Genomic DNA, 72,089 nt, shown 5'->3' with positions numbered 1-72,089 from the left:
TGAATCGAAAGGTAGCAAATTCTTCTATTATGAATTTTGCACAACCCTGGTGAGTAGAATTACTGACATACTCTTTATGTAAATTATTTCAGCCACCCATTTTTATACAAAAAAAAAAATATATATATATATATGGCACTGTCACCAATATTGAAGATCTATTCTGTAAAACATGTAAAACATTACAGACTAATGTAATGACTGATCAGATGTAATTCTAGATAATGATCTTAATCTTGAAATTCACAGAAACAATCAAATATGCCATTTTTTTATTTATATATTGTTTTTAATTGTTAAAAAAATTCAATATGTTTTGCGTTGTTAGCAATATAATTCAAATCCACATACGTCTGGCTCTTTCTCTCTCACTTCTCTCAGGTCAGGCACTTTTCTTTGACTGAACTCCACTTTGGACACAATACTCCTCACCACCTCTCTTACAACTGTGTAGTCTGTAGTGAAGGAAAGATTAAGGGGCAGCTGTGCCGGATGAGACTCTACAGCAAGGTGATACGGTGAAGCCGTCAAATAGAGCCCTTTCTGTTCCCTCGTCAAGATGTAGGATGCCATGATGAGAACGGTGACCATAAGTCCGAAAAGGAAGCATAAGATTTTGATTTTCCGTACAGACCCGAGTGTCCACAGGCTCCATGATTGATGTTGTGCTCTGTTGTTCTCTTTGACAGTCAGTACACTCGTCCACCTGTTGCTAGGGTGTAAAAATGCTGGCTTGTTTTTGGAGTACTCCAATTTTTCATCCAGGCCGTTGAGTATCCCATGCCTGTGGCCCATTTTTGTGTGTTGCGTTAGTTGTGTTTTCTTCACATATGAAGTGAATCCCATCGATGTGAGTTATAGCATGTGGTCTTCATCATACTGCTCACATGAAATGGACAATAACCCAAAAGCGCTGTGTTTTGCCAATAAAAATCAACATCTTTCATGCAGCAGATGCCGTGTGGCTTCAGGTCATTGTTTATGATGGGATGTTTGTGGGCAGTTAGACAGACTGAGTGGGCTGGGCGCCCGGGGCTTCCCGCACACGTGGCGAGGGGCAAGACGTGTGGGGAGACGATTACAGCATTCCTTCAATTTAGCAGCCACAAATGACACAGCGGCAGCGGGGTTGACAGCGCACCAGCACAAACAGTGCAGATTTGGTTGTCAAGGTCACAAACACCCAAACAGCAGCTTAGACAACAAGGTCTATTCCTGCAAGACAAAAAAATAGTAATAAACCGTAAATACTCAAAGACGGTACATTTATTCGAGTCTAGGAGGCAGAGGATGGTTCTGTCTCTCACACATGCCAATAACTCTGTGATGGGGTTTGGATAAGCATCAGAGAAAGGATGGCAGGAAGATCACACAGACCACAGACAGTGTGGCATATGGTGTGTGAGGGTATTTACAGTATGTATTTGTGTGTTGTGTGTGTTTTGGAGAATTTAGGGCGTAATCCATTCAGACATGATAGCCTCAGGACATGCCTAATTATGAACACAGTAGACCAGATGCAAGCTAATAGATACATTTTTTATTTGACAACCTCCACTCCTTCTTTCTCCCTCTCTGTCCTAATCTCTCTTTGTGTTTCTCACTTACTGTTTTTTGTTGTTCTTTGAAATTATACATTTGTAAATGGAAATCTGTCTAGTGGAACTATGTTCTACAGGACTATGATTGAATCTGTCCTGTGTTCTCCATTTACTGTTTGGTACAGCTCTGCTACTCTGCTTCAGAGAGTAGTGAGAATAGAAGAACGCATTATTGGGACTGATCTACCTTCCCTTCAAGATCTGCATTTGTCACGGGTTAAAGGGGGGGTGAAAAGCTATTTCATGCATACTGAGTTTTTTACACTGTTAAAGAGTTGGATTCCCATGCTAAACATGGACAAAGTTTAAAAAATTAAGTTGTACGTTTGAAGGAGTATTTTGGGAACAAAAATACTCCTTCAAACGTACAACTTAATTTTTTTTCTTCCGGTTTGTCACAAGTTTCAGAAAGTTTTTTTCGAGTATGGCTCTGTGTGACGTTAGATGGAGCGGAATTTCCTTATATGGGTCCTAAGGCACTTCTGCCGGAAGAGCGCGCGCTCCCGTATAGCGAGGCTGAGCAGCACAGACATTTCACTGATCAGAGCGATTCACTGATCAGAGCGAGAGCGTCGCGAAAAGTCACAAAAGAAGTGTGTTTTTGGTTGCCAGGGCAAGACAACCCTGCACAGATTACCAAAAAAAAAACAGCATTAAGGGACCAGTGGATGGAGTTTATTTTTAAAGAGCATCAACGGAGTTGTGCAAGTGTTTTTGTTTGTTCCCTGCATTTCGAAGATGCTTGTTCACAAGGCCCAGTTTGACGACGGATTTGCATATCGTTTATTTCTTAAGGATGATGCAATACCAAGGAAAAAGGGTCACGATCGTGTGTTGGAACCGCAGGCGGTGAGTAAAACTGCTTCAAATATCTCTGCCTCCTTGTTAGTGCGTCCCCTCCCATGCCGAGACCCAGGTTCGAGCCCCGCTCGGAGCGAGTCGTTGCTGCTGCTGCTTTCGTTCAGTTTCAGCCTCTGGATCTGATTCTGGATCATAAATAAACAGGTTAAATCTGACTGTAAGCCATGGTTTGTTTTGGATGATGGGTTTTCCCTCACAGTAATGTCACAGCTTCCACATCCTCTCAACGCAAAAGCCTATTCGCGCTCGTCATTCTTTAGCTCCGCCCACACGTCACGCCTCCAGCCAGTCGTGATTTTCCGGGAAAAATCGGTACAGACTATCTTTACTTATGAATATAATAAAACTAAAGACTTTTTGGATTTATGAAGGATGCAGTACTACTCTATAGGTACTCAAGATTGACAGGATATTGAGTGAAAACGAGCATTTCACCCCCCCTTTAAGAAATGGGCTCTGAGGATTGTCCGTGATCCTTTACATACTTACATACCTTTACAATCTTTTCAGACTTTTGTCTTCTGGAAGGTGTAGTAGTAGTAGTTTTCTCTATCCAGTGGAGATTCTGGTTTGTTCGTGTTTGGTAAAACTAATGGCTTCATTTTTATAAATAATGGACCAGTACGTTCTAATTATTATTTTCCTTTTAATGGTGTGTTTATATTAAACTCAAGGATGCTCCCTACCTATCTCTTCCTACAATTGTCAAGTTGGGAAACAAAACACAAACATTTACAACAAAACATTGCTCCTCAATGCAGACCTAACGACTTGTTATTGCTGAATGTGCAGGGTTTGGAAATTCTAGAGCAAGACTTCTGAAAACCTAAAAAATCTATTTGTTTAGCCCACACATACTGTACCACAGTAATCCATGCTGAACTAATAAATAAATGTGAGGGTTAATAAATTATTGATAACTTCCTATTTTTTAGGAAAAATAAATGGTTTGTATAATGCTCAAATAGAGAGAGTGAGAGACAGAGAAATAGGGAGAGATTGATGAAAGAAAAAGAGAGGGAAGGTAGTCAAAGGAGGACATGTGTGTTCCCATGGAGATGAAGGCAGGTGTCATTGATCAGTGTTGCTATGGAAAATAGACTCTGGAAGTGTTTGTATTTGTAAGCTGACCTTAAATGACATTCCAGTGACAGATTGTGAGTCTGAGTCACATTGATCGGCAATAAGTGAGGTCTTGCTACCTTTGTCGAAAATATGAGTTTGAGGTAAACCATAGCAAAGAAGACCTCCATCGCTGTTAGCGTGGGTGTCTATTTTAATCATGAGCGTTAAATTTCTGATGACTTTAGCACGGAGATGGGCTTATGTGTGCTGCCACTTTAATTATATTTCAGACTAACAAAATCCAGCTTTAAGTGTGGAGAGGTGAGGCATCTGTGAGCGTGTTTTCATTACAGATCTGACTGAAGTAGAGGAGGAGTCCGGGGCAGAGAGAGGACGCGTTAGTTGTTGAAATGAGCACACACTGTGGGAATGCCACAGCAGTCCACAGCTTAATGATTCGTTACTAAGAAGCTCCATCATTATACCTGTCAATCAAAATGACACCTGAGGAGCTCTACAAAGTATGTGCCTATTGATGCTTCTGATGTTGTTTATTCAAAGCTGATCAAGTCTTTGTCACTATATCATTGTTAATTTTAGTTCAGCTGTAGTGTTCTAGTTTCAGTTTATTTTTATTTATTTGTTTACCTTATTTTACAGCCATAAGTATGTAATTTTAACCACTGACTGAGACAATGTTGCAGTGTAAGGTTGGTCGATGGAAAACGCAAAGATACTATCACTTAAAGGACTTTTTGATGTCAGGATGCTATGATGTTCCTTTATGAGAGTGCTGCAGAACATCTTTCCCATACATCTCTCTATACCACCTCCCTCAACCATTTCCATAGTCATATAAAGAGGGTTGCATGGCTGTCAGGAACCGAGCACAGTGGCTGCTCTGTCTTTGCCAGTCAATGCCATGACTAACTGATCAGGGTATGCAGTAATGGATCTAGGTGGATGGAAGGGAATGCCAAGGATTTTGGGGATAAAGTAGTAGCTCAAGTTGGAGCCCAAAACATACCACAGAGAGAAAATCTGATAATCACAGGAGGAACAGCAAAGTAGCAGTAGGGGCACGTTACAATATTATTGTGGATGCCTTTGCATATACAGTACAGTGGCCGTAAAAGTATCTGGACAATTAAGCAACACTTTAAAAAGTATGGATGTCACTACAGTACAGTAAATATAAAGTATCCAGAAATGTGACATTTTCTTAGCACAATCACATTTTTCAAGAAAGAATAGAGTTTTTAGTATAATTACAATAAATATAAGTCTATCCATCCAGATGCAAAATGGTTTAATAATTGTATACAAGGCTATGGAATTTAACATTTCTGATTTAAAGTCTGATTTAAGTATCTATCCATCCATCCATGGACAGAGGTCAGAGGATTTTATTTAAAAAAATTATTTATGAATCTGTTTGTGAAATTACAATCCAGCTCTCCAGCTCAAAAAAAGCACAGAAAGCAAAACGCTCGCTATCATCTCTTTCCGAGTTAATCTAAATTCTCCTCTAATACACACAAGCTCAAACACACACACACATATAGACTAACAAGTACACATACCATTTGTGTAGTCTCAATAGATGCAAAACACGCAGGGATAAAATCTATTCCACAGTCAGTACAAGTGAGAGGAAATGAACGAATGCAGCAGGCAATAGAGATGGATAATGAAGCTTGGTGGAGCCGAGTCTGAAATGGCATCAGTCAGTTATATTAGTAAATACTTATTAGATAAAACTGAATAATCTTTGCTTAATGCACTTGGTTATATATTCATTGAAGTCACCTATTCAAAGTGTTGTGACATCTCTCAGAGGTCAAAATGCTTTTATTTAAAAATAAAATATTTAATAAATTTAATAAGCATAACAAACTGAGCAAAAAGTTGATATGAAAAGTATTTAGTCTTAGTATTTAGTTTGCCTGTTTTTCATTTATTTATTTTGCTTGTAGAAATATGTTGTCTGAACAGTTGTAAATAAGTTACATTTTTGGGTGAACTACAGTATCCCTTTAACCCCTTTAGAGAATAGCAAAAACTTCTAAATAATCATTTCAAATCTGTGACATGTGTCATTTGTTGCATGTCTTCAATGTTAATGCATACATTTTTTCTGTTTTCTTGTTTCCTGACTGTGCTGATTAAATGTCCTGCAAACGAACTGAAAAGAAAACGACTGACATTATGATTGAAGGCTCTGGGTAGAAGGATGTGATGTGACGTCTGACAAACACAACCCAGAAAAAGCCTAGAGAATGACAGTTCAATTAATCTCATATGAAAAACTTCAGATGCTCTAGTTCCCTCCCCAACACTAGAGAGCATATGAAAATGTCTCTCCATGAAGAGAATGGTAAAATAGACAAAGATACAGAAATTACATTCATCCTTAATGACAGAGACAGTTTACCCTAAAGTGATCTTGTTCCAAACCTAGCACAAAAGAAGCTACTGTGAAAAACGCTGTTTTGTTTGCACATATAGTAAAACTGACTGTATGGGTAAAAACAGCTGAAACAGTGTTGTTCAAAATATCCTCATATGTATTTTGTTTTGGGGTGAACTATCCCTTTAATATCAATGCACTAGAAGGTTTGCAAAAACTGGTTCTGTGCGCAGCATACCACACCATCTATCACTGTAGTGCTGGAAAACATTTGACAAGTTTGAGTAAACAAGGCTGACTGGTCAGTAGGAAGTACTGTATGGAATCTGGAAAAACAAATTAAGTTATAGGGTCCTGAATATAATGCATTCCATTCAGCAATAATTTTTTATTATTATTTTCCTGATGAATGTAATTATTAATAAAACAATTGCATACCAGAATCTCAAAAGAAATTAATTTGCAATCAAGCAGTATACATCTATGTGCTCTCTCAGCTGCCAGTGCACAGCCCGAATGAGATTAACCCCTAAGCTTTGCTGTAAAATGTGCCCAAAATTCCTAAAATAGGCATACCCAAAGTAAACTGCATGCTGTTCTTGAATCATTTGGAGTATGCATGCTTTTGGTCTCTTTTGAAAGACGACACTCCTCAAACCTCAGAATCACTGCAAGTACATTACAGTAATCTATTACTGGTATTGATTAATAGAACTTTGAACACACTGAAATAGATAAAAAAAAACATTCAGCCTACTTTTTTTGTAAACAGATACCCTCAGATGACTATTGCTGGGACCTATTAGCTGGAAAGCACAATGGCACTCTGACAAAGACACTGATTGTACCTGCTGTGTTGATTGTATCTTAAAAGGGTTTGCAACATTTGAATCACATGAATCTGAGCTGTCCAAAGACAGGACATGTTTAGCTTCTTTTTATTTATTTTTTTAGTTGTATGAGTGAGTGAGTGAGTGAAGTGACATTCAGCCAAGTATGGTGACCCATACTCAGAATTTGTGCTCTGCATTTAACCCATCCGAAATGCACACACACAGAGCAGTGAACACACACACACACACACACACACACACTGTGAGCACACACCCGGAGCGGTGGGCAGCCATTTATGCTGCGGCGCCCGGGGAGCAGTTGGGGGTTCGATGCCTTGCTCAAGGGCACCTAAGTCGAAGGTGGAGAGAGAACTGTACATGCACTCCCCCCACCCACAATTCCGTCCGGCCCGAGACAAGAACCCACAACCCTTCGATTGGGAGTCCAACCCTCTAACCATTAGGCCACGACTTCCCCATGTCACGAAGTTAACAAAGAGTTAAAACATGCAATGTACTGAACACTAACAGGTTAATTCCTGCCATTCAGTCAGTCATTTTTCATTCATTCATAATTTATTTTCAGTTTCCAAAATTACTTTCAGGCTTGACAAATCACTTTGTGGGTGAAATGCAATCTATCTGCATTGACATTCCCCTTTATTGTGCACTTTTATGGTTTTTAAACATCTTCAAATTCCACAATAACTGACAAGATATCCTATTAGACAATTTTAAGTTAACATGCAAAACTTTACTAAATCAATGGATTAATTATTATTATTTGTCACTACAAGGCCATGTGACACTATAAATTATAACACTTGGTATTTATTATTGCAGCAGGTCATTAAAGCCTGAACTTTTCTAATTAAAATGTTACTTGCGGTTTCCTAAGCAGATAAATACAAGGGCATAAATAATACTGCTGTTATTATTAGTGACATATTGTGTCATTTGGAACCCATCTGGCAGACAGGTGCGCTTATGAGTGATGTTATGTGAACTTTTGCTGAAGTAGGCCTTTTTAAATGCCCCTTTATTCCTCACTTTGATACTCCAGCATGCATATGTATGATGACAGGCTCATGTTCTGTCTGGTAGATTTGTTTTGCAGTTTGAAGAAGATGTTTGTGTCTCAACGTTTGAAACATGAGGCATGTGGTTTGCTGTTGATTTCAGACTGTCAGCGTGTTGATGGAAGGCTTTATTTTGTTATGCTGTGCAGCGTGTGTGGCACCAGGGAAGCTGGGGAGAACTGTTCATGTAATCCACACTGAAAAGATCAGTAGTGCAGAAGAAAAGAAGTGTAATTAAACAACAGAGATGAGAGAAGAAACGTTCCCTCAGGTGCTTCATTCAGCAGCCTATATGTGACTAAACACTTCTCTGTTATGAAGGAAAAAAAGAGATTGAACCATCTTTATTAAGATGATTGCAACCTAGTACAATGATATATTTCACATTCTTATTCAAATACAATTAATTCAATATTTTTTATTTATGTATATATAATGTGTTATGTGTATATATGTGTGGGTGTGTATATATATATTAAATAACTATTAGCCTATACTTTATTTATTGTTTTATACATTTTTTATAATTAGCTTTTTGCTTTATATTTATTTTTAGATTTTTATAAGATTTTAACTTTGCTATAAATAACAGCTCTGTGGTCATGTGTTCAACCGATGTGTTTCCTGACAGTGCAATGTTGAAAACACTATTGTGTGCTTGATGGGAATCTCAGGACACCTCTTCCTAGACCTTTTATGTCCCAGATATGCACACAGTACAACAATAGATCCAAGTACCTCTTTCCAGTTAATCAATAGCCTGTTCTTTGTTACCATCCAATATGTAGCAAATGTCAGCAGTGCATAAAAATGTGAAGTCACGCAGATTCTATAATGTCAGATAACAGCCACTTGAATTTATCTCATAAATAAACAATGTGTTGGACTGGGTCCTTAATTAAATCTGCTACCTAGGACTTAAGATATATAGAGTTGAGATACAAATTGAAAACAAAGGGATGGGAGATTCATTATAGAGCATCTGTTATGTGAATGAACAGGCGTGACCTACAAATAACTCTAAGAATCTTTTCTCATTTGCTTTATTTTTTCTCTCTCTCATTCTATAATTTTGTGTTTCTCCACCCAGAATGCAGGTTATGGAAGGCAGCTTTAATTTTCTGTAAAAAAAAAAAAAAGGTTTTACCTATCACAAAATATTTCACAATATATTTTAACGTTGTTTTTTCTTCTCTTTGTTATGTTTTTACTAATCTCTTTGCATTTTTGTAGTTTAGTCAGAACGTCACTCATTAAACCAGGGTTCTTCAAAACTTTTGTTTTCCAAAGAACATCTTGGTTAGGTACTCTATAGTACCCCTCATTCCCTGATATAGTGAACGGAGATGTTGAGTTGAAGTTCCGATATTAAGGGTCACACTTGGGAGCCTAGGCACCTCTGGCATTATTGAGAAAAGGCCAATGAAATTGCTGAGCAAAATTGTCCTAGCTGGCCACGCACCAGACATTCTGGTATCCAGACATCCTCTATTTATAGATCAGCATGGCATTTGTTGAATCATTTTGTTCTTAGGTTTCGAGAAGCATCTCAACCCTCAGAAGCAGTTCAGAGTTGTGTCATAAGGGACACCTCCTCATAACCTCACAACGTCCAAGACTTATGATCTCACTCTCCAAGATCCATAATAAAGCAGAGGTCACCTCCAGCTGAAGCCTTTTCAAATTCTGATTGATACAACAATAAATAGCGGTTGAAAATCTTTGTTGCAATGTTGGGGAAGTTTCATTTTGCCAAGTGGGAAAAACACTACAGAGACCACAGACTACCCAAATGGGAGGTAACATGTCGAGATACATCTTATGGACTTACTAAAAGTGAGTACTACATATCAAAGTTTTCTATACCAAACACATAAACAAGATCAACTGTCTACCTAGGGTTAAAAACTGAATCCTATTCGGAATAGAGAAGTGGATTAATACACATATGGGGCTGCCAAAGGAGCCACAACATGCAGTTTGGAGCACGAATCCATTATGAGAGATCAGTTTTTGTGCTTGAATGATGAAAGGGTAGTCCAGGGTTCATAAGAAGGACTGACTCAATAAACACACATTATCACCTGAGAGAGGAGAAGGCACTAAATGCAAGCTCTACGCCCTACCAACCACCTGAGTTAAAGAGCTAGTGCCCAAAACTCTGGATGAAACTGGTTCCATTTGCAGCATGGAGAATCTGGCAAATGCATTAGGTGCAGCCCAACCTGCAGCTCTAAAAATGTCTCCTAATGAGGTACCATTTACTAAAGCTGACAAAGTAGAAACACCCCTGGTTGAGTGTGCCCTCACTCTCAGTGGGCATGGTAAGCCTCTGGCCTGATAGACCGTAAGGATCGCTTCCACAATCCTGTGGTAGATCCTTTGTTTGGAGACAACATTCCCCTTGTGCTGACCTCCGAAGCAGACAATGAGCTGTTCAGACAGTCTGAAACTCTGTGTCTGTTCCAAATAGATGTATAGGGCTTGAACCAGCCACAACAGAGAAAGGTCTGGGTCCCCCTCCTGAGGGGGGATGGCTAGCAAGGTTACCACCTGATCTCTAAAAGGAGTGGTGAGAACCTTGGGCACATATCCAGGCCAGAGTCCAGGACAATGTGAGAGTCTCCCGGTCCAAATTCTAGGCTTGATTTGTTAATGGAGAGAGAAGTGAGCACAGTCAGAAAGGCCATCTTCATAGAGAGGGTAATAAGTCCAACTGACTGAAGGGGCTCAAACAAAGCTTGAGTGATGGAAAGGTAGTCCAGGGTTCTTAAGAATGAACTAGACTGGACTCAATAAGCCCACATTATGACCTCTGAAAGGGGAAGGCACTAAATGCAAGCTATACACCCTACAAACCACCGGAGTTAAAGAGTTAGTGGTCAAAACTCTGAATAAAACTGGTCCAATTTGCAGAATTAAGGATCTGGCAAATACATTAGGTGTAGCCCAACCTGCAGCTCTGCAAATGTCCACTAATGAGGTACACTTGGCTAAAGCTCATGAAGCAGAAACATCCCTGGTTGAGTGTGCCCTCACTTCCAGTGGACATGGTATGCCTCTGGTCTGATAGGCCGTAAGGATCACATCGACAATCCAGTGGGACATCCTTTGTTTGGAGACAGCATTCCTCTTCTGCTCACATCCGAAGCAGACAGTAGAGTAGACCTCCAGGCATAGTTAGCTGCAATAGATGCCATGTACACATTGAGTGTACACGCAGACAGTCTCCCCATGGGAAGAACACCAATTCATGAAAATGTGCCATTTCAGGTCTAGCCTGCATAATTATATGCACCACTGCAGGTGACAGACAAAACACAGAGGTTCCAGAGATCTTGGCGTGGGTGCCAGATTGTGCCCATATTGGAGAGAATGTCCCTCTTCAGGGGAGTCAATCAAGGATATGTTTATATCTTGCAATTCTTACTATATATCTAACAAAAAAAGTTTATATTTTTATTGCATGGCAGAAACAAGCTTCCATAATTACAAAGTTTGACCCCAACTGGAAAACCCTTGGATAAAATGAAGACAATAGTGAATCTGATCTTTCACAGTGAAGTGTAACGTAATTAAACGCTCTGTGCTTAGCATAAATGTGCTTGAATATGAAAATTGAATATGAAATTTTCAGCAATCACAAATTATGATTGTAGTAACAATTTTAGAAAACAAACTCGACAGACAGCACACTTTGTTCTCCCTTTTCTCAGTAGGCCATGCTATTCTGAACCCAAACAATGCAACCGCTTTGACCAGAGAATGCCATCTGCCTCGTCCTGTCTTGGGATAGTGACTGGCTAATGTTCCATGCATCATTAAAGAGGGCAGCAGACCAAAGCTCCTGGCACAGATGACCAGAAGAGAGAAGGGGGAGAAGTGAACTCTCTCAGAGGCTGTCCTCCCTCCATTAATACTGTTGCACAATATTTATGTTTCTGCTCCAAATAGACATGAAAGACTGAGTGCAGAACTGAGCTTCAGGGGGTCTGACGCTGCAAGTAAAATCATATTAGGATTTAATCTGATCCAATTCTGTGCCTGTTAATAATACCTATTCACTGCCGAGAGCAGGTGCTATAAATACCCTTTATTGGGGGAAGGGGAATGTTTCCCTGTTTCCCAGTGTGTGTGTGTGTGTGTGTGTGTGGGTGTGTGTGTGTGCGCATGTTTTTGTGACATATCAGGACACAACTTTGTATATTGACATGGGTATGACACAGGTATTACAAGGAGAGGTTGACTTATGCGGACATAACCCATGTCCCCATTTTTCAAAATGCTTATAAACCTGTGAGGGTTAGGGTTAGGTATAGGGTTGGTGTAGGGCCATAGAATATACAGTTTGTACAGTATAAAAACCATTACGACTATGGGATGTCCCTCTTTTTACAAAAACAAACATGTATGTGTGTGTATGTGTGTGTGTGTGTGTATTTGTGTAAATATGTGTAAATACATGATCATGTACATTTTTTCATTTAGTTTACCATTGCCATCATGTAATGCTTGCACTGTAATTTTACCTGTAAGATATTGTACAGACAGTACAGAATTTGTTTTTATAGATTACTAGTACCCTCCCATACTATATGCAGGGGGAAAAAGTAAAATATCTAACCAGACATTTTATGTAACTTTACAGTAAAAAGCAGTTAACTGTACAAAGAACAATTCAATCATATAATTTACAGTCAAAAACTGTAAACTGATATCCCCCAAATTACCTGTGTGACACTCCACATTTAACTTAAATATTTAAATGAAACTATTTTAGTTTCTTAATGTTAATTATACTAAACTTACCCTGGTCTTCTGTAGACCTGTTTTACAGCTGAAATTGTTTCATACTCAATGGACTTTGCAAAATACCGGTAGATTGTTATTTTCCTGTTTATTACTGTGAAGCTGATTTTACATAATCTGTAAGTGCCATATAAATGTTACTTAACTTGCCACTGTTTTTTTTTTTTATCACTAAAGCACTTGCTGAATCCATTAACTTGTAAACATAATTTTGCTTGCGGACTGAGTTAAAGCTGCACAAAGGCATCCAATTAGATAGTAGCTTGCAAGGTTGTGAAAGTACATTTCAGTTTTATGTCCAATATGCATCAGACGGTCAGTGAGTGGACTGTGGGCGGTCCGTGGGTGTGCCATCTGGCTGTGACTATGTTTAGGATAACAAACTGCAAAATTGAGTTCTCTCTTTGCTTGGAATGAAATGAAGATGGGCATTTAAGTTACTGAGCCAAGACACTAGACAACAATATGCATAAATGATATAATTCTTTCAGATTTAATCTTATACAGTAGATATAGAGTGATACAGCCAGGAATCACATTACAGCAACTCTCTAAAGTTCATATTTTACAGTCAGTACATTCATTTTTTATATAAAGCATAAATCAGACTAGGCTAAATGTGTGTTTATATTTTCAAAAAGTAAAGCAACATAACCCTAGAGGTGCCCCGCATGACGAATCATCCTAGTGGAGTGGGCCATCATCCTTAAATTGACTCTGTCTCCCCCTCGTACTCTGTTTCTTCTCCTTTCTCTGGCGAGAATCCATATAATCAAAGGTTTGAAGAATTCAGTTAGTTTAAAACCCAAATTAAGCGATTCGGCGATAAACAGGGAGCAAGTATTGCATGGAGTGAGTAGCACATCCATTATAGTAAATGTCAAAAGGTCACTTAAGAATCACCAGAAATATTTTATGACTGAACTCATCAGACCATTAACATAAGCTCACTATGGCAAGCAGACACATCTCCCTATTTGGCAATTTAAGACAGGCTTACACTGGCTAAAACAACACGAGATTAATTCCACTCAGGCCAACACCATTAAGACTAGCAAAAATAACTCATGTAACTAACTGTAGCATTCAAATGACTACAACGACACTCAATGTCTTCTGTACTTGTAGGATATTCTGTTAACATTTTTGAAATACACAAAATTGCATGAGGCAATGTTGGTTTATATTCCCACAGATGGCCAAATAAATCATTGACTTGGCTGATGTTAACAATTGGTTAAGTTTGGAGTGAAATATTTTAGGGTAGCATCTTCGTTGTTTACTTTAACTCTGCAGTGGATGTGAGTCCAGCTGGGCAATGAATGATTCAAGACAAGTTTAAGAGTTTAAGGTCAAGTTTGTTATTTGGATGAAGTGTGTACATGAACTCCACAGGATGGAGGTTTCCACATGATTTGAATGCTGTCATTTTTTTATTAATATATTTTTGTGTTTAATTCTTCATATATTTGCTACTTTTTATATTTTTTTATATATTTAAATTAATACAAATGTTTATTTACTATACGTACATACTACCGTCCAAAGTCTCTTGTTTTTCTCATGTGTCATGTGAGAGGGTGGTGATGGCGCAGTGGATAAGTCATGTGCCATTGGTGTGAGAAACCCGGGTTCAAATCCACTGTGAGACACTAATGTGTCCCTGAGCAAGACACTTAACCCCTAGTTGCTCCAGAGGCGTGCGGCCTCTGACATATATATAGCAATTGTAAGTCGCTTTGGATAAAAGCGTCAGCTAAAATGAATAAATGTATTTGACTAAAATTACAGTAAAAACAGTAATAGTTTGAAATAACTATTTTAATATGTTTTAAAATGTAATGTACTCCAGTGATGACAAAGCTAAATTTTCATCAGTCATTACTCCAGTCTTCACTGTCACATGATACTTTAGAAATCATTCTAATATACTGGCATTAATAAACATTTATAATTAAATAAAACAGTTGTACCTTTTCTTCTTTTGTGTGTGAAAACCATGACACATTTTTTTGATTAATAGAGTGTTCAAAAGAACAGCATTTATTTGATATAGAAATATGATATAATATCATGACTCATATATATATATATATATATATATATATATATATATATATATATATATATATATATATATATATATATATATATATATATATATATATATATATATATTCTAATTTAAAGGGTTTTGAACTGTTTAGAACCAACCATTTGGAATTTTGACTCAAAACCTTATAGTTCTTGAGATATCCAGCCCTTGTGACTACTATCCCTGTTCTCTCTCTTGTAAAATTAAAGTTATGTTGCTTGAATTAAACTACAGTCAAAGTTTTTAAAAGATCTCTCTTTCTGTCTTGCACAGAACACACAATATTAAAAATTCAAAGCTGTGTAATATCTGATTTGCTGGGGTATGAAATTGCAAAAAGAGAGAATGGAGAGCCTTTATAGGGCATAAATCGTGCCAGTGAAAAAAATGACATGAGCCATAAATAACTGTTATAAATAACTCTCATTTGCTTTTTTCCCACTTTCATCCTCTTTTAATTTCCTCAAAAGTTGTGGGAGGCAGCTTTCATTTTCTAGATGAAAAAAGAAAAGAAAAGGGGATTTGCCAGGGGCTGGGCAAAGACAGTCCTAGGTATGATGAAGGAGACATTCACATAAATACAAACACACACAAGCACAAACACAGCTCCATGTCTGTCTGACATGGAGCTGTGTTTGTGCTTGTGCTTGTGTGTGCTTGTGTGTCAGAAGCCAAAGGGCATCTGTCTACCTGTCAGGCCAGGTTTTGTGAATCCCAGAAGAAGTGAAATGTTAATAAAGGCTTTGAGCCCTATAGTGTGAGGTTTGAGAGACCCTGCTGACTCCCATGCTGAGTTTGCATAAATGATATACTTCTTTCAGATTTAGTCTTATACAGAAACTCAAAGATACCCAACCCTAGTCACTGTGTTCCATCAAACGTGCTGCTTCAACCTCATTGCTTAACTGTGAACAATAAATAAATAAATGGCTATAATAAATGTAATTTAATTGAACACGCCATGTTTTAAAATTAAAAATAAAACACAGCAATCACCAAATAGTTTCCCAACTTGCCAAGTGTTGTTTCGAACTACTGATGATGAATTATTAATAATTTGTGTAATTTATGGTGTTTAAATCATACCTGTAAACTCACATTTCGGCCAGGAAAGTTTTGATGTCATTTTCTCTTCGTATTGTTTACTTTATGTAATGGCTATAATCGTGCTGTTCCACAAGCGCCACCTTCTGGCAAAGAGTGAATTTGCATATTCACTTATGTTCACATTTTACGCAGAACAGTGTTTTAAATGTTAACTAGCATGTCAATGAGGGATAAAACTAAATTGGACATATAATTGTCAACATGCAAACATGCAAAGGCGTACTGTAATGCTGTAGCCCAGGGGCCTCTGGATATCTTAAGGCACCCCTAGTCATGACATATTTATTTCTTTATACATGGGTAAATAGCATTAAACTTTCTGTGTTTAATTATAAAAACACAACTGTGTTTAGTGTGCTGTACTGCAGATACCTAAAATAGTTCAAGAGCAATAGTCAAACCTTGAAAAAAATTTCCATGGAAACCCTAGCAATCACAAATATGCTTGTGTCTATGAGTGGTAAAGGAAACCTTTTTTGGCTATTAAACCAAACGAAATTATTAAAGAGGGTTTGGTTGATCAGGGTTAATTTCTAGACCATTTTATGCTTTCTCAAAATGTTAGCGCTCTTCATACATATTCATATTAATTTAAAGGGGGGGTGAAATGCTATTCCATGCATACTGAGTTTTTTACACTGTTAAAGAGTTGGATTCCCATGCTAAACATGGACAAAGTTTCAAAAATTAAGTTGTACGTTTGAAGGAGTATTTCTGTTCCAAAAATACTCCTTCCGGTTTGTCACAAGTTTTGGAAAGTTTTTTTCGAGTATGGTTCTGTGTGACGTTAAATGGAGCGGAATTTCCTTATATGGGTCTTAAGGGCACTTCTCCCGGAAGAGCGCGCGCTCCCGTATAGCAGAGCACAGACTGAGAGCACAGATTCATTCACTGATCAGAGCGAGAGCGTCGCGAAATGTCACAAAAGGAGTGTGTTTTTGGTTGCCAGTACAAGACAACCCTGCACAGATTATCAAAAGAGAAACAGCATTAAGGGACCAGTGGATGGAGTTCATTTTTACAGAGCATCAACGGAGTTGCGCAAGTGTTTGTGTTTGTTCCCTGCATTTCGAAGATGCTTGTTTTACAAACAAGGCCCAGTTTGACGACAGATTTGCACATCGTTTATTTCTTAAGGATAATGCAGTCCCAGCGAAAAAGGGTCACGATCATGTGTTGGAACCACATGCGGTGAGTAAAACTGCTTCAAATATCTCTGTGTTGTTAACTTAGCTATCAGCGCGTAAGCACATCAAGTAAACAACATGCGACGTTGTCATCAAACTGCACTTTCCACATGTACAGCTTAAAAAAAAAAAAGAAGACAAAGTCGAACTTAGTAATTTTTCAAAACCGCTAAGCAAATATATACAGTTTCAGTACATACCACATAGAGACGTCGTTGCTGATGCTGCTCTTGTTAAATTTCAGCCTCTGGATCTGATTCTGGATCATAAATATATGCTGAATCTGACTGTTAGCCATGGTTTGTTTTGGTTGGTTTTGAGACACAGCTTCCAAACGCTCTAAACGCAAAAGCCTACTGGCGCTCGTGATTCTTTAGCTCCGCCCACACGTCACGCCTCCAGCCGGTCGTGTTTTTCCAGGAAAAATCGGTATAGACTATCTTTCTCTTATGAATATAATAAAACTAAATACTTTTTGGAGTTATGAAGGATGCAGTACTACTCTATAGGTACTCAAGATTAACATGATATTGAGTGAAAACAAGCATTTCACCCCCATTTCACTCCAAATTATTTAAAAAAATATTTTAAAAAAATAATAATTTGGAGAAAGATGTTTAAAATATATGAATGTAAATTATGGAGATTAGCTATATTTTAATGTAAGGCTTAGAAGCTTCTTTTTTTCACAGACTGTGAAAATGGTTGAGATGAGTCATAAATGCACAACATAACTTTGGTCATTGATTAACAAAAGTTAAGAGCCTAAATATATTGACATGAATGTATATGTTGTTTGCAAGTTCCGTTTGTTTCACAAGAGATGTTCAGCAAAGAGTGAGTGTACCAACAGATTTATGCTTTTTTTTTGACTACGGTTATCTCTGCGTAAACTGTGGTTACCATGGTAAATGTTTGTAAGGGTAATAATGCCGTTGAACTTGCCCGAGGTCGCACACAGCTTCTGTCACAGCAGCATCCCATCGATCTGAATGAAACATTGTGCGTGTGAATATCCTGATGAGAGCCGCTATTTATGAAGCGCTTCTCAGTGCACTAGTTTTAGAAATCATCTTTTTGACGCTTTGACATCCAGTCAGTGTCAGGCGGAGCGTCGCTATATAAAACCCCCTCTGTCATCTAAGGTGTGCTACATCTAATAACCTGATCAGTGTAAACCCTCGAACATTTTATCAAATTAATATTCAAATTACTCGTGTATAAAACTTACCTTCACAACTTGTCCAGTTTTAATAATCCAATAAACGCTTCTGTTGGGATTTGATAACGGTAAAAGAGGACCGCGATACGGAGAACTTTGAGCGACTGAGTTAATGAAAGCCTTTCTGTCTCTTCAATCACAATGTCTCTCTCTCTCTCTCCCTCGTTCAGCAGGGGTTCAGTCAGTGGAGGGGGTGGGAATATAGCTATAGCTACTGATGTGATGTGCTCCCACCAATCGCAGCTGTTTATGAACTAGCTCTTCTTGAGATTAAAAATAAAACAGAATAGCCTAGTAGAGCGAAATGTTGGTCTAAAACATAAAACATGAATGAGTAACCTCTGTCATTCGGCGAAACGTCATACGAAGGAAGTATATGCAAATTTGAAAATTGTTTAATTTCTTGAGAATGCTGATATAGGCATAGTTGTCTCTCATTAGTATTTAGGGTTAATGTGTTTTAACATAAACCCTTCAGTAATCATGTCTAAACTCCCTCATGTTTGTTCTAATTGATAGTTATGTTTAGTCTTAGTTAATCTGAAAAGTGCTTTCGGCAAAGGAAACCAGCTTTGCATTGCACTAGTTGTTTTTATATATCTGCAAGATGGTGTGTGTGCATTCACATAAAATAAACATCCCCTTGCTCATCTTCCCTTTGATGGATTCACAAAGGACCATGAGCTTTGAGATTGATAGCCTGTGTGTGGTTGTGCACATGGTAAAACCAAAAACGTAAAACCATATCGGCAGACCAAAGACTTTTTTCCAATGGGAAATAAACTGAATGATTATACAAGATGAATTCACTGCAGTAGAGCTGCCAGAGTAAATCAATGATGAAAAGAAGCAAGAGCAGTTTGAACAGAAGTCATTACATAGTTGTTATTGATTGGTTCAAAATTGATTAATTGGTTTTCTAGCACTCAGACAGCAGGCTTGGCAGTTTGTCAGGTAAGACATTAACCAAGAGTCAGTCTCTACAAAATATATTTAGCTGTATTGTATTTACAATTATATATAACTCAATTTGAAGGATGTTAAAAATGGGTTATAGTGGTTTGAGTGGTATTTATAGGATGAATGTCTGTAATAAGATGTTAAAAACAATATTTTACATTATTTACATAAAAAGCCAAAGTCTAAGTTTCAGCTCACAAAATAAACCCTATTAGGGCAATTAGAATTTTATCAGGGTTTATTTAGTTATTTAGTTATTTATACACTGTAAGAAATTATTTAGCAGTTTAGTTGTTTCAATGAATTTTTTTATGTTGACACAACTTGCAGTTACTGAATTTGTTCATTCAACTAAAAATTTTTAGTTTTCAGTGTCTCAACTAGTTTGAAAGTTGACTGAACTAGGTCATTTGTCCTCATAACTTAAAAAAATTTGTTGACTCAATTCAATAGCAATATCACGTTCACAACATCACTTATCGCGAGATCTCATCATTCTCCTGAATGCTGTTGAAGAGAGAAGAAGGTCGTCAGCCATTCTAGTCAGTTTCTCCTCAAAGTTTGGACATTTGACTAGAATACAACTTTGGTAAGTAAAATATTCGTATTTATTGGCTTAATGTGTAAAATTACATTTGTTGTCTCAGAAGAGTAAGTATTGTTTAAAGAGTCGTATATTCTGTATGTAAGTTACTGTATGTAAATGTTCGTTTCGCGGCACTCTGAAGCCTCAAAATACAGGCGGTTCCACAGTATTCTCCTTATAAATATTAAAACAGATATTCTCCCATGCGTTACAGCGGAGCTAAACTTATGTGGAGCACGATAAAAATACAGTTTGTATGTATTATTTGAGCCCAGGGCTGCGTTAGAGACCGTGCAAACAGAGCGCGAGAGCTCAACGCGGATCACTGTATGGATTAAGAACGGCGGGAATAAAAAAAAAAGGAACTGCTCTAAACCTGACAGCGTAAGACATCCGTCACAATATACATCGATGAAAAATTAGGAGAAAAAAGAAGATTCCTACTCGAACTGTCTTTTCTGCATGTTATAAGGGAAACAAATGAGCACCATAGATGAGCACCTCCCTCAGAGTTCTTCTGGAGCGCGTATCTTAACGTTACATTTGATATCGCTGACATAAGATTAGTTCTGATGGTTTTTTTACAGTCTACGGTTCAGATGAAGTTCTGAAGGTAGCGTTACAAACTCTTCTTTCAGTTTTCTGAAGTAACGTTAGTCATTCAAGTGCCTCGCTAGAACCTAGAACCCAGTGTAATACTGCGTGAATATCTGTTTTTATCAGGGTGTCCGCGGGGTTTTAAAAAGTATTAAAAAGTGATAAATCAAAATGGTCAAATTTAAGGCCATTAAAAGTGTTAAATGTGGTCTCAGAGGTATTATTTTTTTCCAAATTAGGTATTATTTTTTCCAGACTATCAGGTGTCTTATTCTGATTGAAATTCTATCTGCGTTCGTGTTAGTTCGTTTATATGGGCTTTAGCATATCTGGGCACATAATCAAAGATCTTCCGTCTCCGTCTCACTCAATGTTTGATGCTGACGTCATATTCAGTGGTCGTTCGGCATCATCTCAGAACACTGCGCGCTCAACAGAAGTGGCTGGCTTACGTTTTATTTTAGACTTGCTTCAAGGCATATCTTCAACGACTGGACAACCATCGTCGTCTTCATGGACAAATGCAAGTTTTCTAATAGCTGGGTTAACGACCGGTAGTACCGAGGTCCCGTTCAAACCCGGTTCTTGACGCATACAGCGCTATGATTTCCGCGAAGCAGAAAACGAGTACGGAATCTCAAAATCCAGTCATGTAAATGAAACTTACATTTTAATATGGACAGTCATGGAATTTGTGAAAGCATAAATTAATCAAATCAAATCTCCATATGGACCAGTATCTGTAAATGTTAAGCCGCAAAAGTTGTTTGAAATATGAATCCGTGTTCTGCGCGTCTCTGTGTGAATTAATGAATGGCAGAGACGTGCAGGTTTATTTACTACATAGACTGAAGCGCATGTCGCTTGCATTAATTTCAGCATCTGTTGTCTTCTCCTGTCAAAATAATCGAGTTCATTTAGAATTATTCATATTCATTTTCGAAAAAGCAGAAGACATACCGGTTTCTCCGGTAGTGGGCGGAGCTAATGCGCAAATAGAAATTTCAAAATGACAAATATGCATTCATTAGGCCTAAAAGAAAATTTTTACATAAGGGCATTGTGCTAGAAATATTACTATTATTTAGTAAAACGTATGTGATACTGCTACCACTGTTGCAAAAAAATAAAAAACTTTATTTAAAAAAAAATAATAAATCTCAATATTTCTCCCATGTTTTAATTTTAATAGCAAATCCCCTTTATTTACCAAACATAAAATGTGTTTAAATTTGATAAATTAAAAGACAAATTAAATTTGGGTGAAACTTGTTTACTGTTTTTCATAATTATATAACTTGTAGAAAAACTTTAAACACAATTCTAAATAAGTATAAAGAATGGCACTGGTTTTATTTTTAGTGCTAAAAAGTTATTTTTTTTTCTTTATTAGCAAATTTTTGTGTTTTGCTTTGGTACCGAAATTGGTACCGAGAACCGTGGATTTTCACTGGTATCGGTACCGAATACTTAAATATTGGTACCGTGACAACACTAACAGGCAGGCTTATTGTTCGGTCTATCCATTTTCTCCATTGCACATTTTATGGTATTTGTTTTATTTTTATTTACTAAGTGAAATAAATGTGCAATATGCTGTCAACATCAGTCTCTTAATCTATTATTTTTTGTATGTTATATATGTCAAAATCGGTGTAAATAATAGAAAGGTCGCTGATTAACACTTGCAATTCAGTGTCGTGATGGTTTTAAAAAATATTCTGAAGGTAGTGAAAAAGGTATTAAAAAGTAGTAAATTTAACTTAAGGATTGCTGTATATACCCTGTTTATATAGTCTATGGTGAATATACGGTCATAAGTAAATTGCGTACGTTTAAATCTATATATTTTAGAATAAAAGTAATAATACCATATATCTTGTATAAATAGAGATACAATAACGATCGACACAAATGTGTTAAATTTCCTTTTATTGTGTTATAATTATGTGTTGTGTCATTTAAAAGCATTGTCTGGATGGTATAGTTTGTCTTTGGCATTTAATACAAACTTGTCAATACATTTGTCTTTCTCTGTAAAGATTTATTTATATGTATGTTTATTATTTTACAGTGTTTTAACATGTTTTTGTATTTTTCATGTTTATGATATTTTTGAATGACTGAAGATTCAGCGCAGAATTCAATAATCCTGTGGATGGACCACAGCGAGTCCTTTTGCAGTTATCCATCAAAAAGATATGCAGACATAATGGAAATGGCATTTACATTGTAGAGCTTGGACGAAGTTGTAAGTAAATTTATTTATTTATAAATGCACATTTATTGGAGTCTATATGCTTTACAATTTGAAGGCCCTGTTTAATGCATCCCTTTGTTTTTATTAAAGCACACAGGCTCTGCGCAGGAATTCATCAAGGACATAACTGCTGGGATCACGCTTGTGGATGACCAATCTGAGCACCATCAGTCTGCAGTGATGTGGTCCAGGTAAAAGAAGAAGAAATCTGGGTGATCTGGGGTTGTAACTCGTTGTTAGACGATCTGTGTACTGTGTTAGACGATCTGGGACTGGGACTAACAGAAATAAACTAATTCAGGTTTAAAACAACTTGAGGTTTAGTAAATGACAATTTTCTTTCTTTTTCTTTTTTGGGTGAACCCTTTACGAAAATGTAGATATTTGCATTGGAAAACAGCTTCAAAATTTAGAGAACATAATTTGACATTATTTTCCCCAGTTTTATTCCGTGAATTTTCTATTTAAATTGGTATTTAAAATGTCTTTATAAAGTGTTGAATTTATCTTCATAAAACCACCAGAAACCCTGTTTATGGACATAGCCATTCTTTATTATTTTGCTGAATACTGTTTTGAATCCTGAAAAATGTTCAGTTCTAGCATATTGGCCATTAGCAACTTTGCTTAAAGGATTGTTTCACCAAAAAAATTAAATTAGGCCATGTTTTACTCATTCTCAAGGCACCCTATGTGATTTTCTTCTTTCAGACGAATCTGATCTGAGTTGAATTTAAAATTGTCCTGGCTCTTCCAAGTTATTTAATGGCAGCAGACAGGTGTGTTTTTTTTCTCAGCAGTCCAAAAAAGGCTTCCTGTCGCAAATCGATGCACTTTTTGTAAGAAAAATATCATATTTAAAAAGTTGTAAACTTTTTTTTCTCTTCCACTGACTATCATACGTGCAAGCCTAATTTTGTGATTCTACTTCGTGATTGGTGTATTGTTGTCTCCTCCGCTCTTCCGTGTTCGTCACTAATCACCGGTGCATGCATGACCCCTATGTCCTATTTTCATCCACCCGGAATGGCTCTTACGAAAGTGAGAGAAAAGGGTTTAAATATGTTTTGAATAACATTTTAAATATGTATTTTTTTTTATTACAAAAACACATGGATTCGCTACAGGAGGACATTATTCACCTCTCAGAGCCATGTGAGGTACTTTTTATTATGAATTGATGCAAATTATTTGAATACTTTTGGACTGTTGAAAAAAACACCCACCTATTGCCATAAATATTTTTTTATATAATCCGACTGGATTTGTCTGAAAGAAGAAAGTCATACACACCTACGATGCCATGAGGGTGAATAAAACATACATGGGTTAACCAACCCTTTAGGGCCATTTCATAGTCAACGCATCTGTAGGCATACGTGTCCCCGAGGCTACGCATCGTTATGCTTCGGCCGCCATTATGCGTCGGTGCGTAGCCAAATGTGTGGTCCTAGTTTTTGATACGCGACGTGCCGATTCACGCAATACTATGCGTTGTCGGTGGGGGCGACATTGCAAGTATTGTACATTAATTCAAGTTAGGGCTGCACGTTTTCAAGTTTTTCATTAACCGTTAACCGAGGCCCTTAGCGGTTAATAATCGGTTAACCATAGTGTGCCCCAGGGTTTCCGTTGTCCGGTAATTTCCAGACATTGGCCAAAAAAAAAAAAAAAATGTCCGACAAAATTTAATCTCACCGGTCAAACTGTCCTATTAAAACTACCTAATAATCCCGCCCACTAACACAATCTGTATTTGAGAATAAGCTTAAAATGTATAAAGCAAATATACACCGACCTTTGGCTATGTTATAAAGGAACAGGCTCTAGTAATGGTTATGTAACTTTCCGTGTTTCGGCGAAGGTAACAAGCAGGCTCCGCGGCCGCCTCGCTAAGGCTATGACTATGATATGTTTGACAGGTACAATATTTGAAAATCGATAATTATTTTTTTTAATTACATTTATATCTGAATTTATGTCAACCTATAGACTTTCAAATATCAAAATGTCATGAATTAATATGTATTTGTGTACAAAATGACATATAAACATATTTTCCTATTATATTTTGCCTGGAAACGCTTCCAACAAGGCGTCAGTTCTATTTCTAGCATGCACGCGTCGAGCCGCGCCTGAGCCGCGCGTCTCACGCAGGCAGTCGGCAAGCTCTAACCTGTTAACATGGGAGCCGAATTAAAAACAGACACGCCACGCAGCTGAGATGCTTTCGCTCATCGCCACGCATCCAGTGAGTCCTGACCGGCCTAATGATGCCCGGGTGTTGGCTGTTGAGATTACAACAACGAGGTTGTACTTGAAGTATATCTAAGCACTGTATTGCAATACTTGCATTTTGCCCCGTCACTCTCAATTTTAAAGTGCTCCAACGCTGTACTTTTTTTTTGCCCGCTTCATATTAGAAAAATGACTTCTTCTTGTGGACATTACAAATGTCTGGGAGCGCTCTGGCGGTCTCTGGTGGTGCAAAAATGTATTACAACTAAATTCAATGCACGCCATTGACGTCACTTAACCGAGCAAAATGTTTCACTCGGTTACGCAATTTTTAACGGTTAATCGGTTAACCGGTTAACCATGGACACCCCTAATTCAAGTATATTGTGTTTACAAAAGAAGAAGGTATAGACGGTTTCAACGGCATCAACATAAACAAACGTTAATGCGCGTGAGCGCTTTTGTGGACCTAACTTAACTTCCGGTAGACTCCAAATAGAATCAATAACAACAGCCAAGTCCCTCTAGAGTAGATATTTTTTGATAACAAACAAAATGTGTTTTCTGTGTGGATCAGGCGGACTTAATGAAAATGCAAATTCATTATTTTCCAGCAGGAGATGTTTTAAAGCATAGACATAAAGCGCGAGAAATAGAGGTTTCCCCAGTAACAGCTGTAAACACAGCAGTGCGGGTACGCTCACACGCTGCTATCAGGCATATAACATGCAAGTCTTCCTTCAGAAATACAGAGATATAAAAACACCTGTGCCTCATTTTGATATTTAAACATAAATGTAAGGAATTATTATTAAACGTGCAATACGTTACGTAATGTTACGTTACTCATGTTTATTTAACGAAGCCTTTTTGAAAATCGATCAGTTTTAAAATTGTGGCGAGTCTCCAAAAATAAATAAATGTATGGGAAACACATCCCGCAGCACAACCACCTGAGCCCAACTTCAGTCTACTCATCACCTTGGCTTTAACTGCGTTTGTAGATGGCACCGCAGCCAGACCGATATACACAACACAGACAGGACGTTAACTTAGTTCCAGGCGCGTGCGCCCGATGAAACCGTCTATACAATGAATTGAATACAATGGCGGGCGAAGAGGAAAAATTATACGAACTTATACATATTCATCCACATTTATACGATAGTTCATCAGCAACAGAATACACTACTCTTCAGTTGCCATTGTAATCTGAATATCACGCGACCCGACTCTACTAATATCACCCGACTCTACTACCCCCTGTTGCGTGAGCCGTGTATTGCATACACGCATCAACCGTGACGCTTGCGTTCACTGTTTAGACTATGAAAAGGAGTGCGTCGCTCGCGTTTCTTGCTCGCGTTTCCCGCGTTGACTATGAAACGGCCCTTAGGAGTCATGCTTTACTCTGAACATGCAGTGCAACAGACTATTATTTAAAAGGAATACCTATTTACACCAATATATTTTCTGATCATTGTATAAATGGTGTGACAGATTAGACACTTATAATCAGATTAAGAAAAAAAACCTGAATGTTGTATTGGTTTGTCACATTTTATGTCATTCAGAAATCATGTAGAATACCAGTGAAGAAAATAATTTCCCCCCATTTTTAGAATAGTTGGTTCTGGGGGTGTATTTTACACTTATCTTCCCATGGGATTTTAAACTCTTTGTGTTCAGCAGAACAAAGAATTTAGTACAGGCTTTTAACAGTTTAATACAGGATGTTATTTTGAATGTTTCTAAACGAAACCGTTGAGGAGCACCATTTAATTTTGACTTTCATTTTTGGTTACATTTTTCTAAATATCTTCCACTTGAAGGTGAATTACACTTTGCATTAATTGGTAGCTGTGCTTTTAACAAAACACACAACTTTAATAGTGTATGTACATATGTGTGTTCGTTTATAAATTTATTAAGTAATGTAATATTTTTTTTCTTTCCCCAGCCATCCAGTGACATTAAGGATGTTGAGAAAGAAATTGAAGAGGGCATTCTGATTGTAACTGAGGAACAGCAATGTGATGTGCTTCCCAAGGAATAACCAACATTGGTCTCATTTGTACATCCTGTCATCAATGACATCTCCCATGTCCCCAAGGCATTTAGACTCCTAATGGGTCTGTATGCAGTGAACATCCACCACCTCCAGCGCATTAAATACACCATTGAGGCTCTGCAAAAACTTGTGAAGACCAGGTGCTCCCACCATGTGCTCGCTCCCGCGGCAGGAACTGTAGGTGTGGGGGAGTGAATGTCCAGCGATCTCTCCACCCTCAACACCACAAATAAGGTGTCCTTGAGCAAGGCACAACTTCTCCCCGGGCGCTGCAGCATAAATGGCTGCCCACTGCTATGGGTGTGTGTTCACGGTGTGTGTTCACTGCTGTGTGTGTGTGTGCACTTTGGATGGGTTAAATGAAGAGCACAAATGTATGTCATGTCACTTTCACTTTTCAGTGTTCATGATGTATCCATCGGCTCCACCGCACTCTTTCTTAAAAAGTAGTGTTTTTTTTTTTTTTATAAGGAAAGGTTCTTTTGTGCCTTTCACTATATAGAATGTACATTAAAGTTTACATGTCATGACTTGGAATATGCATGTTCTCATGTAAACAAATGTTTTTTCACCTCTCATTTTCTTAAACAGTATGTACACATTTTCAGTATGTATCATTATGATGGGGGACGAGTTTGGAAACTTTCAAGATCCTTCTGATGTTAACACCTCTGTCTGGTCATGTTGTGCTATGAAATTTAGAATCTGACTGTTTAGGTCTTTGTGCTTCCATGTGCATTCATTCCATTTATATCTTATTATACAGAAGTACAGTACACTCATTTTTTGTAACTAATTGTGATATTATATTACATATATCTTGGTTTCTCATTTTGACCATGACTTGCATTATGGTGGGGGGAGTGCGTGTGAACTTGTGCAGGGTTAATATGCAGAGTTCAACCTTCTGATTTTCATATTGCATTATGAAATTAAAAACAATCCCTGTGGTTTTGATCTGATGAATTGAAATGCAACTATTTGTTTCTCAATCCCATGCCAATGTTATTTATTATACATCACACTTTCAAGTGTCGGTTCAGATCTTTAGACGTGTTTGTATTTTGCATTTTTTGTTTTGTTTATCAATTATCAGTTGATGTGTTGACAGCAAATTGCTTGTTCAATTTAAATGTGAATGAAAGTGTTGTCTCTATCATTAAATAAATTACATTAAAAAAAGTGTTTTGTCATCTTTATTTAAACATTTAAGGCAGTGGAGTAACATTTGTTTATGATTATTGATCGAAGTAAAAAAAAAATCCCTGTTGACACAACATGATTTAGTTGACTGGACTAGAAAATAATAGTCAAGTCAACTTAAAGAAATTTGTTACCTGGACTAACTCCACTCTAGTTTGAAGTTGTTTCAACAAGATTTTTTTTGTCAAGATAACAAAAAAATTTTAGGCAGCGGGGTAACAAAATATTTTTAGTTGACTCAACAAATTCTTTTTTACAGTGTATGAGCAGATAATGATCAGATGTTTGATAATGACTGTGAAGTAGAGTGTTATCCTGCATATTAAATTACTAATCAAATACATTAATTTGACAAGAAACATCATTTTAAAATCAATTAATCTGTTAAATTTGAATGATGGACCATTGAATTATGGGGAAATCTACTGAGACTGTATGCAGCATGAGATTATGAGTCATATTGACTCATTAACAAATTCATCATTGACAAATTCACCAACACATACAGTAAGTTGTCGCATTGCTTATTTTGCAGGAAACTTCTTATTTCACTGGAATGGTACAATGCTGTGTCAGAAAACACCCTCGATATATTCCCTCAATGCTAGAAATTCTAGAGAAATTAAGTCATTTATTTTTATCAAATTCTATGAAAGCATGATACATAACGTATGTAGCAATCATTTTCAAATATGTGTATAGACATGAACAGGATTCTCTTTCCGTCAGTCCCCTGATATTTTGCAATAGAGTGAATGTGTAGCAATACCACAACAGTGTGCCGTGACAAAAACTGGAAAATGAGTCAGGAGTTCAAACTTAAATCCTAAAACAGACCATTACTCCTGTGATGCAACTATCTATAATTTCCGTAAAATTTCTACTTTTTGTGAACCTCAGAATTATTTGTATATATTTGAACACTGCTCTGTAGGCTTAGCTTTCTCATATTTCAGAAACTTGCCACGCTTGGTCTGTTTGTTGCAGCAGGATGCTCTAGATTCCGATGCCATGTCTCAGAGCTAATCGCTCTCTCTCTTGCTCTCTGTCTATCTCTCCGTGTCGCCATCAGTGCCAGCAGCCCACCTCTTCAAAGAGAGCTGCCCTCTGGGTAATCAAAATTGAATTCACTGTAACAAATGGGATTTGACTAACACTGTCACATCCGCATGTTTGTTCAATGGTCTGCTCTCAACTCAGAATCAGAGACTGAACTACTGGGTCTTGTCTTTATGCAGAAACAGATGAAATTGATTACAGGGAATGTGTTGGATAATGGTGATCAAAGCAAATAAAATGATTTGTCATACGGAGATAGACAAGAACAATATTTTTTTCATAATGTGAACAGCATTTTAATAATAATAATAATAAAAAAATTAAGTGGAAAGTTTCCATCGATGCTAAAGGCTCTTCACAGAAGCACAGATGCCAGTAAAGGACCATTATTTCTAAGAGTGTGGACTTTATACTCACTATGCACTTGATGGACATCTGTTTGAGAGCCTGTGGAGATGTTTTCACATAGATTCTCCCCTTTTCTCCCTTTCTTCTGAAAACATGCTGAGTAAAATCCCTTAAGACGCATTGAAACAAACTGCAGGGTTTCAGCAAAGAACAAAAGAGCAGATTCTTTCAAGCATCCTCAAATGGTTAATAAAATACAGGATAGAATTGCAAAATTTTGATAATGATTAAATAAAGCTGTTTTTAACTGTTTTTAAACATTGCTCTTGGTAATTTAGTGATAAGATAAAAGAGGGCTGTTGTCCAAGGCTTGATATCTATGAAATTCTTTCCACATTCAGTCTAAATCATTTGATATGCTTGAAACCCTAAGGGCCTGTGGGAGATTTAGCACTGGGAAAGCAACACAACAAATCTAAAGCAAGCAATCGTTTTTGTCTGAAATATATCATGGGATCACTCTCAAAGCGCTTGTCTCTAAGAAAGAAGATTTTTTTTTCTTTCTTTCTTTTTTGATTGAAAATGTTCTTTAAATAAGCCAAATGCTCTTCATCCATATTTATGACGGAGGCATGTGTAATTTCATGGATGGGTGAGTTGTGTATATAAACATCTCATCTGAATGCTGATCAACTCGCCACTCTACTCTGATAAAACCTGCATGCCTTGATGAAGTTGATGATGTTAATCAAGTCAATTAACTTTGATATTTCATTCAGGTCTTCTCTCTCTAATTGTTCATCAGGCAGGCAACCCACTCTTTGCAAATGTTACCTGAACAAACCCTGCAAATGCATTACCATAATATTGTTTTAGCATTCTACATGTTTCCTGCATCATTCAAAGACTGCAATATACTGTATACTGTACATTCAGTTAAGTTAACCATACCATTTCCTTACCAAATCACTGTTTATATATACAAAAGTGTTTTATTTATCATTCGTCCATTGTTTCTGGTGAGTCTCTTGTCAAGCTCTTACAAATGTCAGCTGGGAGATTTGTCTGGGGGCTTGAAAAGCAGAAAGCTCTTTGTTTCAAAAACTATAAAGCATATTACAACATTTCGTAAAATCTCAGTCTAGTATTGAAAATACTGTTTCACTTCTCTCTAGTAACTGATTGTCTGTATACTTTGCTGTGGATGACAGATTAGGAAATATTTAACCACTCAATGCTGCATCTGATTAATCAGAGTCAACTATTCTAGAGAGCCATATAATAAAATGCAAAAATTATATGTTCTTCCATACAACAATTTTACTTTTTATATATTTTTTTTTTGGTCACAGCAGTGACAGATGCCATAGGACATTAACAAAAATGTGTTTTTAAAGATAACCCTGCACCATCCTCTCTTCATTTTTCAGGGCATGGTGAAGACAAAGAGCTGAGAATGTATGCACAGCTGGAGTGGAACAGTTCATCGATATTCCAGAAAACATTCCTGTGTGCTGTCACTACGGAGGAGTAAAGAAAAGGTAAGGGTAATAAATGTTGCAAGGACCAATATGCAGGCAAATACACTATATAAGCACTACATAAAGCAAGAATATAACTTCAGTCATACTATACTTCATCAGTGGTTAATTAATATGAAATGAATCACACACACACACACACACACATACATATATATATATATATATATATATATATATATATGTGTGTGTGTGTGTTTTAGGTGAAACTGTTAACTTCTTCAAATGACAAACTTAAAATACAAACTTTATACATTTTATATTATTCAGTAAACAGTATATTTATATTATATATGTGTTAAAAGTCGGCCATTCTTTTTCTTTTCTTTTTTTTTTCTTTCTTTTTTTTTTTTTTTTTTTTTTGCAAGGTCTCAGAACTTAATTGACTTTTTTTTTTGCCCTTAATCTAAGTCAGCTGATGACAATTCCAGAGCTTAATGAATACTGCAAGTATGAGTCCCTTCGGGTGTTTCGGATATGCTCAACAACCATGGGCTCCTCCAAGGAGCTGGCAGAGGATGAGAAAAACAGACTTGTATAAAGCAGAGAAAGCCCATCTATATGCTTCCTGCCTGCAGCTTTTACGGTTTGTAATGTAATTATAGTAAGGTTTTTTAAAAGGGAAGTTTTCATGTACACATAAAATATGGCAGAGGAAGTAGAAATTCTTATCAAGAACAGGACTGTGTAATCCTCACATCAATACAAAGGATATGCTGGAAGGTTTAGGGGTTTATCAAAAGGAAAAGAATGTGAAGAAAACCAAATGCCAATAAACTAAGAATGGGGGAAGGTTGGTTATGCTTTGGAGTTATATAGTAGCTTCTGGATATGAGAGGAGGAAAGAATGAATGGATTCTCCATCAACATATTCAGAGACTGATAAGCAAGAAATAAGACAAAAATCCAAAACATATACTCCAATGAAGTACCTCACAAAATGAAAGATCATAACAGTGGCACTATTATTGGGAATCTATAAGGAGATCTTAAGTATGCAGTGGATAAAGGATGAGCGTAATAAGATTTCTAAAATAGATGCACTCAGCAATAGCAAGAATAGAAACTGCTTTGCACATTATTTATCAATATACACAATAAATCTGTATGTTTATATGAGACCTGTGCTGTCAAAATGAGTCGCAACGAGCACATTTTCCAAAAATGAGTTTTATATAAAAATAAAAGAAAAAGAAAAAATCTAAATGATGTGTGATTTGTTGGAATCGACCAAAAAAAGACTGTCCTACACCTGTTTAAAGTGGATAGAGTCAGCAAAGTCAATTTTGAGGACAATTCTGTGCCGCCAACAGCAAGATGCAGCCTTGGGTGTTTCCTCATGTCGCCCATGCCTACATACCGTACGCCAATTTAGAAATGTAATGTATGTTTATATTTGCCTATGGGGAGAGCAAAGAGTTGCCACAAAACCTTTTGTTTCAGAAAGGTAAACAATAATTTCCTTTCAGAGAAAGACAGAGAGGGGATTAAATTATCAGTTACTAAAAACACAAAACAATCTATCGTCTTTAACACAGCTAATTGGATTTTTAGTCTCACATTTTGTTAAACACAGGCTATACCAGGATGCATCCCATCTGTGAGATGTCAGATACCACATTTCTGCTAAGCATGAAATGTCCATATTTGGGGAAAATATGAAAGAACAGTTCAATGAGCAATGAGAAGTTGAAAGGTCACAGAGATGTCTGTGTTCTAGAGAACAATAACCCCTCTGACTTTGACTGTCAGTTCAGAAACTGATAAGCTTTAAATTATCTTTTGACCCTCCATTCCCTTCCCCATCTTCCTTTTTAAAAAATACTTGTTTAGCATCCCACTACCCTCATTTCTCTCACCCAACCCCACATCCACCACCTCATTAGTCTCGTCTTAATTTCCATTCTTTCTTCATTTTTGTAGTTCCATCCTCAGATGACACTTAGCTTTCATTTCCCCAGTCATCAAAACTGCTGCAGTTTTCCATCAAACCAGAAGGCCAGGAGGCCAAATGCTCATCTCAAACCAAAATAACTTTTTCCTGTCCACACAAAACGCCACCGCTGTGGAAGAGTGATGAGTTGTGGAAAAGAAAATGAACCCCCGTTCATGGGTCAGAAATCCACAGCATTTTATGACTTCACAATACTTTCCTCTGTTCAGACTCTTTCTTTTTGTCGCCTTTTATGTAAAAATCAGCTTTACTGACCTCAGTGTAATTCTGAACTCTCTTGAAAGGGAACCACAAAACTGGGTCATGGGTTAATAATGGTATAATTATTCGGTCCTATACATTAAATTAAATGCTTGATTATCGCTATCAGAGCACGGTAACCCTGCTGTTTAAAATATTATGCATGCATGCATTTCCATAATGTATCCAGCAACCTGAGTGAAGTCATGAATGGATGTTCATTATTGTCGTGCAAGTCAACAGCAAGGAACAGTCATTATTTTAATCAGCTTGTTCACTTTGTTTGCCAGTAAATTAATTTCCAGTAGTTTAATTTAAGGGCTCATATAATGTGATTTCAATTTGTAATTATGACCCCACTGGATCCAAAAAATGCCTCGTTTGTAATGGGTTTTATTGGTTTTGTCTTGTCACGAAGAAAGAAAACATTGCTCGTGTGAATTAAAAAAACTAAGAGTTCAAGATATGTTCTCTGAAAACAATTTTTAATGTCTTATGCCATTTTAAAAGTGGGAGAATATTATTAAAATACAAGGCAAAAATGCTGAAAACTAAACTAAATATTTTTTTTGTAATGAAGCTGGATTGCTGCAATTTATAGCAACACCACTGCTGTTTCCAAACACAAAACTCAGATGATGCTTCAACTCAAATTCAAATCCATTCAGTTCTCACATGGTTCTGATTTAGATAAAGTTGTTTTGATCAACTAGTGAAGAGTTATTTGTTTGTTTGTTTTTTATCATCACAAATTGCTTTTGGGAAAATAGTCTGCTATTTCCTTTTAATCGAAACATAAAACAAACTTGGACATGTGTGAGATTTTCAAGATCTGTTCAATCAAAGCTTCTTTGTGATCATAATTTTCCCACAGGAAATAAATAAACAAATCTCATGGCTTAGAATGTTTTTTTTCTTTCTTTTTTTTTTTTTTTTTTTTTTTTTTTGTAGTGTTGTTGTTTTTTGTCCTCTGCTATTTGCTTAAACTTTGCCTTTTGTATTGTTTTTCTTTAATTTAATTATTTTAGCATTAAAATACATTTTACTAGTCTCATAGCTCAATTAGATCACAGCTTTAGTGTTTGTTTAGAAAGTGTAATATTAAACATATCACAACACTCTTCTGTGGTGGATGTTTATATGAAAGATGTAAAAACAATATCTCAGCTCTGAGTGTAAAGCCGTATGAGTTAAACAATGATGAAGAGTCATATTTACACCCTGCATCGTCAGTCTGACTTGATATGATGTCAGAATTATTTTCTCTTATTCATATTTTTTGCAAAAGGCGTTGCAGCAACACACATGCACAGAGTCAGAGAATGAATCTCAGCATGAGTCAGAATATGTGTAATGGAAACCTGAAACCTTTATACTGATGATGTGTGAGAAAGTGCATTGCCTGTTGTGAGCACAATTTCAGTTGCTTTTGGTCTCATCTTTCAACTATTTATGGAATTTATGTAACAAAACAGCACACAGAGGTGCTTTTCCCATTGGTGATTAATAAAACATGTCTTTTTATCCATATTGTGTGTCAATGTCACTCCTTTTGAGCAAATCGTGACAGATAACGGCAATGTCCTGAGAGACTCTCATAATTCCAGTCAAAGAAAACAGAGGAGTGTTAAAACCGGGGTGGGGGGGTGGGGGGGGGGGGCTGCTTGCAATAGCACAACAGTCATTGACATTGGAGGAAGTGCTGGTCTTAAGTGAACCAATGGAGACAGCCAGGTCTGAGACATAAGTTCCATCTAGTGCAGGGCAAAAGTGTAAGCAAGCATAGCATGAACCTTCAATGTTCATCTACATCAGCTTACACTACTGTTCAAGTTTGGGGTTAGTAAGTATATATATTTCAATACATACATAAAACACGTGCATATACACATATAAATTACTCACATATACATGCATACTACTGGATGTTCAAAAATACATACATTAAATAGGTACACGTGAACACTAATATGAAATAATACATACTGTACACCTACAGACTCTCACACATACATATAAACTTGATCCATGCATACACGCCTTAAACACTAGCACATACATATAAACTCGATGCGCTCATACACATCCATGACACACTCGCGCATAAATAAAAAAATAACATTTGCTAACGTATACAGTTCAGATGAGAAAAACATGCACACACACATATATGCAAGTGATTTCATATGTGGATGTGCGTGAATTTTCAGTGTAAACGGAAAGCATTTCTGTGTAAAAGGAAGTCGTCTTAAGTAACCGCATTTGCAATCATGGACAGACATCTGTGTCATTCCTAATCGTTAGTTCAATCATAAAAAAAAAAAAAAAAGTTTTAATAAAGCGAAAGCTGAATGTTTTTTAATACACACATGAACTGGAATATAAAGATTCTTAATCTCTCTATTTTTTATTTAAAAAAAAATTTTGCCCCAAAATGATTCATTTAGTAGATAAAATGTTCTATATAGTTATAAAAAGGTTGTAAAATGTCTTTATACACTTTGTTTTTGTCTTTAATCATATACTGCATTGTGGTGCACTTTGAGATGAGTTATCCAAGGACCATATCACCAGAATATCCACCAACATGATCTTTTTTACTTAACCCTTTATCCACGAAACATTATTTATAAGGTTGTGCTTGATTTGATTACCTTTGATCATCTTGATTTTCAAAAGTGTGAATTTCAGGAACAGAATGTAGTAAAACCTCAAAACTGGTTAATAATACAATATTTGTATCAAATAGTATACAAGTTTTTTTTTTTTTAAACCAAAAGTTAATTCTGAGAATGTTTACCCATGTATCTGTGCAATAGTGGCTTATATATAACTCGAAATTGTGAAATTCTCACCTTCTTCTACATCAAACTGCCAGTTTCCTTACTGCTGCTGGCAGGTATGATATTATGGTCCATGAGAAGCTGTTTGTTAATGTATATGTTACAAATCAGCAGTTTGATACTTGCACTTCTGCCTGTTATATATGAGCCACTATTGCACACATACATAGGTAAACATTCTCAGAATGAACTTTTGGTTTTTTATCTGATGCAGGGGATGGTGGATGGTGAATCTTTATCAGTGTAATAGTTAAACATCATATGCAAATTTAAAAACAAAAAGCTAATCAAATCAAGCACAACCTTATAAATCATGTTTCGTGGATAAAGGGTTTCGTAAAAGAGATAATGTTGGTGGATATTCTGGTAATAGCATGTTCCGTGGATAATTACTGCCACACCACTGAAGCCGTTATTCACATGTGTCGTATTTAACCTTATGTGTCAATGGAGGGCGGACAATCCGAATAATCTTGTTTTCCATTTGCATTAAGATTATTTTTATTACCACACTGGCATATAATTTTACTTAAAGGGGGGGTGAAATGCTATTTCATGCATACTGAGTTTTTTACACTGTTAAAGAGTTGGATTCATGGACAAAGTTTCAAAAATTAAGTTGTACGTTTGAACCTAAAATAGGTTTGTCACAAGTTTCGGAAAGTTTTTTTCGAGTATGGCTCTGTGTGACGTTAGATGGAGTGGAATTTCCTTATATGGGTCCTAAGGCACTTCTGCCGGAAGAGCGCGCGCTCCCGTATAGCAGAGCACTGAGAGCACAACAGACATTCACTGATCAGAGCAAGAGCGTCGCGTAATGTCACAAAAGAAGTGTGTTTTTGGTTGCCAGGGCAAGACAACCCTGCACAGATTACCAAAAAAAAAAAAACAGCATTAAGGGACCAGTGGATGGAGTTTATTTTTACAGAGCATCAACGGAGTTGTGCAAGTGTTTGTGTTTGTTCCCTGCATTTCGAAGATGCTTGTTTTACAAACAAGGCCCAGTTTGACGCCAGATTTGCACATTGTTTATTTCTTAAGGATAATGCAGTCCCAACGAAAAAGGGTCACGGTTGTGTGTTGGAACCGCATGCGGTGAGTAAAACTGCTTCAAATATCTCTGTGTTGTTAACTTAGCTATCGGCGCGTAAGCACATCAAGTAAACAACATGCGATGTTGTCATCAAACTGCACTTTCCACATGTACAGCTTAAAAAAAAAAAAAAAAAAACGACAAAGTGGAACATTTTCCAAAACTGCTAAGCAAATATATACAGTTTCAGTACATACCACATAGAGACGTCGTTGCTGCTGCTGCTCTTGTTAAATTTCAGCCTCTGGATCTGATTCTGGATTATAAATATACACTGAATCTGACTGTTAGCCATGGTGTGTTTTGGATGTTTTTTTCCTCACGGTAATGTCACAGCTTCCAAACGCTCTCAACTCAAAAGCCTACTGGCGCTCGTGATTCTTTAGCTCCGCCCACACGTCACGCCTCCAGCCGGTCGTGTTTTTCCGGGAAAAATCGGTACAGACTATCTTTCTCTTATGAATATAATAAAACTAAAGACTTTTTGTGGTTATGAAGGATGCAGTACTACTCTATAGGTACTCAAGATTAACAGGATATTGAGTGAAAACGAGCACCCCCCCTTTAAGTAAAATGCACTTAATTTAGATCCCCCCAGGAAACAAGACTAAGTATCTCATTTCATTTTCTTATATAGAAAATCAATCTTTATTTTTTTTATTATTATTATTATTTGTACTTGGGGAAAAAAAGAACAAGAAAAAAACACTTTGTAAGAACAGCATTTTTCATTTCGTGCATTAATGAAGTGTTGAAAAAGGGGGAGGAGACCGAAAGAAACTCTGGGTTTATTGAAGAAAACCTGCTAATGACCAGGTTAGGTTCATAGAGAAAGTTACCATGGTAACTGACTCTGAGTATAAGCTACCTCTCTTTCGGAAACAGGCTTTACTTACCCTGATTTCTCGGGTTTGACAAACCTCCCATTCTGAAACAGAAAACCTAGAGTTTCCTTCATTTCAGGGTTAACATACTCAGAGTTTTCACTTAACCTCCTTTGTGAAACGGGCCCCTGGTGAGTGAAAAAACAACAACAAAAAAAATGTTTGAATAATAGTGTACACATTTAACTAAAACTTTTTTTGATGCTTGTGTCATTTTCTGAGCTTGACAGTCCCTGTCACCATTCACTTTCATTCCTATAGAACAGAAAAGAATAAACCAATCTACAAAGAAAAAGGAAATCACACAATTTTGGAACAATATGAGGGTGATGACCGATGACATTTTTAGGTGAACTATCCCTTTTAATGAATCCTTTTTGTTAAATATAGACAAAAATCACTCTCCGGTTGCTCCTGCTGTCAGCCTCAACTTCCAGTGTCATCATCAAACCAGAATTTCGACGCCTCTGTGACAGGAATTCTCTCCTTGATTCTCTTCAGTGCTTTGTTCAGCATGTTTAGAATTACGTCTTTGTTGTTGTAGGTGGTGAGGCTGGTCAGCTTCTGGTAATCCTCAGGTTGGTATATAAGGTTGTGAGTGGGGAATGGACAGAATATATTAAATTTTAAATAAATAAATTTATGCATTTAGCAGACGCTTTTATCCAAAGCCACTTACAGTGCATTCAGGCTATCAATTTTTATCTATCATGTGTTCCCGGGGAATCAATAGTGAAGTCAATATCAAAATCTACATCCTTCATCTCCGCCTTACCTTTTCTCTTCACTCCTGCCACACAAACAGACAAACACAACTGCTTTTAGTAGAAATAAAGTTGACAAAACAATTTAATTGGTAAAGTTGTACTCAGCTGGTGTGGTGTCAGCTGGTGTCAGGGAGTTTGGGAAGACATCTGCAAAGTCCACTTTATAATTAATCCTTTCCCAGGTTGATAAAGCTGAATCAATGGTATTAATTAGGCTTAACTTCACAGCATAAATGATGTTCTGACCTTTCCATGTGGTGAATCCACAGTTCTCACTGTAGTTCATGTGCAGGTGGAAGCCTCTAAGGAAGTTGAACACTTGGCAGATAATGGGGCCAAATAGGAATGAAGTTTTGCCAAAACAGTCATAGGGTTGACCTGAAGTGTGTATGACGCTGATGGTTTGTCATCTGTGTCTACACAAAAAAAAAAAAAAACTGAATATTTGCAAAAAAAATGTTTAACTTGCTTTTATTCTGATAATTATTATCTTAGAGTAGTAATATGTACCCTAAAGGTACTAATGTTTTTAGACACTTGATTGCATGTTTTATTTTTATTTTATTTTTTTCTACTGTTGTCTTTAAAATATGGTTAAACTGTAATCCCAAATTTACGGACAAGCATTTATGACAAATTTAAATATACTTTAATATAATTTCTACTGACACTTGTGTGATGTATCTAATATTTACACATAATGATTATGTTAAAATTTTAAACATTTAAATTAAAAGTAATATCAAATAAAAACAGTGTGCTTGTTAGTCAGCACATCAAATATAATATATAAAAAAATTAAGATTTAAAATATAAAGTAAAACATTTAATTTGAGTTCATTACAGAGTGCAGTGTACTTAAGCGTGTTATGAAAGTAATGTAAGTGTACTATCTTTAAGGAAACTTAAGTGGTCATGTAATTAATGTCATTTTATGTGTTTAATAATATGAATAAAACTGCCAGTCATAATATTTAACATAAAAAACCTTAGTAGTAGTATTAAAATATATTTACCCAATAAAGAGTCAATTCCAGATTGTGGGAGTTTCTTGACCATGTGACCGAGGTAATATTCACTCCCAAAGTTCTGTGCAGGTATAAAGGCACCATACTTGGTAAATCCCACCTCATTTGGGGTGAACTCACACCATTCTGAATGAAAAAAGAGCAAAGAGAAACATGGACAACATATCTACAGTAAGCTCTTTTAGTTGCTCTCAATACAGAGAGCTACAATTGATCCGTTGAGGAACAAATATAATTAACATATTAACCCTAATGGACCTTTATCTTGTAAGACAGGAAGTAGCAGGCAAATTAAACCAGCAAAAGTAAATTAAAACCAATTCTTATCTGTCTCTATGGTGGATCCTGTCTTGCCATGCTTCATGTTGAGAGCTGTGCAGATGGGAAGAGGGTTCTGGCCCTTTGACAGTGCCATCTGCTGGTCAGATAGTGTTCCCATTCTTTTTTTGAGTAAGAAAAGTATTGATGAAGTTTCTGATTGAGAAGCTTGTCTGCATTTATTTACGTTTAAAATGTATTATGTCTGTCACGGGTCAATACCATCCCTTGGATGTTAAATTCTATAGCCAGACCCCACATATTGACAAGAGATACTAGTTATCCTTTTTTACTCTCTCATCCATCTTCTCTTTGCAGAGCCATTGTTGCTCAGGGGAAAATATACTGAACACACTTTTATAGATCTCATTTTCTGACCACTTAACCTCACAATAAAGCGACAATTAAAGAAGGTTTGATGTTTTATGACATCTGTTGTAAAATCTGAGTTTTGAAGCTTAGCCTGATGAAGCACTGATTTAAGATATGCTCCTTATACTCACCAGGTGGAGCCAGAAATCCCTGTGATGTAGCTGACTGTATCAAGAAGTTGGAGTGTCTGCTGCAGAACTCTTCGGCCTCCAAATGTGCCACACGTCATCGCTGTGGTCCAGAGCCAGAACACAACACAGCCACCAATGGGACCTGGAAAGTCACATCAATCTTATGTTTATATATTTCATAACTGAATCAAACAAGCATCTGTCAGAACAAGACATGCCATATTCACCTTATTTTTATTGTAAAACCTGAGGGCAATTTTAAAGTTGAATTTGCAAATCTTATAGTGCTATCCGTTTCCAGTTATTCTCAGCTGTTACAATGGTTGATATTGCAGAATGGTATTTCTTATCCTTATTTCAATTATATATATATATATAAACTGGTTTGTACTGAAAATAGTTTTATTTTGTTATTCTTCTAATGTACTGGAATTCTCATTTACAGAAAATATATTTCTGTGTTATATAAACAAAATTCTTAAAATATAAATAAATACATATATATATGGACTGGAAGTGTCAGGAAGTGAGGTTAAATAAGTAGTGCCAGGAAGTGTTTCTGTTGAATGTGTTTATACTCAAGTTTGTGTTTGTTTTCTTGCCTTGCAGGGTTCAGGTGCAGAGCTGAGATTCAAAGCTTACTGAAAAGCTCATGACATGACTTTTTGTCTCTTTACAAGAATTTTTTTTTCTTCCATTGGAATATCAAAATCCAGATGCACTTCCAACTTTTCGTCAGAGCTTCAAAATCCACACACACAATTATTTTGAGAGATGACTGGAATCAGACTGGTTTACAGTGCTTCGTCTCATTTAACTACAATCAGTTACACAATTAAAATCATTCATGGCTGATGGATCACATGCAAAAGTACTTTTTTTTTTACTGTTTCTGCAATTAGAGCCATTCAAATTGTTTACCGGCCTTCTGTGATCAGTTGCAGATCCACTTCACCCTAAAAGAGTCTATTATTCCAATTAGTTGATAGCTTTTCTTATAATTTTGGAAGAAATATATTCATACCATTCAAATTAGATTTTATCAGTATCCACTTCTGAAAGTCTTCCTTATATGCGTCTTGCAGTTTTAACATCATGTCCTTCTCCACTGGAGTAAACACAGAAACATATCACATATTTTTCACAGTTCTTAATGCAGCACCTTTACAATTGAACAAGGTCATATTTATATAAAATCTTAAACTATTTATGTAAAATCTTAAACAAAAAGGGACTAAATCTACATTTATAATGCTTTACTTTCATACACTGATTTAAAGTAATAGACTCAAAACTCTTCCACTTCAAAGACTTTGCACAAATAAAATAAAATAAAATGATCAAATGATATACCTCATCATCAATAATGTAGCATTTTGTTTGCTTTTGTCCAGGTGCGAGGTTACTGATGTCAAATAGGATGGTGCTTGTCAGCATCAAATATGTGGAATTCTAGAATGTTCTGAAGGGACAAAAACATGTGAGTGGTGAGTTAATTTTAGCTCAAATGCTTTCTCTTGCTCTACACTAGAGGACTCAAATATAAGGTTCAAAATTCCGCTTTGCAAACCCATCATATCACGTCACAACCAAGCACCTTTAATCAAGTTCATAAAGTATGAATGATTTTAGAAATGCAAAACAACCAGATAAAATAATTCTAGAATTCTGGCCTATAATATGGCAGCAGTTCTGATAATATGCAACAACAACAACCAAAAAATAGCTGAATTTCTTAGATCCCAGGGCAATGGAAAAAATGTAGCCATTGAAGAATAATTGTTATGATTAGTTAAGTGAACTAATTATTAAGTAATCATATAATAATTAAATAATTATTCTTATTTGTATAGAATTACTACACCAGCATTTTACTGTTAGTGTCATTCATCACTCATTCAAGAACAAGAACACATTCTTTTCCATTAAAAGACACTGAGCATGGGTTAGATGGAGTATGCAGTAAATTAAAGTCAGCAAAGGTGCACAAACACACAATAAAGCCAGAACACCTGTTTAAAAACGTTTTATCAATATTTCACTACAAGTCAAAATGTTTTTGAGGGCTGATGGACTGTGGATTTTCCCTGAAGCACTGTGACACTGAGGTTACAGTAGGGCATAAACTCCTTATGTGAAGCACAATGAAATGGAACTGGTATTTTCATCTGAATTTCATCTGAAACAGCAGCATTTATACTTTATGGAATATGTGAATTTATTTAACTCATTTGAAACGAACTCTCCAGGCTGTACTTATTACATACAGTATAATTATCACTGAAAAGAACATTTTGTGTAGAAACAAATATTAAATTTGTTAAATATTTTCTTTATATAACACAGTAAACCTGTAAACTTGTTTATCTCCAGCCCTTCAACCCCCTGATAAAATATCTGTTGGTGCCTTGTGTTTAAAACTGTAAGTATGTCAAAAACAAAACTTCTGGCTAAAAATACATTTGTTATCAATGGCTGCATGCCAACATTCCATACCTTGTTTGGTGTGGACTCTTTTAAATTATAAAAGTAAAGGTTACACATCCTGGAGGCTCATTAGGCTTTTTTTCTTTTCTTTTTTACTTTTTATATATATTTAGTATATATATATATATATATATATATATATATATATATATATATATATATATATATATATATATTAGTGCTGTCAAAATTAGCGCGTTAACGCATTCGATTAATTTGAAATATTTAACGCGTTAAAAAAAATAACGCAGTTAACGCGGTTGCAGTTTTTTTATTTCCAGTTGTGGCCTATGTGTGTTCAACGTGCAAAGAAATATGGATAAGACCAAGGAAGGACTTTTAGACGGAAAGTTTCAGTATAAAACTCTGCCGGATTACTCTTCAGTCTGCCACAAGAAACATTACTCTTCATTTAGTCTGCCACAAGAAACAGCAACATTAAAATCATGAACTCAAATGTCATTGTTTAAAAAACAAAAAAACAATGACTGTAACAGTGCGTAAATCAGACCTTTCTGTAACGCAAACGTTAATAAGCTTAAACGAAAATAAAGAAATAATTGTGTAGCGGAGTATTTTTTGTACACAGTGCCGTGAACTGTCAATCACTCCTGTACGCGTGCATCACTGTCCTCCTCAGCTGCAGCAACTTGCGCTCGCTCTCTTTATCAAGCTTTAAAACAAAAAGGGGACAAAAAAATCATATTGTCTTTGTGCATAGGCTATAGATTAATTAGATAAATGAATATATAAATTTGTGCCTTGCCGTCTATGGTATTTTTTTTAGAACTTAGAAAAAAGAAGCTGCAGCCAATGAACAGCCAGCGAGGGCTGCAGGACGACTCAACCTCCGCAGACAGTTTTTAATGTTTATCAGACAATAAATACTCAAGATTTTGCTTTAGTATAACTCACAACGAGTTTCACACACCTTCTCCGGCCACGTTGAGTTGTTGACACTTAACAGTGGGAAAAGCGACACATGCGCTATTCACTTGTATAACTTAAGGGTGAATGGGTAATGTAGTTTCTGCTCTGGGTGGGATGAATTAGGAAGCTTGCATTGTGAAGGGCGCTCTGAAAATCGGCAGTGACGGTAAAAGATTAAAACCTCTATTAAAACAGATGTCCAAATGAGCGTACCGGTACGATACAAGCACGTTCTGGGCGCACAGAGAGGTGGCGGTACGCTCAAGAGCTATATTTGGAAGTGGAGGTACTGAGTACTGGTGCATACCGGCCCACTTAAAGCACTGGCAATGACTATACTTTGGAATTTTTTTGCAGTCCACTTTGAATTCAACATGGAAATCATTTTTGTTTTTTATTGGCATTGATTGTTTTGAAATTCAAATGGTACTTACATGCCTGTGTTTTTATTTCTGTAATAAATATGGCTTTCAAGCCAACAGTTAATTTGGAGGATATTGATGGTTTATTGCAGGTATGTTGTTTACATGAGAAAATCTGTTTTACAAGTTAAACAAAAATTCCAATAAACAATCATATTTTGAATTTAAATGGTTTCTTTGTCTTGAGTTTACATTAATTATTTACATTTTACATTTACATATCCAAAAAGTTTCAGTCTTTTAATTGCGATTAATCGCGATTAATCGCGATTAATCGCGATTAATTTTAAAAAATTGTGCGATTAATTAGTTAATTTTTTTTAATCGATTGACAGCACTAATATATATATATATATATATATATATATATATATATATATATATATATATATATATATATACTAAAATCCTCTTTGGATTTTGAGATCAGGCCCTATCATTCAACTCCATAAGAATTCTCTTTTGTCTGTATCTAATTTTCATTGATCGGACGTTGATGCTTTCATTATTGTGGTTTGTTTGTAAAGTTGACATTCATTCATGCCCCTGCAAAGCCTGCTTTTAATCCAGGGAGGACTCAAGGATTATAGTGAAACTATTAATATTTATAGTGAAACAACACAACCCAACAACACTCAAATACTAATAAAGGGAAACAACAGGGAATCACAGTAAATAAGTCATATTGTCCAGAAGAACTTGCCACATATTTTAAGTGTGGAATACCATAATATGTCACTACCTGATATTGTTAAAATATAGCTGTCGTGAGTGTTTATATATAAAAATCAATAAATAAAGAATTCTGTGCTTAATTAGCCAAATCACAAGTGAATCGTTTTGTACACTGTGGATTGCTGATGAAGAAAATAGAGATGAAATGACAGAAATGAGTTAAACAGACAGAAAAAAATATGCTTTTTCATTGTATCATAAACAATTTTTCAATAATAACATTGACAAAACTTCATAAAATAAAAAGAGACTTCATATGCTGAGGTTTACATCACAGTAATCATGTCACAGATCACCGTGCTTCAGTCTTTCGTGTTTTTTGTGGTCTTGGAATTGGTGTTGCCACTGAACTGGTCTTTCTTACCGCCGCCGCCTTCTTTTTGGCGTGGCTATCATCACCTGTCTGCCTTTGTCTGTTTCGGTTAAATGTTTTGTTTAGTGCATTCAAAATGACATCTTTGTTGTTTTGGATGTTGTAGGAAGTGAGGTTGATGAGCCTCTGGAAGTCCTCCGGGGTGTAGGTCAGTTTGTGAGTGAGATATGGGGAAGTGTTACTGTTAAATTCAACATCAACCGCTCCCTCCTTCCACTCCTTCTCTCCCTCTCTCTTCACTCCTACACCACACACATACATGTACACATGATTCTACATTAGCAATTTTTTATGCACATTCTTGGTTATTTGTGCTGATGTACCAAGTAATGGAAATATCCAATCACAATATACTGCAGTTAAACCATTAAAAGTGTTTTAAATGTAGCAAAGGTATTGTTAAATATTGTTTGAAGTAAGCTTTGGCTTGTTGAGCTGCTTTGTCATTGTCATGACAGTCTGTGTTTTATAAAAATAGAAATGGGTTAATAATACTGTACACGCAAAGAAGATAAGACCAGTCAAAATTCAATATGCAAACAGTGTAAGAAAGAATACCAGTGACAATTCAAATATTATTTAGGATGCCATCTTCTTCAGAATTTAATTTTGAATTTTAATTTAAAAGTGTTAAAGTGCGATGATAGTACTCACCAGGAGACTTGAACTGCTTGAATGAGACATTGACCAAGGGAAAGTGAAGCACTATGGGAACATCTGGATTCTCTTTATCCTCAAACACATAAACTTCCTTCAGTGACTCTGACTCCACCTTTTTGAAATCGATTTTCGGAAATGGAATCTTGCGATCAGCGCAGTACTCCTGAGTTTGCTTAATCACCTGTTGGATAAAAACAGGCATGATGTTTTATTTACATTTTTTTTCCTGTAAGTCTGTAATATTTACATTTCAATCACTTTTTACCTAATCTAGGTCTCCCTCACCTTAAACTGATCTGGTTCCCAGGAGTAGTTTAGAGACAGAATAACATCCACATGTCTGTGAGAGCGCACCACAGGGGGGAATCCTGCATTTACAGCAAACCCAGCATCTACTAAACTCAGCACAGGATCAGCTGGAGTCATGGTGTTAGGAAAGGCATCTGGGTGTGTGTCTGTAGACAGAGCATCAATATTATGGAATACTGCAACAGTATCAGCTATTTAGGTGTAAAAAGCCATTTCATGCAATGACAGACATCATCAAATTACATCTACACACATGAAATAACACTAAGATATAGTCCATATGAAGAAATAATATAACAAACAAAGTGCACACTTGAAATAGACAGTGGAATAAATAGAGCCCTAGACCTTTCCATGCGATGAAGCCCGTGTTCTCATTGTAGCTGTTGTGCAGGTTGAAGCCTCTCAGGAAGTTGTAAACCTGGCTGACAATGGGGCGGATGGTCATAAAGTCACACAGCACTTTAGCAAAGTCAGTCACAGGGCTGATCAGGTATGTGCCAAGTGCTGTTGGTTTACTATCAGTCTCTTTACAGAAGGAGACAAGAAGACAGTTAGATTCAAGTCAATATATAATAATGACAGACACAAATGTAACTACCATTCAGATTTTCAGGGTCGGTAAGATTTGTTTTTTTGAAAGAGGTCTGATGATAATGTAATGCATTTATTTAATCAAAATACAGTAAAAACGGTAATATTGTGAAATATTGTTACAATTTCAACTTTAACATTGTATTTGTAAATAATGTAAATAATATGTTTTTAAATGTAATTTAATCCTGTGAAGGCTAAGCTGAATTCTCAGAATCATTACTCCAGTCTTCAGTGTCACATGTTCCTTCATAATCATTCCAATATGCTGATGAATCCTTTCTTATAATAATTATAAAACTGTTGAGTATACACATAGGATTTAAAATGCTTCACAAACTCTCACCTGTGTTACTCACTCCTCCTCCAACCCAAGGCATCCAAGAAGGGGCGACTCCTGTAGCAATACTCCAGATTTCTGTCAGATTTATAGAGAAAATGCTGCTCCACATTCCTTCATAAACACACACATGGATTGGAGTTATTAATGTGACTGGTTAAAGTTTACACAGGATCAGGTTCAGCTTCAGATACAGATGTAGACTCCCCCTACTGGCCATAATCAGCAAAACAATAATAATAATAATTTCGCAACATTTCTCTTTCTCCTTCTCTTAAATATGGCCTTCAGTTTTTATTCTGTTCCATGTCTTTCTAATGTGCATGGACTCAAACACATACACTCAAACTCACCCACAAGAAAAGACAACCCAGTTTCAGGGAGTTTCTTGACCATATGACCAAGGTAATATTCACTCCCAAAGTTCTGCGCAGGTATAAAGGCACCATATTTGGGAAATCCAACCTCATATGGGGTGAATTCACACCATTCTAATTAGAAAACAAAGAAACATGAGATTACTGCACTTTTATTCACTAAATCAAGCTAGTTTATCTACTTCTTTCTTAAACATACAATGTGCCTATTTAAAAAAAAAATTGATAAGAAAATCATTTGCATGTGTCTATATCTTCAGAAGGAGTTGCGAAATAGTCTCTTATGGCCATTAATACAGCACTTCACAGGAAGCTGATAGCTGAATTTACTCAACGGACATTGCATATCACTCTGGCGCTTAAATAAGTTTGAATAATATATAGGCATTGAAAACTATTTGACCAAAAAGTGTACAAGATGCCACAGCTAAACTGCAACATTTAATCTAATATAACCAAATTACATTTATTTCAAACATTTTATTAAACATCACAGCAGACATGAATGACTCAATTTATAGTGCACTTAAATGACAATTTATATTAATTACAACGTATGGTAACTTATATTCATTATATTTATTTACATAATTATATTATCATACCTTAATTATCAAAACCTTTAATAAGCGCGATTCACGTGTCTATGTTTAATCATGCTGCAGATTGTTCCAAATGAACTCATTTTTCAAATGGCATGAACACAAATAGACTTTTGACTATAAGAAAGTCTGGTTCCCTTAGAAGGACTTAATTAGACAGAAAAAGACAGAGTACATAAAACCAACTAAAAAATTAAAAATTAATCATCATAATTTGATGATATGAACAATTTATTATTGTACATATTATATAAAAGTATTATGTAAAGTGTATAGAACTGTACATATTCTATGAACTCTTGAAACAAAGCAGAACATACAGTTAACGCCCGATAATATCATGTCACTTTGACTCACATAACGTGTATGACCAGTATAGCAGGTAGCATTAGATACCATCCTAAACAAATGATCTTCATTATAGAAAGTGTGCTTAAGCATTATCTGACTGACACAATTAATACTGCAGTATTATGAAATTACCGCATATGGGTTGTTTACTGTATGTACATTTCCATATATGTTTTAGTTTGAGACTAAAAGCTGAATGGCCGTTAAATTTTTATTAGTTCATACCAGCATCTGTTATATTTTCTGTTTTGCCATTCTTCAGGTTAACAGCTGTGAATATGGGTAGAGGGTTCTGGCCTTCAGACACTGTCCTCTGCATTTCAGATAGAGTACCCATGTGTTTCTATAAAAGTAAAGTATTATATCATGTACACATTTTTAATACAGAGTCAAAACTGACAGGAAACACTTTTTTTTTTTTACCTTCCCTTGGAAAAGGTACTCTAAAGCCAGACCCCACATGTCGATGAGAGACACAAGGAGTCCTTCTTTCTCTCGCTCTTCCATCTTCTGTTTGTATTCCTGTAGCTGCTCTGAGGAAAACATACTGAGCGCCTTTTTAGATAGCTCCTTCTTTACAGACTCCATAGACTTATCAATGCCACCCTTTGACCAGTTAGGGTCTCCATAAAGAGAGCCTAGAGCCCTGAAATACAAAGATTGAAAAAAAATATCATTTTTCGAAATTATTTTCCCATATGACAGTGCAGCAACCATAGGGTCAAACTGTTCATATGCAACCCCTCAAATTATCGATTTTTAACTTATTGTAATTTTTGTAATAATCTGCTTGCTGTCTGACTGATGCATTCTTGGTTTTTATCAGTCATGCTTAAAAATGCATTAGGACTCCTCATTCTCACCAAGTGGCACCTGAAACCCCTGTGATGTAGCTGACTGCATCAAGAAGCTGGATCTTCTGCAGACCCTTCAGGCTACCATATGTGCCTGTTAATGCTCTGCTCCCACCTCCGGAACACACCACAGCCACCACTGGGACCTGAGGAGTCACATCAAACACAGATTCAAATTTGGCTCCATTTGTTATTGGGTATTTGTATTCTATACAAACAATATAATCAAAATCCAAAATTCTACTGTGCATATACAGTAGGAAAACATAACAATCTCTTAAATTAATTTGCTGAATATCTGGGTTATTTGTGCTTGTGTCTAAAGCACCTTGCTGGGGTCAGGTGCAGAGCTGAGATTCAGAGCTGCCTTTAGAGCCTGTGACACGACTTTTTTTCTCTTCACCAGAAATTTTTTTTCTTCCACTGGGATGTCAAACTCCAGACGCACATCCAGCTCTTCATCAGAGCTTCAGAACACACACAAAACCATTTTTATTCTGAGATTAGGTAGGTTTGCTGATAAATAGTATTGTAACTTACAACGTTTAATTTTATACATTCAAATTATAATTTACTATTAAACTACTAATGAGGATAGATGTGAACTGTTACCGATCGTCCGTATTCAGTTGCAGATCAACTTTATTCTTTGACCAAAAAAAAAAACAGGTTTATAAAACATTTTAGATCAAATGCACCCATGAATATAATATATCAATATAAATACAGGATTGTTTAATATATTAATTATGAGAAATGATGGGAAGAAAAGTATATGATTCAGTTGGTGTATTATGTGTTACTATATTATCAATAAAACATTTTTGGAGCATCAAATTCAAAATGTAATCGATTAATGAATCAATAACTCACCTCCCCCAGAGGCAAAGAGACAGTAATCTGTTGTTTGGCTGGTAATGGTTTTAAAGGGATAGAAGTCAATCCAGTGTCTACAGGGTCTGAAACAGCAGCATCCACTACTACTGTCCCAACCTGAAGAAAAGCCACACTTTCTGTTTGTTTCAGGTGCTTTATAAATCTACAAGTACTGTATACATACATGAGTAAGTAGTAAAATTTATGAGGTAGACTTTACAGCAATTTTTAATAAACAAGGTGTGTAAGGAATCCCTGTTGTCATGGATGACCTACAATTTCTGGGCTGACAACAGTCTCGGAGGTCAGATTGAGTTCAGTTTCCAGGTCTCGGTTGATGTAGTAACGTAACGTTTTCAGGAAGCTGGAGCTTTCCTCAGAATTTGAGATCATGAAATCCTCTTTGTATGCCCCTTTCAGTTTGAAAAAAATGTTCTGTGTTGCTGGAACACACAGAGAATAAGCAAAAAAAAACTCATTCTAAGATTAAATCACTCTTTGCAGAGCAATTTAACAGGAATTTCCAGCAGCTATCTAATATCTAAGCATTTGCATTTACCTTCAGTCTTCTTTAGAAGCTTGTCTATATCCACATTCAGCTCACAGAAAGGACCTGCCTATTTCAAGAGAAAGTATAAAGCTCATCCGATAAACATTGTTTTGAGTGTTTAGTTCGTGTTGTAGTCCATGTAGCCTACAGCAAAATCTGAATCTTCTTATACTGTACATCAGAAAATTATTATTTTAACTCATCTGACTATTACCAATGATACAGTTAAGAAAGCCATAGTAAAGGTTCGTACCACCAAAACTCCATTAGAGAAACATGGGCTTGGTGTCTCAGAGCTGCAACACACAGACACACACAAAACAGACACTTAGATCATATGTATGTGTACGAACATGCACATTCGACTGTACGAGAGGTTCTTGCTTGTATATATTTTTGCAAATGCTCACTAGAACTGCTAAGGGCAGTCTCACTCACCTCTTAGTCATCTCAAACTCTACCCACAGTTCATCCTTGGTCTGAGAAAGAAAGTAATAGTAGTCACAAATCAAATATCAAGTGCTTTGCCAACTAGGCCCAAGTGTCCATTTTATGTTGTAATGTCTGTTTAGATATGACATCTCCATATAGCACTGACCTTTTCATTTATTATAAAGCATTTGGTCTCCTTTTTCCCAGGTGTGAGGTTATTGATGTCAAATAGGATTGTGGCAATTTGGTCGTCTCTCATTAATGGATCCTCATCATAGATCAAGATCTCTAGAATGTTCTGTGTATATAGAGAACAAAATGTAAGGAGTGTTGCTGGAGGGATAAATAAGGGAGGTTAGAAACATTCTAAGATCAAATAATTTAGTGGTTTGCCTTGATGTTGCTGTGCACCCTGAAAGTGAAAACTTCATTCCATTCAGGTTTCTCGGTGTTTGAGATGGTCTTTGTGCGATTTGTACGAGCCGATGCCGTGGGTAAGTTTAAGATGACATAGCAGTCAGATGAAGACACTAAAGAGAAATTGAGGTGGGGTTAGAAAAGTTAGTGAGTTCACTAACTTCAGCCGTACTAACTGTACGGCTGAAGATTTTTGAAAGCCCAGAAACGCCTTTACAAATCTGTTAAGTAGGCAAATGATTATACTTAAATACTGTATACTGACACAGACTTTGAGATTAGAAAAATTATAGGCATGTGTACCCAGCAGAGCAAGTTCAAGCAACACACTTTTTAAAAAAAAAATCAAAACTGCAAACAGGTTTAGACATGTTTGCTTTTAACTTTACACTTCTGTTAAAAAGGAAAATGAAAATGTGTAAATGAATATATCTGGCTGCTGTTGAGAAGACAAATTGTCTCACAGTAGTCATAGGACTGATGGAGCTTCGCATGTAAGATTTTGACTGACAAATTCCAGTAGGGCTTGACTTCTTTCTGTTGAAAGCAAACAACCAGAAACAGAAAATTAAGTGGTTGAAAAATAATGTAATTTGATTGCAAAAGTGTATGTACATCATATGATCTATGATCAAAAGATCTACACTGTCTACTGAAACAGACAATTAAAACAATGTTAAAGGGTAAAGGGTAAAGTACAACAAATTCTCTTTTAACAAAAATCTCAATTACAATTATTTAAAGAAATCCAATGAGGAAAAATACTAGCTAACCTTAAGCATTGTTGAATGTTTGTGAAGAGATCTGGATCCAGCTGCCTGTGAAATTCAAATGAGAATGTACACAAATGACAAAGGAGGTGCATGCACAGCTTGAAAAGCTAGTTTTCCAGAATACTTTGGAGAACTATGGCCAAGTTCCTATGACCGTCTTTGAGAGTCTCAAGTCAACATTTGCATCCACAGTGCCCGTTTTCATAACACATAAATATTAAGACATGCCAGAACATAAAGAATTATATGCCAGACAGAATACTATGACAGTGATATAAATCCAAGTAACAGGAGAGCATACATTCACTCTGAAGGGGAACTGGACATCATATCCCACTTCAACGATATAGTTTTTTTCTTTGTTTTTTTTTTCTACAAAAATGTTGTAAAGCTATCATCTCTCTCACAATGATTCACCCAGTTTAATTTCTAAACGTATGTAAGTGTTCACATTGCATATAAGCATATTGCACTTTCATTTCCAAAATGATGTCTGATGTTCTGCTTATATGAAGTTGCAGTATTTTAGTCTGGAGCATTCACTTGCTGACTTATTTTCAATGAATTTTAATAGGATCCAGATCAATAAATGCAAGTTTGGCCCTGAAGAAATATCTTCAGGCTGTCTAGGGAATAACTGGTAAAGTAGCTTGAGTGCTGTTACTCTTTTTAGGCCTATTTCAAAAGGTCATTGTAGCTAACCTATTCAGCATAACATTTTCTTACTCGTTAATAAATTCACATCCCATTTCTTTGTAATTCTGTAACATGCAAATTTAAATAAAAATGGAAAAATTAGAATGATGAATGATTTTTTTTTTTTGCATTTAATTTGGAAGAACAACAGCTTTTTTTTCTTATCCCATGAAAAGTCTATTACTCACCTACAGTATGAATCACATAACAGTATCAACGTGTTATCATTGCCAGTATTGTCACTGTTGTTAGTGTGTGGATGTTTGCAGGTATCGCCCAAGGTGTCCAAAAACAAGTACGTTGCCAGTAGGCAGGGCAAGAACACCTTACTATAGTACCGCACAAAAGAAGTGCTATTTCAGTCAACCGATTACTGACTCCGCCGGTCGTGCAATGACTAATTCCTGTCTTTCTTTAAGGACAGTGTCTAATAGTTCAGTTTGACAACACCTGCATTTTAAACATATGACCACATACTCACCCTCTATTCGCCTGTCACAAAAACACACACTGAACAGACCGGTGAAGTTTTCCAAAACTATTCAAAATACTTTATCACAGGTAGCAGAGCAGAGGATATAATGGAGACGGGAGATAAATGGTGAGTAGCCAAACACACACACATACACACTACAAAAACAGTCACTGAGAGATACTTAACACTTCCCTGTTCTCTTGTAGGAAGATCAATGGGAGACTGGAAGGAGAAGAGGAGTAGGAGAATGGAAACGGGGACGAGGAGAGGACCAAGGAGGAAAGTGTTCTTCAAGTGAGTAACTATATCCAAACGGATGCAGTCTTAGCCAAAGAAGAGACCAGACAGGGCCTGCGCGTGTGGAATTTGTAGCCAAACCTGTAAGGTATACTACACATGAATTAATTTAAATGACTTTACTTAAAAAAATTAATAATAATAATTACCGGAGTAAAAAAAAAAAGACAATTAGCCTTGTCACTATCATGCGGTGTAGTTATGCCAACAGGAGATGGCGCCACAAACACTGTAGAAACACAGCGACAAATGTTATTAGGGTTATTTCCGTTCTCCACATTTTGTAAACCAGTTTTAACCTACGTATTCTCTTTCCTCTTTGCTTTTGATTATAGAAACTTCTCAAACATGTACATTAGCTCAATTAACCAACTGCTGAAATATGCCTGGGCCTGTATTAGCCTACACACAGTTGTGTTCCCAGCTCACGCTTTCCCTAAAAGAAATCTTAGGAAACACCTGCGCTTTCAGTGTATGTGCAGTGGAGGTGTCCTAACCAGACTTTACTGACTGCATCTATTTGAATCACTTTAGCACTCTCCCATATTCATTCACATATAGATCCCCTTGCCACCATCCAAACCTGCAAATCATTTGTGCATTATATTCCACAGCGTGTCACATTCATTTACCCTCATACTCATAGCGGTGCTGTAACAGATTGAGGTCTTTAGGAGGCTCCTATAAATAGAGCTTTGTTGATGAAATCCTGAAACCAAGCTGAAGTTGGACAGTGGAGAGGGAAAGAAGATCTTTATCCTAAAAAGCCTAAATGCTGCTTGACATTTTATAACTGCAGATTGTCCCACTGGGAGCATAATATTTCTGCATTTGTCAGGAAATGAATTAAATTTATTCTTTTTTGTAAACATAACATGCTTTTATATTGCAAATATCTTGATTTTCTTTATATAAAGAGAAAAGAAAATCATTAATTGTTCATGAAAATGTATTTACAGTTTCTTTGTTTAGATGATTAAATGTGTTTTTCTTTCAAAAAAATTTTTCCTTAGATGGCAAAGCTTTTGTTTTCCTTTTTGAATTCTTTAAAAACTTTAAATGACTGTACTTTTTAATTTTACAATTTAATTTCATACGACCATGTTTGCCTTTGTTAAAGCTTTTGTGGCAGATAAAAGAAAACTATAAACACAAATTCCTCATCTCTTTGCAGTCCAACTCATTTAATTGAAATTGGAGTGATTGAGATTTTGTCTCAAAGATGAGCGCCATGCTACAAACAGCCCTCCTGCTCCACCTGTAATGGCTCTGAAACATCACATTAGACCCTCACAAAATGATGAGAAACCTCAGCCTGTGTGCTTAACACACACACACACACACAGACTCCAGGTCAGACTGACACACTTAGATGAAGCTGAGTTTTTGCTGGTATTAAATGGTCTATTATGATTTGAAGATGGTTGCTAGCACTGTTTTATTTAAACAGGAGAGCAGAAGATGAAAGATGGTATTGATTTGTTAAATCTGAATGAGAGACTTTAGGTAACATGATGGAAGAGAAAGAGAGGAAGCATTGCCAACATACCTACCAGAACAATTATCTGAAAATCACTTCCATTTGAAAACAGCAAGGTTTGCATCTAATCCTTGCGAGTATACGAACCCCTTGCGATTTGCGATTCAGTGAGAACAATGAATATAGGACCTGCCTGAAAGTACTTCAAATAATTTTTGGTTGAATGATTGTTTATAAATACACACTTTATACACATGCAAAATCAGCTATAGCATATTTGATCAAAAATGTAAGTTTTTAGCGCATAGAGTATCCTACGGAGATGAGGAAAATATGGTGCATCATTTTTATAAATATTATTTTATAAAACATTCTCCAGTAATTTCCACTTAAATTGTGTATATACACAGATTAAGAAAAGTCTGTAAAAACAGGGCCCAGTGTACTGTGTAAATGTGAAAGACTTTTCCGTATTGATTTTCACAGGCTTTTACCCATATTTTGAATAACAGAATGGATTTTTTTTTATGTTTTAGGGTTAGAGTAAATGTCACATGTCCTGGACGAAAACTTTCAGTAACTTTTCCATTTTTCTACTGATTTTTTTTTTTAGTTTAAGTCTACATAGATAGATACGTGGATAGGTATATCTCTTTTCAATTCTAATGCATTGTCTTATTTTTATATAAAAAAAGCTCATAAATCATAATGCTGTATTTGAATAATCATGACCTGTATTATGTTATGGATTCATTGGACATTACAGGTACGTTGTGCCTCTTGAGTTTAAGTGCAGACCTTGTTTGCTTTTCCATGTCATGTGAAGGTTCAAACTCCTGAACCTTATTACTTTGACTAGACAGAAGCAGCTGCCTCTTTCATCCCCCCAAACACAAGCAACAATCAACCTTTGTGTGAGAATATGAACCTCTGAATATCATTTCGGAGCAGCCCCTCTCTGGAAGTAGCATGTTATGTTTTGAAATGGTTCCCAGGGTTTGGCTCTACTTGTGCTCCATGTACATTTGACATAGATGGCAAAAAGAAGTACAAGGAACATTAGCAGAATAAAGGTGCTAGCGAAACAGAAGAGAGCCTGCTTAGCTCTACTAATGAGCTATTAAGAGCAAGATAGGACTCAAGTCTCCCCCTTTCTGCCTCTTTTACAGCCAAAACACACTTTGTCTGGTAATGGGTGTATTAGCAGAATAAGAATGCACTGGTGTTAGTTGGGGGTGCTGGGTGGCATCTGTGTGTGATGTATTTAGTAATAAAATAGTATTAGTAATAAAAAATTTTAAAAAAATGTTTTAAACATGGGGATTCATTTTACTGTATTAGGAATGAGCAACCACTAAGTTTGGTTCATTTATTTTTATATTACAGTAGCTAATCATTAATTAGTGATTAGAGAAGCATATCGATACCATAATGATTTAACAGTCAATATTAGAGATTTTTAATATACCAAAATGTATTTATTTGTGCCTGCTCATTTTTAATGATTATTTGAAGCAAAACTTTAAAACACTAATAATTTAATAACACTGTTAAATGCAACTTTTTTACACTGTAGTTCACTTACAACATGTAAATCTGATATTTTGTGTTTTACTTAATTTATCATTTTTAATGTTATTTTTATTTTAGAATATTTTAAAGAAAATGTATTGTTATTTTATTTTAGAATATTTTCACTAAAATAGCATAGATTTTAATTCATTATACCATTTATTGGTTTTCACCTGTAACTTTAAAACTAAACTAAAATAAATTGAACCTAAAAAAAATATTCATAAAACCTAATCTTAAAATCTTATTGGTTTATCAGTATAGGCCAGAATTGTAATATTCGTGCATATGCATAATGATTTGCTTTACTGTTAATCTGTTTTTGTCTGAATTATGATATTAAATAATTCTGAAATTTCATGAATGTTGAATTATAGGAGTCTGGATAGTTTCAGGCATTCATACAGTAACACCCACGGAGACATTTTATGAAGCAGGTATTCTGTATTTAACATGAAAGTGGTGATCAATAGCCTTGGCCTTTTCCATCATTCTTATACTCACCTGTTTTGTTTTTCCAAAATTCACAGAAGGTTTGCAAGAGTTCTGATAGCTGTGTAACCCACATGCTGCATCGCCCAAACTCACAAGGAGCGGCACAAAATGTGCCTTTCCCATCTTCAGGTATTGTCATGTCATGCCCTGTTTCTTATTTATCTATTGATATGTCTCACCATCTGTCGTTTTGTCTCTGTCTATGTGTGTTTCCGCCCCTCTTGTCTTTGTCCCTCTTCTCTTTGACGAAGAAGTGTTTTTTGTTGCCTCTATATAAATGAGGTGGTGAGTTTTGCCATTCTGACACCATGGGCTTTACTTGCCCTCAGATGGGAGGCTTTACCAGCAGTGACACAACAGAGACAAACAGAATGGAAGAGAAAACAGCACTCATTTTGTTCTGGGATCTTCACAGCTACTACATTATGGCATATCTGAATAAGCTTCACAAAGAAATGTGTGGACAATTTTTATGAAAGACCAAAAAATGCCATATTGAAAATCCTGTCTTTCTCTCTCTCTCTCTCTCGCATAAAAAAAAAAGGAATACATAATAATTTATATATATATATACACACACACACACGCACACACACAGGTGCAGCTGTAACATAACCATCAGAATTAGAACAAAAAAACTCTTGAAATATTTTAGTCAGTGCGCAATGAATCTAGAATTCTAATAGAAATTAGCTTTTTTAAATTAAATTACAAAAAATAAAGACATTTTCCATGATATTCACATTTTTAGATGCACTTGTATTAGTATTTTAAGGTTTGATATTTATCAATTAAGGGTTCATGTTAGTACCTTAACAGTTGATTTTCAGAACTTAAGGAGTCATATTTGTATCTTAAGAGTAAATATTCATACATTTAAAATAAATACATGTATTACTACCCTAAGATTTGATGTAAATAAAGAGAACATTAGTACCTTAAGGCTTGATATTAGGGTATACTTACACTTAAGTTACTAATATATAATTTACAACTTAAGGTTGCATTTTAGTTCCTTAAGGATTGATATTTATAACTTAATTGTACATATTCGTTCCTTAAAGGTTGATATTCATAACTTAAAGGGTACGTATTAGTTATATTAGATTAATTAAGAGAGCATATTATTGACTTTTACGCAATAGTAGGAAACCTGCATCCCTAACCTAACATATGTTTCAAGAGGAATTTCACATGACCAACAGTCTTAAAAATAAACAGATATTTGAAGATGGCTCTGTACCAAGACAGTTTGTGTCCCACAGTCTCCATGCAGGACATCTTCATCTTTAGTCTACCTGGAACGTCTCAGACCACAGCTGGTGCACGTCCCACCAAACTATTTTTCCCAAGCTCGGCACAGAATCACCCCGTTGCCCCTGCGGCCCCCTTTCATAGCCTCCTCTTACCTTTTCTTTAAACAATCCCTCCCTCTCATCTTTTCTTTAAACAACCTTTCCCTCTCTCCAACAGGCTGCCGCACACACTCACTAAATGAAGTTAGTCCCGCACCCCCCACCCTATCCTCTTTTGCTCCCTACCAGACACACTCACAGAATTGTTTGTTAATAGTCCAATTAGATAATTGCCATCTTTCACTCCTTTTGCTCTCCATTTCCCATAAAGGACTGAATGGCTTCAGGAGGGGGGGAGTTCAGGATGAAGAGGGCCTCTGGCCATGCAAGGTGACAAGAAGGGTCCGAGCCTGTTCCCTGCTCACAACCATTGGCTTGAATTGAATCATTGTAGCCTAATCAATGGTCTTATTGGATTACAGACCACTGCTGTTCCCTCAGATATTGTTGAGTTGACAATGAAAATAGGCGAGACTGAGTGGGTGGGTGGGTGTGTAGTGGTGTGGAAGGAGTGGGAGAAGAGAGGAGGAGGGGGTCGCTTTGGATGTTAGCGTTGGGATCTCTCTTTTTAGCAATGCTTTAACAGGTTTTTTGTAGGGTAAGGAGGCTGAGTTATCGTAACATCCAGTTTGGGGTTGTATTAGAGATGCTGTGTAACTCGGGGTTGTTGTTGCACACTGTCCCCAGCTTGACAGAGTTCCCTTGTGTTCATCTCTTTCTTTTGTAAATCCGTGTGCATTACCACTACAGATTCCGAGCGAAGTGGATTCTGTTTTTTTTTTTTTTCGTATTCCAGGTCTCTCCGCCTCCCTCCCTCATTCTTTTTCCCTCTCTCTCTCTCTCTTTCTCTCTCTTTGCTCTTCACCGATTTTTCCCTCTCTCTCTCTTTTCGTTCTTTGCTTGTATTAGCTACGTGGGTGCAGCGTTTGGTATCGGACCGTTATCCGGGGGGAGATTCGCCAGCCTGATCGTAAAGTTAGCCCCACCGAACAACTACAGCTTGAGAAAAGGGGAACGGCCTATGCCGGGGCATCAAGGACTGAAGTGGAACTTTTCCGGCAGCCCTTCGGCTCTGTGATTGTGCCTCGTGGCGATTCGGGGCAAATCATCTACCTTGATTCTGTGCAAACGAGGACGGAGAGGGGGGTCGGAGTGAGTGGACCCCTCTATCAGGACAATGTGAATTTCCCAAACAATTTAGAGTATTCATGAGGTTACGCAAATGTGGAGGCAGCAAAATTACCGTAATCAATTGAAGCGACGAGCATGCATCCGTCCACAGCTCTGATTACCCGGAGATCAGCCTGATGTGAATGTTACAAGGAGAGGAGCTGTTAAATTACTTTGAATTTGGGTGAGAAGTCTATGATCATTGGGCAAGTGAGTCTGCACAGGGATAATAGGGCAGATCAGTGGACCAGGCTGGTGCTGGTGGCACATTAGCTATCTGACTTCGACTTCAAGCTGCTGTTTTACAGAAAGACCAAAACCTGTATTACCCAGAATAAGCAGTGTGTGTCCAAACTCAAATAGTTATTTCTTCCCAACAAGGAGAAAAAGAAGGAGAAATCTTCGCAGAGGATAAGATACTATGGAAGTCCGCTACAGCCAAGACTCAGAGTCCGGAATGTTGTTGAAGAATGGACTAAAAGAGGGGAAAGAGGGAAAGGATTCCCAGGGGAACATTTCAAAAACGTTCCTGAAGGACCAGCAGGAGTCCTTTTCTCCATCCGGACCGGTGCAAAACTGCGAAAAGAGCCGGACAAGCTCAGCAGATCCTGATTACTGCCGGAGGATTCTAGTTCGGGGTAAGTTTTAAAACACTCCTGTGGAGCTTTTGGTACAATTTGTACTTCACAAAAAATTATTACTGGAAATGGACTTAATGGGAACTTTTAATTTATATATTTTGTGATAGTTCTTCTGCGTTGCTGGTTTAGTTTTGTTTATTTTTTTCCTCCAGCAGTGAGTGTGTATAGATTTGAGTATGCACAAGTGCATGGTGCAAATTGATCTATGCTGCATTGAGAACAGGGCAAAATTGGTTCTGTTTTGAAGAAAAAAAAATATGAGTGTTATTTTGTCAGCTCTTATGGAGTGTCGTAGCTTTATGATCCAATAATTTCAAATATGTATTACCATTACACTAAACAAAAACCGACAAAAACACTTAAATAAATAGAACAATTATCCAATTTGGAAAATAATTAGTACTGTACAATATGATTGTGAAATTTGTATTTCTTTACAGTACAGTTTCTGTGATTGAGGGATTTAAGAAATGATTTAGTTATTTTTATACATAATGAAAAAGCTAACTTTTTAAGATTTAAAGCTTTTTAAAATAAATAACTATTCTGTTACATTCAGTTTCTTTTACTAAAGTATTTAATGGACATGCATCTTTTTTCCTTAAACAGTATCATTGAGATGCACAGAAATGTATCTGTAAATGAATCATATTTCACAAGATTTTTTTTAACCTATTATAATGTTTTTGCGATAATTTGGCTAAAAGCTATTTGTCTGTATTTGTATTACTAATACTAATACTTATTTCTATTACTGAATTGCTTACATAGTTGTAAAGACCCTCCTGCTTGTGTCAGCTGATTGTGAAATTTTGGAGAGCAATCAGCTCCATTAATTTATTTAGGTGGTGAAGCTAAATCTAGGGCAGACTCGAAGGCCTGCCGAAATATGAGCAAATTAACCTTATGAAATTATTGTGTAATTTCTTCAGTCACAATTCAGCAACCAATACAATTATTTAGTATCTCGATTTGAATAATTATGGAGACCAGTGTGTGTGTGTGTGTGTGTGTTTTACTTTTATTTTAAAGTTGTCACAAAGCTTAACTTATTTTTAAATAAAGAGTATATTTATCGCTTAAATTTTTGCTGGAGCATTGTTCTGCACATCACAAATAACCACAAAAATAATGACTTTGATTTTAAATCTTAACTCACCAGCTAACTTGTGTATTTCTTAAATATTTTATTTCTTTCATTTTTAAATCATGCATTTACCTACACGTTTTTATGCATTTGCTTTATTAAATACTTGATTAGTAAACACTTTTAATAGTAATCATTTCATCTGTTCCGAGATAGAAGACCCATTAATATTTATAACTTATATGCAAAAGACAGAAAAAATGTAACATTTTTGTGCAGTGTGATTTGTCAGAACTTTTTGTGTATTTGTGTTTTAAATTAAGTTTTTATTTACTCATTTGAAATGCTTTGAGCTTTAATTGAATTTTTTTTATTTTATTTTAGTCAACACTGTTTCCTACATGATTAATTGTTAGTGTTTTCTTAAAAATGACTAAAATAATAAAAATCTAGTCTGTATTTGTTTAGCATTTATGCGCCATGACATACCTCAAAAACATTTTTAACAGCTTGTGGAGGAAAATAATTTCTTGATTAAAAATGTCATATGTTTTGCTGGTTATTTAGCCACAAAACTGTTTAATGTTTCAAATGTTTTGCATGATTATATTAATTTCTCAAAAAGACATCACTTTTAGCATGTTTTTATGATATAATGTTTTCTTTTAATTGAATGAACAGTTATTTTAATGATAATCTTACAGTAGGTATGACAATTTGCTGAAAAAAAAATTTCCTATCACATTTAGATGCCAAAGGTTCAATTCGAGAGATTATTCTCCCCAAGGGTTTGGATCTAGATCGACCAAAGCGTACTAGGACCTCGTTCACAGCAGAACAGCTGTACAGACTGGAGATGGAGTTTCAGCGGTGCCAGTATGTTGTGGGACGAGAACGAACCGAACTTGCCCGACAACTTAACCTGTCTGAAACTCAGGTAAACACCCAAATGTACATATCGATACATACTAATACAATTACTACTTCAAATTCAATCGTTACAAAAACTATTGAAATCAAAAAATAATAATAATAATAAAAAAAAATAAAAAATCACACATATTTGCCTCTCCCAGAAAGTATTTATTCTTGTGGCGTATGTATTATTGATACTCCGTACAATTAAAAGACACATAGTTACCTAGTAACAGGTTGTTCTGACTACATGATTTTATTATGATTTTGATATTGATATTTATTTAATTAGCATTTTGATCATCTTATGGCATCCCTTCAGACCACTTAAAACATCAGTGATCCGATTATATCTTCTTGACATTTTCCCGGATAATTCCCTTTTTTTTTTTTTTTTTTGCCCTGGTCATCAGTTCAGTAGTTTGATGGATTGTTAGTGGCATAAAGGCCTGCTTTGCAAAAATAAGCCCAGCAATGCATTCGTGGCACATGCTTTGCACAGGGGTCGGCAAAAGGTCACAAGCTTGAGATTACATGACTGAACTGTACATGCACTCTCTCTCTCTCTCTCTTTCTCTCTCTCTCTCTATGTCTCCCTGGATAATCTGCAGCACAGTGAAACTCTGACTGCAATAGTAAAGCTAATTTTGGAATCCACATTTTTATTTGTTTATTCATTAGTGAACATGTGACCAAGTACTACATTTATTAAGAATAAAAAGACACTCAATACTGCAGTGATGCATCGATCAGGGCTCCCCTAATTAAACAACCTGCAAACCAACAATGCTGTCTCAACATTTGTAATTCTATTGGCCATTTGAACTGTGTCGCATTCTATCACATCACCACTTCACTAATGATTTTTAAATTCTTCTGCTCTCCTGTGGGGTGAAATTAAGACATTTATAACCCTGAGGCAGATCGGTGCTGCTAACACAAGGAGCACAACAGAGTTAGCTTCACTAATGCCCTCTCTAATGCCCCATGCTGCAGTGCAGTTCAAATCCATGCCTTGATTACATTAAAGCTTCCTGTGTCTCTTCTCGGCCGCCTGATGAGGAGGGTGAAGTGCTCCTTAATGGGGCTTCATGAAATTAACATTGTGTTCTGAAACATGAAATGTTCTGTGGAAAGATCAAACAAGGAAAGTCATCCATTTGTGAAAGTGTACCAGCAATGCATTTTGTTTTTCTCAAAGGTAGAGTCAAGAATGCATGGAGATCTAGAGGGAAAAGTATTATGTTTTTATAAGAATGAATTGCTTGTAACTCAACTTGTAACTGTGTTTTTCATGACCATCCTGTTCATGGTGTTCACAAAGAGATTAAACAAATGCAAACAAAAAGTGTGCATTTTAGTGCTTTAGTGACTAAGTGCTTTAGTGACAGGTTTAATAAGATAACTTAATATTTAGCATTCCATTACAACACTGATGAAACTGTTAAGGCATGCACTTATGTAACTAACAGCTTTGTAAAATACAGCAGCTTATTCTTTATTTAATAATCTTGATCTATCACAAAATATCTAAATAGTATTAAAAAATTTTGTGATGCATTTAAGCTGTTTTTTTATTTATTTATGTGTGACAGTTAAACTGCTTGACACATATCTGAGATGTTAGTCATGCTTAATTGTTCTTATTCCTCTGAAGCTATTATCAACCATTTGAAGTACAGCAAATATAAAGTGGGCCTCCTTTTCTCTATAGAAAATAAATTATGATTTTGTTCTGCCAATGGAACTTGATCTAAATATGTATTATCAGGAAATTGCCATTCCTCTTTCTTTGCAATCCCAAATTAAATGGATACAGTACATTTACGTGATTCAAAACGGTATTGATCAATCCGTCCTTGCAAAAGGAGCTTGTGTTTGGTATTTTTCAAAAGAATAGGTGCATGTTTTTGTTTATTATATAGGTTTTTATTATTTTTATTTTTTTACTTGCCAAAATACATTGTACATTGCTTTGTCGTTTTTTATTTTAATCTAATTTCTCTTTATCATTCCTTTGATAGGTAAAGGTGTGGTTTCAGAATCGTCGCACTAAGCAGAAGAAGGATCAGGGCAAGGATTCAGAGCTGCGCTCCGTGGTCTCTGAGACAGCTGCCACCTGCAGCGTCCTGCGTCTCCTGGAGCAGGGCCGGCTCCTCACTCCCCCAGGCCTGCCAGGGTTGCTTCCCCACTGCGGGAGCTCGTCGCTCACTTCAGCCCTTCGTGGGTCATCTCTGGGCATCACCGCTAATGGAGGCTCCTCCAGCAGCAGTAGCAGCAGTGCCGCCAGCTCAGGCACAGCCGGGGGGAGTCCGCCGCTGCCGACGGTGACCAGTTCCGGGACAGTCACGGGGCTTCAGGGATCTCCACCTGCACATGGGCTGTTTAACTTCCCTATGCCATCTCTGCTTGGGTCAGTCACCTCACGCATCACCTCCACCCCACTTGGCATGGCTGGATCCCTCGCAGGGAACTTGCAGGAACTTTCTGCCCGCTACCTGAGCTCGTCCGCATTTGAACCCTATTTGCGGACCAATGGCAAAGAAGTGTTAGACAAGAAAGTCTTGGAATGATCTCTAGGGGCTTCTTTTTGTCCTTTTATTATTTTTATTGTTATTTTGAAATTAATTTGAGCTCTGATTATCTCTTTTTTTAAAATCACTTTTGCCCCCTTTTGTCTCATCAGTGCTGTTGTGTTGTCAGTCTTGCGTTTTTTCCTGTCGTCAACCTGCACACTTGATGCCTCTCAGAATTGTATAAAGGTGGACAAAAAGGAGGCTTTTCAGAGCATTTTGCACTAAATCAAAGTTTCTCCAATTTGATACTAATGAGAGCTTGAGGAAGGAATGTAGCAAGAGATTATGGAGGGGAAGAGAGATGAAAATGGTTGCGGAGGCACTTTTTTCCCTTACACTTTTTGGAGCTGGACAGTTATATTCAGATTAAAAAATAATCTGAAAGTTGATGGGTAAAAAAAAAAAAAAAAAAAAACACGTACAGAACATAGACCCCTGATAAAAACTAATGTCAACATACTTCATGTTTCCAGTTCAAAGAGCGATCCAAATGTGTGATTTTTACATAGTGCCGTTTACCAAGTCCCAAATAATGAAATGTACTGTATATTAAATTGGGATTCATTTCCAAAGGTTAGCATACAATACGGTCATACTGTGGCTTTCTAAACACAATTTTCTTACAGAGGTCGTGAATTTGTCATATGAAGCTATTAGATGTCTATACCATTTTGTATTCGTTTGGTTAAACATGTTCTTTTACTAAATGGAAGAAAAATGCTGTCACACCGTTAAATAGTCCAATAGTCCTGTGTTCATTGTTCTCTAAATGGTTTCTGTGAGGGTGCTCCCCAAAATGACTTTTGAAGGCAGTCTCAGTTTGTGAGTTTGTATGTCTTAAATATTTTTCCTCTGTGTGTGTGTGTGTGTGTGTGTGTGTATGATGGTACTGAAGTTGTAGTCCTGGTTTCCATGTTAAGTGCGTGTTTAACTGAAAACCTTTCGAGAAAACTTGAGATATCATTGCCTGGGATTAAGCTCTGGAGCATGACCCTTGCATTATTGGACCAAATGTAAGCGGCAACCCTTATACCAATGCCGCAAAGTTTTTTCCAGAAGAATTTGAAGCCCTTTCTATAATGAAAACTGAGATGAGGCAGATCTCTGAGGGACGAACAGGGTATGATTACTGCATTATAAAAGCAAGAAGTTTGAGTTACTAAAATTGTTATTTTATTAAATTATTCACTTTTGTAATAAATAGATAATTAGTATATTTGCAAATAATGAAAGAATGAATGTATTGGGGAGGGGGGGGCAGCCAATCAAAGCTCTGGTGGTGTTATTGTTAAATATCTTGAAGTTTGTGTACCGTGGTATGAGTGTGGATATAAATATATATATATATATTATATATAACTAAAAAAAAAATCTAAACCAAACAAATCTCTTCAGTCTTTCATTCCATGTGTATATCATAAAAGACGTGATGGTGTCTTTATGTGATGTTCTCAGCATCTGTGTAAATCGCCCAAGGTCACTTAACACTGCCAGTTCTGCCTGCTCTTGTGATGTTTGAGAGATACACAACCTTGCATGAATGAATGTCTCTGAACATCATGGAATGACAAATCATCTTCCTGTTGAGGTATTCGAGTTTCATTTAGACATAAATGTCTCCCAGAGCGACTCGAATCAAGGGAAGAGAGAGTGGAAAGTCTTTTTTTTTTTGTAAATGTATGTTAGAGAAAAGTCTTAAGGTTGTAGAATGGCAGTAACTAGCCAAAACGAAAGCAGAACTTCATGCTGCAGCTGGAGTTTTGCAACACTGAGTTCCTGTCCTATCTGCACCACACCCTCATCGGCCCCCATGGGTCACCACGTCCTAGCAGTTTAAAAATAAATAAATCTGCATTGGAAAACTAGGTTATTGTTTTTTAAAAACATTTAAGTTTATAATTTAATTGATTATTTTAAGTATTAAAACTAAAAGTATTAACTAGAAATGTGAAAGATTTCTGGCAGATATGGTCTGGGATTCGCATTGAGAATCCTGAATTTAAAATAGAAATTCAGTTCATATTTATTCAAAATACATATATATATATATATATATATATATATATATATATATATATATATATATATATATATAATTTAGAAAAATCCTGGAATTGTTTAATTCATTTATTTATTTTTCCCCCATCAGTCAATTTGCTACAGTATGCTGGTAATACAAAAAAGAAAGAAACAGAGATAGGCATCATAATGCTAGTGATCTCAGACTTTAGGACCAAACTTGTATTCTGTAAAAATATTGTGCTAAAATATAGACCCTTGTTTTTAAACATTTTGCCTTTTTTATTTTGCATTTATTATATGCCAGTTCTACTTTTCAATTTGGATCATCCCATGTATGTGTGTGTGTGTCTATGTGTTCATATGTATGCACTGATTGAAGTCTTCTAACTAAAGGCCATTTTCATTTGCTTAAGCAGTCTTTTCCCTTCTGAGTCTTGGGAATCTTCCTTAAAAAAAAACAGCCCCCCCCCCTCCATCTCTCCTCCCTTGCAGCCCAATTAGGCTGAAGGTCGAGCTGCATTGTGGTTGAGGGTGAGGGAACGGGTGGAGACGATGGGGTAGAGTGTGAAAGAGGGAAGGTGGGGGGATTGAGAGAGACCACCAACACGTTCAACGCGTCACATGACTAGCCCTTAAACCCTGGCCTATGGTGGGAGGAAACGCAGCATCCTGTGGGTGTTTTGTGCTCTTTGTGTGTCCCTCACTTCCTCTTTTATTTGTGCTTACATATGGTGATCAGAGCATAAACACAAGCTGTGAAAGAAGCTTGTATGAGCATGGAGTGGACTCGTGACCCCGATGTTCCCGGGGAGTGCTAAATCCCGTCATGGCTCTCCCTGTTTTTCCCTAAAGTGTCGTACATGCTGACAGGCTTTTCTAACTAACTAATCCAATAAACCAATCAGAGGATTTCGAAAAGCAGAGCAGCTACACATTGGTAGCTTTGGCACATGGACTCACCAGGGCCCAATTTCAAGATACCCTATGCCATCTGAAATTAAATTAAAAAAATACAAAAGGCAACAACAGCTACATTTACAAGAACCCAAATAATCACTTTATATTTGAACTGGACAATGAAATTTACATTAGACTGAAAGGCTTAGAAATAATCCAATCAACGGGGGGGGGGGGGGGGGGGGTTGGGGGGGGTTGGGGGAATAAACATTTGAATACTTATATAAATTTTTTTTTCAAATGGATTAAAAAATACCATGTGCCATGATGTATGTTTAAATACATTTTACCTCATACGAACATGCATATGTTTATTTACATGTCTTATTAACTGGTCAGTGGATGCGATCGAACATTTACTAAATATTTTCTTACAATTTTTTTTGGACATATATGTCTTTCTTTTTAGATTTCGTCAAATCAAAAACGACATTTAGATGTTGTTTTGATTTGATTTGAATTGAGTACATGTAATGCAGATGTAAACAAATACTGTATGTAAACTGTATTGCAGAATTTAGGGTTCATTTTACATTTATTCTGAATCTGAAATCAGATTGGGTTCATTCTCATGTAAACATACCCAATTTCATATAATGTGGTCGAGAAATAATGCAATAAATGACAAATAATTTAAGTAAACTGCCACTGGGGCTCTACACTTTCAAAAAAAAGTAATAAAATATACTTTTAAAGTAGGCCTACTAAATGTTCTAATTTGTTCCATTTAGGCATCAAAAAAAGTATCTTAAGGTACCATCCCAGTGACAGCTTTGTAGTTTTTTTTTTTTTTTTTTTTTTTGTTTGTTTTTTCTCGGAAGGTTTGATCGAAGACGTTACATAAAGGCTGATAAGAGTTAAATGACTCTGAGCTGATTTACAGTATTTACCTACAGTATAGAGATACATATGGCTGTTTATGAAAAGAAAAAGATATCTGCTGGCCAGGTGGCATATTACATATATACCACAGCAGATGTCTTGAAACAATAATCAGCGATGCCAGTGATATGCCAATATCAATGTCTACATTCATAACAATGTTGTTATCAATCACACAGGTTTCAAACAGCAATTTAGCAGGTGGTGTAAACACCATTAATCGCCACATTAGAAGCAACAAACATCTCATTGAGGCGTTGGAGAGCCACATCAGTTTGGTTGATCCGTGTGAGTTGCACTACACCAAAATAGCCCATTTCATAATGTTTTCACATTGTTGTGTAATATTTTATGCAATTAAAAATCACTAGAATTTTAACAAAAGCACAATTCTCTACTAGCAGAGGATTTGTTTCCCTCAGCGTCAGAGTTTCAGCCCTGCGTTTCGATTCAATTTCCAAGATTTTTTTTTTTTTATGTTTGGACGGTTTCTGTATTTTAAGCGAGGACATGACTACTGTGGGTGGGTACTCTTCAGGGGCATTAATTTGCTATTTTTTGCATTCTGTCTGAAACATTTGGATTGAATCTCAAGAGACTTCACAAACGGCAGCATCATCACTGCAACACCCACCCACTCCAAACTGTAGTGCTTTTCCCTGCCAACATGTTTCACATTGGAGTATGTGTATGTGTGTAAACTCGTATGCATACAGTATGGGTGTGCTTGTAAGTGTGTGTTTAAGAGAGAAAGAGAGAGAGAGAGTTAGGGCAGATATGAGTTTTGGACCTATTGTACCTGCTGCATGAAGAGAGAGATGAATCCAGTGGGAGAATGAAAATCACAGATAAGTGTGTGAAGAGTCTGTTCAAACAGCTTGTGTAGCTGCGATAATTAAATGGAAAGTTCCACAGATGCAAATTAATTCTACAAAAAGAAAACTTTATTTCATTCTCATGAAAAAAAAAGCAAAATAAAATTTTAATACACATTTCTGGTCATATTTTGAATGAAAGAAAAAAGTTTCATCAACACACACACACACAAAATATAAAAAAATAAAAAATATGTATTTCAGATAAACACAAAATATTGCTTTACAGAAAAAGCTTTGAGCTTTTAGGATGAGAAAAACTTTCTAACTACATTTATCTATTGATACAGTGGCCATAACTCTCTCCTAACCTGCACCTGGATTGTTGGTTGATAAGAAAAAAAAAAGTAAGCTTTTAAAGCCTGCGAGCTGGACAGGTTTTAGCTTTCCTGCCATATACTGCAGAAAAAGTCACCTCATTAAGGTATTTCATTGCTTTTAGGTGGTATTCTATCTGAAGCACTTTCAAGTAGTTAAAAAATGTGAAGCCTTAATGGAGAGACAGAGAGTAACAGAAAGCATTGGCAGATGGATGTCTCTATGTCCCTGAAACTGACACTACAGAGAAAACCCATTCTTCGTGAGTTATGCTCTGAAAGATATAAATGTGAAATTCCTAAAGGTAAATCTACCATTGGGAGGAACTTATAACCTTGATCCACTCCTCCAGGTAAGCTTTTATATAATTAGATGATTGATTCCAGGTGTGAGTGAGGTTTCATATAGAATTGTTAGCGCAGCCCATGTGATCCAATGTTCTCAAAGTGAAAGAGTAGAGGAAGGATAAAGGCTTTATTCTTCTTACCAGTCTTTCACTTTGAGTACTTTGGGTTTATATATATATAAAGCTTTATCATAAAGCCTTAAGGATGTTGCATAAAAGGTTTCTCAAAATATACTTGTTTGCAAAGGCTTTGTATTTGTGTACATCAGGTCAAATAACTGGAAAGTTGATATCATATTATCATGACTGAATGGCCATTGGTTTCACTAGCCAGAAATAGTAAAATAAAAAAATAAAAAAACACTGCATAAGCTTAAGATGATTGAGTTTGACAAAAGCTTCATAATGGCACATGCTGTTTTCCACCGAGGCCATGCACCTGTGAGTCACACTATAGACAGATATTTTATGAATAATCTGTGTGATTCTGTAGTATTAGTGACTTCTCCACAAAAAAATATAGTGACCGTTTACTTGTTATTTGTTTCTCGATATCAGCCAACTCTGAGATGAATCACATTAAAAATAAAGCAAAATAAAAAGTTAAAATGGGTGAGCTCTTTTGCTGCCATTTGTGTTTCCATGGTCACGGTGAATTAGTTTATTCTCTTAAGATTATATAGCATAACTCATCACTAGGAATTTGGAAATTAAACCATTTTAAAAAATAATGTATTATGCATCACTTAAAAATCTCATCTTATCATAGGTATGTTTTGATCATCTTGATAATTTGTACTTGTGAAATTCTATTGTCTTTGGCAAGAAGTTGCCATTTGTGTTCCCTCAACAACAAAGTACCATGTTTTATGTGTGTGCTCAATGTATAAAATGTTAAGATGTATTTTTCATTAAAGCATGCCATGAATCAAAAGACATTTGTGCAAAGATTATACAAGCCTGAGTCTCTTATAAAAAACATATGTAAATGGACGAATCTCTGAATATTTTAATAATAAAGAACCTTTCAAATCAATTTAACATAAAAAGTAAGAACCTTTTAAAAACTGTATTGTATGCACTGCT

At 36.2% G+C, this 72,089-nt stretch overlaps 3 protein-coding genes and 2 long non-coding RNA genes across 6 annotated transcripts in view; 2 read left to right on the top strand and 3 right to left on the bottom strand.

Annotated features, from left to right (window-relative positions):
* LOC113094577 (carbohydrate sulfotransferase 15-like) overlaps positions 1–18,419 on the bottom strand; it is a 23,791-nt gene extending 5,372 nt beyond the window's left edge. Inside the window, exons 1-2 of the mRNA XM_026260160.1 lie at positions 18,279–18,419; positions 352–1,215 (exon numbers count right to left, since the gene is read on the bottom strand). Of these exons, the coding sequence (XP_026115945.1) occupies positions 352–846 (495 nt within the window). The 5' untranslated portion in view covers positions 847–1,215; positions 18,279–18,419. The remainder of the gene's footprint in view (positions 1–351; positions 1,216–18,278) is intronic.
* A 4,185-nt stretch (positions 18,420–22,604) lies between these two features.
* On the top strand, positions 22,605–27,092 carry LOC113094569 (uncharacterized). The gene is made up of 3 exons (XR_003288128.1): positions 22,605–22,663; positions 22,763–22,863; positions 26,871–27,092. It is a non-coding gene; the product is annotated as an uncharacterized LOC113094569 (long non-coding RNA).
* An 11,361-nt stretch (positions 27,093–38,453) lies between these two features.
* Positions 38,454–40,215, bottom strand: LOC113094549 (uncharacterized). The gene is made up of 4 exons (XR_003288123.1): positions 39,930–40,215; positions 39,160–39,329; positions 38,826–39,060; positions 38,454–38,710 (listed from the first exon to the last, which is right to left on the bottom strand). It is a non-coding gene; the product is annotated as an uncharacterized LOC113094549 (long non-coding RNA).
* Positions 40,216–45,185: 4,970 nt separating this feature from the next.
* LOC113094578 (cytosolic phospholipase A2 zeta-like) lies at positions 45,186–53,810 on the bottom strand. Its single transcript, XM_026260162.1, has 21 exons — positions 53,729–53,810; positions 52,845–52,889; positions 52,536–52,608; positions 52,048–52,184; positions 51,821–51,952; positions 51,661–51,701; positions 51,476–51,518; positions 51,232–51,289; positions 50,949–51,115; positions 50,670–50,789; positions 50,409–50,443; positions 50,125–50,263; positions 49,806–49,942; positions 49,366–49,588; positions 49,168–49,285; positions 47,966–48,103; positions 47,619–47,726; positions 47,027–47,206; positions 46,655–46,824; positions 46,364–46,550; positions 45,186–45,951 (listed from the first exon to the last, which is right to left on the bottom strand). The coding sequence occupies exons 2-21, from the start codon at positions 52,851–52,853 to the stop codon at positions 45,629–45,631; spliced, it is 2,538 nt and encodes an 845-aa protein (XP_026115947.1). The 5' UTR covers positions 52,854–52,889; positions 53,729–53,810; the 3' UTR covers positions 45,186–45,628.
* Positions 53,811–54,039: 229 nt separating this feature from the next.
* On the top strand, positions 54,040–67,419 carry LOC113094579 (ventral anterior homeobox 1-like). 2 transcript variants are annotated; one of them, XM_026260163.1, is made up of 6 exons: positions 54,040–54,141; positions 54,222–54,309; positions 57,895–57,988; positions 60,766–61,022; positions 62,862–63,049; positions 65,052–67,419. In XM_026260163.1, exons 4-6 carry the CDS (start codon positions 60,806–60,808, stop codon positions 65,598–65,600), a joined length of 954 nt encoding a protein of 317 aa, XP_026115948.1. In that variant the 5' UTR covers positions 54,040–54,141; positions 54,222–54,309; positions 57,895–57,988; positions 60,766–60,805; the 3' UTR covers positions 65,601–67,419. The 2 variants fall into 2 exon arrangements, with proteins under 2 accessions (XP_026115948.1, XP_026115949.1); XM_026260164.1 differs by lacking the exons at positions 54,040–54,141; positions 54,222–54,309 and adding an exon at positions 57,752–57,801.
* The last annotated feature ends 4,670 nt before the right edge of the window (positions 67,420–72,089 follow it).

The sequence above is a fragment of the Carassius auratus genome, unplaced genomic scaffold (genome assembly GCF_003368295.1).
Source record: "Carassius auratus strain Wakin unplaced genomic scaffold, ASM336829v1 scaf_tig00215410, whole genome shotgun sequence".
NCBI lineage: Eukaryota > Metazoa > Chordata > Actinopteri > Cypriniformes > Cyprinidae > Carassius > Carassius auratus.
The sequence above is the reverse complement of the archived record's forward strand: the minus strand, read 5'-3'. Positions and strand labels throughout refer to the sequence as shown.

Bases quoted from the DNA above. Each gene is read 5' to 3' on its own strand.
- LOC113094579 (XM_026260163.1), top strand. From the start codon at position 60,806: ATGGAAGTCCGCTACAGCCAAGACTCAGAGTCCGGAATGTTGTTGAAG. The intron at 61,023-62,861 runs GTAAGTTTTAAA...TATCACATTTAG, and splicing joins CCGGAGGATTCTAGTTCGGG to ATGCCAAAGGTTCAATTCGA. The intron at 63,050-65,051 runs GTAAACACCCAA...TTCCTTTGATAG, and splicing joins TTAACCTGTCTGAAACTCAG to GTAAAGGTGTGGTTTCAGAA.
- LOC113094578 (XM_026260162.1), bottom strand. The intron at 50,790-50,948 runs GTAGGTCATCCA...GCTTTTCTTCAG, and splicing joins CTGTTGTCAGCCCAGAAATT to GTTGGGACAGTAGTAGTGGA. The intron at 50,444-50,669 runs GTGAGTTATTGA...TTTTGGTCAAAG, and splicing joins TCTCTTTGCCTCTGGGGGAG to AATAAAGTTGATCTGCAACT.